This window comes from Musca vetustissima, unplaced genomic scaffold, assembly GCF_032173495.1.
Source record: "Musca vetustissima isolate MV318-11 ecotype Yass unplaced genomic scaffold, APGP_CSIRO_Mvet_v1 utg3874, whole genome shotgun sequence".
Lineage (NCBI taxonomy): Eukaryota > Metazoa > Arthropoda > Insecta > Diptera > Muscidae > Musca > Musca vetustissima.
The window spans coordinates 34,007-106,095 of record NW_026878129.1 but is presented as its reverse complement, the minus strand read 5'-3'; the positions used below and the strand labels follow the sequence as shown (position 1 = coordinate 106,095).

The following is a 72,089-nucleotide window of genomic DNA, read 5'->3' as shown; positions in this document are numbered from 1 at the left end:
ATAGGCCTTGAAAAAGATTCTTTAAAAAAGCATACGCCTTCTGGGAGCTTTGAAAAAATATTCTTTAAAAAATGCCCGGCTTCTGGGAGCTTTGAAAAATATTCTTTAAAAAATCCACGCCTATTATAGACCTTGAAAAATATTGTTCAAAAAATGTACGCCCATTAGAGGACTTGAAAAAATATTCTTTAAAAAATCCACGCCTTATATAGACCTTGAAAAATATTCTTTAAGAAATCCACGCTTTTCCACGAGCCTTTAAAAATATTCTTAAAAAAATACAAGCTTCATAGAAGCCTTGAAAAATAATCCGCTTTCATTGAAGTACTTGAAAAAGTATTATTAAGAAATTCTCGCTTATTGAAGTCTTCGAAAATTTGATGTTTATTGATGGTCCTTTAAAATGTTTCTTCAATGGTCCATGCTTATTGAAAATCCTCGTAAATATTCTTTAACGAATTAGCCCTGAAAATATTCTTTACAAAATCCTCGATTATGAGTGGTCCTTGCCACAATACTCCTTAAAAAATCCATGCTTATTGTTGGGTTTTATTTTTTTTTTTAATTTTCCCAGCATTTCACTCACGTTATCACCTTTTGGGGAAAAAGAACCCATGACACTTGTCCATCATCTATCTAAATGGCACACTGTCCATTTAACACATTAGTACAAGTCCTTTAGTCCTCATAAACTTCATGGTATCCCAAAGCAAATAATACAAAAAAGGGGGAATACAGTATGTTTATATGTATGTATGTGCGTATGTTTGTAATCGTAGAACTATAACAAGGACACGACTAAAATTCATTATGTACTTGAAGCAACTCATAAAGACCGAACACACACCCTCGCACAGGACAACAAAGAAACCCCACTTAGTGTTGGGCTATATAATGGAAAGGAAAAAAAGAGAAAAACATAAAAAGAAAGAAACACGAAGCAAACCAAAAATATGGAGAAAAAAACGAAACTTTTTTGTTCCTAACATTCCCTCTAACAAGAAAAAGCTAATGTGCAAAAAGTGTCATGGAGAGGAGCAACGGGGAGCACCCTTTGTCGTTTGTGGTCATGTACACACAGAAGCACACACACACACCCGGTGCTAGAAAAGTGTGCAAAGTGTATGTACATTGCAAACGAGGTTCACTAACATGGGGTTGTCAGTATTTAACCCAAAAGGGTGTAGGTGCTGCACGGATGCGCGAACTTCCAATGAATCGAGTTAGAAAGAGCCAACGAAGCCAACTAGTAGTATATTTGGCAGCAACAACAACTAAGCCTGTCTGCTCCCAACACTGTTGCAGGCAGAACTAACCGCAGCAGCAACATCAGTGGCAGCAACAGCATAGTGTGGCATAAGCACCGCCACACAAATGTGTAAAATATGATGGCAAAAATGTGAACACATGACAACCAGCAACAACAACAATAACAAGAGCCCAGCTAGATGTAAAGAGAACCTACATGAATTAGGTTCAAATGTAACTGCAACAACAACAGCTGCGGCAACAACAAAACTATGTTAGAGTATTACAAGAAGAAGAAAAAAATAAAAATGAAACTCATTGCACAAAAAGAGAGAATAAGGCGAAACAACACCCCCTACTATTGGATGCAAAACAGTAGGGAAGATTTGTATAGGGGCAGAAGGGATTTAAAAAATAGAAGGATGTATTTCTGATTAAAAAAAGGACAATATTTGCATAAAAATCCTACGGGGGAAATTCCGAGCTCCATATAGACGGAAAGAGTTATTAAAATTTGTTTGTAAAAATTAGAACTTGACTTTACATTTCCCCTATATAATACCCAACAAGATTTAGAAATCTGCGCAGACTCATATCTAATAAATACATTTCATTAAGTTAAGTCAGAGACTGTAACTTTATTTGCGTTCGGAAAAATTACAGATTTCCTTTCCCAGAAAAAATAGTTAGGGAATGGATGCAGCGCAGAAAGTAAGATGTAGTGTCTAACATTTTCTTTTGACTTTGTACAAGACAGTTGAACAACGTGTCAGAAACAAAGACCGAACAGAACTTTGTATATTCTTTCTCATATGGTGGGTAAGGGATATAAAAATAGGACATACCAAATATCTACAATTGATATAGGTTTTTTATATCGGTTCTATACCATTGCAAATTGCTGCTAGAAGAAAACGAAATGCCAAACTACAGACACTCAGAATGGAAAATTGTGCTTAGATCTTCAACATACCGAAAACGACTCGTGACTTTTGTATGGGGGCTATGTAATATCCCGGACAAAATATTGAAAATAATTTCTCAACAAGCTGTTTATTCACCAAGGTACCGGAAATATCTAATTTCAGCAACTATTAAATATACTGGTCCTTCAGATGAGAGGCTATACCCAAAAAAAGGGGTTATCAATAAATGGAACCAGACCAAAACTAGGACCAATATTGATAATTTTTAGTAGGCGATTTTACACCCAATAACAAACATAGAAATACTTAGAATACCGAAATGGTGGAAATTGTTAAAAGACGGATATACGAAAACGTGAAATGATATTGGTGAAATGATTTGGTAGTCAATGCGTCCTAAAAATTCCCGAAATACCGAAATTGGTCTGTTCCCGTACTGCAAGAATCTAGGCTACTGTAAGAATCTAGGCTAAAAATTTGACCAAAATTTATATTTTTTGCTAGAAAGATTTGCTACCCAATAATAATCCAAAATACCCAATTACAGCCGATTTGGTTGATGGTGAGACAATTATCTTCCAATTTTATCATTATCTGTTATATATCATTATCTGTAATAATCATCAATCATCAATCACATTCCAAGATGTTGTTTTCTACTTGGTCGTTCCATCTAATTCGTGGCCTTCCCTTTCTATGGGAATCATCAGTAGGCTCGCTTTTATATGCCTTTTGAGCTGGGGCATTCTCATTCATTCGCACAACATGGCCTAGCCAACGTAGTCGCTGCAGCTCAATACGACTGACTATGTCGATGTCCGCGTATAAATTGTAAAGCTCGTGGTTCATAAAAAATCTTTAACTACCTCGAAGCTGTAGTTCTCAAGTTCCACAGTTAGTCCGAGTCTACTGGACGTCTTGCGCGTTAATATCATCAGCTTGGTCTTCTCGCCGTTTACTGCCAGACCCACATTGGTAGACTTCTTTTCAATTTGTTCAAAGGTGGCTGTTACCGCTCGCAATGTTCGACCCATCCTTTGGCACTAGGTTATGTAATTTGAAAAATATTAACTGGCCTTCATTTCATGTTAATATTAACATTATTTTTTTATTATAAATATGAAACTAAGGGTCATTTCTTTTGGTTCATAAATAACTGAAATTTTTAAACACAGTTAAATTAATACTGAATCCTATTTTTAACTTTATAAAAATTCGAAAAATCTAACAAATTTTTTGTACATTTTATTATGAGAGTACTTTGAGTTTTTAAATTCCCAGATAAATTCGGCATTTAGGTAGAACAAAAAATTTGTTTGCTTTATGTTATGTTACAAATATTTAAAAATATATATGTACATATTTCTAAAATAAAATATCTGCCAATTGCCACATATGTATATCATTTATAATACTAGGATATTCTTTAAAAATTTTAATTTGCCGTTATACCTATAATTCAAAAATGTAGTTAATTATTTTTTCATACGATTTCTTGGGGGTATGTTTTCTTTTTCATTCATTTATGACATGACCTTTGACATTACAAATCTTTGATGAACCTGGAAGTCTCTTTAAAACTAAAATATATTTATTTTCTATTACAAGGCCAGTTCACGATCAGATCATTTAATTTATTATTTTTTAATATTTAATATTTTTGATCATTTAATTTTTAATTAAATATTTTTGACCATAAAAATAAGTTGCCTTTTAAATTTAAAAACAAAAACTAATAGTGGTCATTAAATTAATGCACCTTCAAAAATGTCTGATTTCTTTAATTGAATAACCTCCATTTAAAATCACACAATTTAATTGATTTACGAATAACAAATTGGGTAGACCTATATTCACGTTGACTGCTGTAGTAAACAAAGTTTCCACCATTTAAAGTGAACACAAAAAAAAACGCCAGTCAACCAGCCAGCCACCCACCCAACAAAGCAAACATCCATCCACACCTCCCATCCACCCATTCATTCACCTACCCATTACCCCACTACCAATATCTGCAGCACATTTTGTTCTCATTTTCAAATGGGTGGCTGGATGGCTGTGGTTTTATAAGACAAAACGAGACATCTATCGGCGCTAAAATCATTATGAGTATAGCTCAGTGTTATGTGAGTGAGTGGGGGTTGTGTGCAATGTTATGAGTGTTAAAGATATGAGAGATAAACTTAACGAAACTCTTTGTGTTTTTGTTGTGTTAATGGGATTTTGTTGTTGTTTATATTTCTTAGTGGGATTTTTGTTGTTGTTCTCCCAATAAGTAGCACAGCAAGAGGAAAATGTAACAGAGCAGAATCCTGTTGCTGCTGCTACAAGTCCTTAACTTAATGTTATGGGTCAGGGGGTAGTTGGTGGGGGGGTGATGATGGTATGTTGGCTACATGTCACCCCTAATAACCTGCTCAGCAAAAAAGCAACATGACTGAGTGACTTGATGGCTTGGCTTCCTTAAATGTTTCACAAAAGAGCAGCACAACAACAGCAACAACCGTCGTACAAAAGTCAAAGGGGGCGTCTCGGTAAATGTGTTAAAGCCATTTAGAGGTGGTATAGTTCTCTCGCTGGCTGCTCGCTGATGGTAAAAACGAATACAGCCTCTTCTTATCTCAGTGGCAGCCAAAGAAGATATGTTTTTCGTTGTTGTTCTTGTTGTGAACCAAAAACAGAAAAAAATGTTAATAAAATATATTAGGCCAACCCCAATGTATCTTAGGCGAACTCTCACTCGTTCATCATCCAATTGTACGTTTGCTCCAAATGGCGTAAACTTTGTCTTATAAAAGGGCGCCTCAAATGGCAAAACGACGAAGACAGGCGGCCAACAACAACATCGTCGATAGCAGTAGTACTCTTAATGGTGGCAATATAATCTCTACTTAAAAAAAACAACATCTCCAAGATGAAAAGGAGCAGGAAGAAGAAAAAAATTTATTTTGTTTCTCATTGAGGTCCCTACAGCATGGACACCTCCCCCTTTCGGCAAGGAACAAAAAATGAGCTTAAATTTATGCCAGGCACATACCATCCACTGGACAAAAAAAAAATGAAGGAAAGGACTTTTTCTGTGTGGCTTGGTCCATATCCTTGTTATAAATTCGGTGTGTGTGTGTGTGTTTGTTACTTGTTGTTGTACAACAATGTAGTGCAAAGTACCATGGCACTATTTGCCCTTATATACTGGCACTCTCTTACACTTTGTTCGTTATGGGTTCGTTCGGGTTCGTCGTCATTTCGGGCTAGTTGGTTTGTACTGCAGCTCCACCGCTGACCCCACCGCTTAGTACGCTTCCCCACTTTCACACAACATAAATTGAAACGACATTCATTGTCCCCTCATTTACAGGTCCTTTTTGCTGTTGTTGCAACAGGAGCCAGCAGTGATATTAACCAAACAGGACGTTTTTTGTCATCTATATCGATATACATACATATATATATATATATAAATACCATGCCATCCTGGTGACAATGATGCCAGAGTACAACGACATGTATTAGACTATGGACTGACCGCAAGAGACCGGTCACATGACCGATCATATTTTATGGCAGTTGTGTAGTTGTTGTTCTTATTGTTGGATTATTACAAAAACAAAATGGAAATATGGATATATTTTTATTTAAAAATTGACTATAGCAGTTGATGTTGGCCAGGCAAGGAATAAAAAACAGGACAACAAATGTATTTGCAATTTAAGGCCATAATCGTATGCACATTCATATGTATGGTAGTTTTATAGTTGTGAATGGTTGTGTTTAATTTTTTTTAAAGAAGAAAAAAATAAAATTTAATATTTATTTTTTTTCTTTTGTTTTTGTACGAAAAAAATCGATAAAACATTATTTTTTAATTTAAGTTAATTGAATTGTATTATTTAAATTTGAAATGTGATACCTTGTCGATTTCATAATAAAATGGGAATATGGTGAATTTTGAACAAAAATGGGAGGGCTTTACAAAATATTTATATTATATTTGTATCCTTCAGAAATATTTTTTAACAAATCCATGTCGCTTAATTTTTTTGAAAATATTTAAAGTATCCTCGATTATTTGATTCTTTGAAAAAATATTGTTTTAGGAATCCGTGTTTATTTAAGCCCCTGAAATAATATTCTTTAAACAAATCCACGTTCATGTATTTTTTTCATTTTTTTGTTAATTTTAACCTTACTTTTTTTAAATCCTACCTTGTTGCAATCTTTGAAAAAATATTCTTATAAATGTCCGCTATAAATTATTTTATTTTTTTGTTGAATATTTTTCTATGAGACCCCGTTTGAAGATGAGCTATATCGGTGCACGTTTTTGTATAGCCCCCATACAAGGGTACCTCACAATATTCGCTATTTTTGGGTTCTTAAGCGCATTTTTCAACCGAATTCGCTGAAGTTTGGTACATGGGGGTATTATTGGGTAGCAAATATCTACACTTAAAATTATAAATCTAGGTCCATATTTTTGGGTAGCCTCCATATAAGGGTACCGCCCAATTTTCGATATTTTGGGTTTTTTGAGAGCGGTTTTCAATAATAATATTCGCCTCATTTTAGGTGTAGTCCCATGTAACCTCATTATACCCTTCACAGGCAGGCCATTATGTCTTTGTAACAATCAAAAGGAAATGAGAAAGACACATGGTTTCTTTGAAGAATATGCATAGAACAACTTTTTAAGTCGATTTATGCATGTCCGTCCGTCTGCCCATGTTAAATTGTAAACAAAATACAGGTCGCATTTATGATCGGAATTGGATTAAATTTGGCACTTCACATTTATATTGCTTACGGTCGAACCTTATTGAAATTGGGAAAAATCGGTTCAGATTTAGATATAGCTCCCATATATATTTTCATCCGATTGTATGTAAATGATGCACCAGATTCCCCATATATCTCTCGATTTGCACGAAATTTGGCATAGCATACTGAATGAAGTCTAGAATGATGTGTGTTAAGTTTCGTGAAAATCGGTTCAGATTTAGATATAGCTCCCATATATATTTTAGTCCGATTTTATGTAAATGTTGTGCCAAAGTCCCTATATATCTCTCGATTTGCACGAAATTTGGCATAGCGTACTGAATGAAGTCTAGAATGATGTGTGTTAAGTATCGTGAAAATCGGTTCAGATTTAGATATAGCTCCCATATATACTTTCATCCGATTTTATGTAAATGATGCACCAGATTCCCCATATATCTCTCGATTTGCACGAAATTTGGCATAGCGTACTGAATGAAGTCTAGAATGATGTGTGTTAAGTTTCGTGAAAATCGGTTCAGATTTAGATATAGCTCCCATATATATTTTAGTCCGATTTTATGTAAATGTAGTGCCAAAGTCCCTTCATATCTTTCGAATACTGAAATGAGTGCAGAATTATGTGTGTTAAGTTTCGTGAAAATCAGATTTAGATATAGCTCCCAAATATATGTTCGACCGATTTAATGTAAATGCTGCACTAAAGTCCCTATAAATCTTTCGATTTGCACGAAATTTGCTATAGGGTCCTGAATTAAGTCTAGAACGATGTGTGTTAAGTTTCGTGAAAATCGGTTCAGATTTAGATATAGCTCCCATAAGTTTTTTTAATTCCACCACTAAAAAATATTAGTTTGGGGAAAAAGAAATCCAAATCGGAGAAATAATCGAAGTTGACTGTCATTTTAACAGTCGTCACATCGCATAGTAGCTAAAAATCTACCATAAAACAGTTTTAAAACATTTACAGAAAGCTGAATACAAAAATAACCTCGATATTTGTGTGCCACACCAATTAACAGAAAAAATTAGAATGGATCGAACTTCCATCTGCGAAGCCTTAGCCAAACGGAATGAGATAGACTTATTTCTTAAACGGATAGTGACTGGAGATGAGAAATGGATCTGATACGATAACCCTGTGCGAAAACGGTCGTGGTCAAAGAGCGGCGAAGCACCTCAAACTGTGGCCAAACCAGGACTAACGGCTAGGAAGGTTCTGCTCTGCATTTGGTGGGACTAGAGGGGGATTATTTATTATGAGTTGCTTTCATATGGCCAAACTGGACCGTTTGAATATAGCAATTGGCCAGAATTGGCCAACAGGAGAGGTATCATGTTCCACCAGGACAACTCTAGGCCACACACATATAAAGTGACCAGCCAGAAACTTCGTTAGGTTGGTTGGGAAGTTTAAATACATACGCCATATCGTCCGGACTTGGCACCAAGCGATTATCATTAGTATCTAGTAATATCATTAGTATCTTGAGCGGTGAAACACCTTAAACGGTGGCCAAACCAGAACTAATGGCTGGGAAGGTTCTGCTATGCATTTGGTGGGACTAGAAGGGGATTATGCTGGACCGTTTGAATATAGCAATTGGCTAGAATTGGCCAACAGGAGAAGTGTCATGTTCCACCAGGATAACACTAGGCCACACACATCTACAGTGACTCGTCAGAAACTTCGGGAGCTTGGTTGGAAAGTTTTAATGAATCCGCCATATCGTCCGGACTTGGCACCAAGCAATTATCATTGGTATTTAGGGAGGATTGTGAAAATCGACTACTATAGTTTTTATTTTTGCAAATAGAGAGCAGGACTTTTTGAGGGAGGCATTAGTTACCTTCAAAATGTAGATATCGGATATATACAGTAGATATCGGATATAAGCACATCTCATATAAGAAAAAATCGCATATATGAAAGATTATCAAAAACACCGAGCTTATACTTTCTTATGTCCCATCCCACATATAAGAAAAAACGCATGTAAGAAAGAAATCTCCGGCTTTTTATGAGTTTCTTATATCCTATATCCACAGTAAAACAATGCATTTCTTTTTCCCCAACCAATATTTAAATATTGTTCTGAAAAAAAATATTTTTTATTAAATTGGGTTTGTGAATAAAAAATTCTCGATAACAAGTTCTCTTGTCTGAGTCACTGAAAAAATCATATCTAAGAAATATAAGTCCCTGAAAAATATTATTTAAAAATCTATGCTTATTTGAGTTCCTGAAAAAATATTCCTTAAAAATCTACGCTTATTAAAGACGCAAAATATATTCTTTTGAGAAATCTGAACTTATGTGAGACCCTGACTTAAATATTCCTTAAAAAACCCCCCTTATTTGAGTAACTGAAATAATATTCTTAAAAAAATCCATCCTAATCAGAGACGAAAAAAGATTTTTGTTTCTTTTAAACTCAGAAATTTTTGACTCATATTTTTCACGCTTATTTGAGTATTGCAGGATTCTCTGTAAAAATATTTTTTTTTATAAAATTCTCTTATTTCTGTCCCTTTAAAAATATTTAATAATATCTATATAAATGGTCATAATACAGCGTAAAATTTTGCGGAACGAATCTAAACTTTTCTCAATAATAATTATAATGTTGATGTGTATAATTCAGCAATTGGAATGCAAATGATATGTCGAAATCTACAATTATTTTTCTAAATTTCTATATGATATTTAATTTTATTTTTTATTTTACCCTATGTTAACAAACATGTTCGGTGAGTGAGTGATTTAAATGACTTGATAATTGCTAATATCATTCTATTCCGAAACTGGCCCGGTGGCGTTAATTTTCTTACAATAATTGCGTAAATAAGTTCAAAGGGTTACTGCAATATAGAGCCACATACTAATCATTTACAAATGGTCAAAGAAGTGTGTAATTAAAATTACATTTAATGACTTAGTTAGTTTTATTGGCTTTATTAATATTTGCAAATCATTTTATAACATTTATTTATAAGAAATTATTAGTTCTACTTAAAAATGATATATTGAAATGCATTTTTCTTTTAAAAATCTTTATTTGTCTGGAATATATTCTTTTATATCTTTTAAATATAAGTTTTTGTCTTCTCATTTCAGAAAACATTTTCGTATTAAATGGCGTTCTAAAAATAACGTATGATCATATTAAATTTAATTAACAAAATGCATTATCAACATACAGGTAATAGAGAAAAAAAAAACAATTTTAGTCTACTTTTATGTGTACATTAAAAATGTGTTTTTTATTAATTAAACACAAGGATGAAGATGAAATGATAAATATTTAATATATATTTCAAATATTTATAAACATATGTAGGTAAAAACAACAATATAAATTTATGCACACTGCGGCAGGTGTATTTGGCCAGACAGGCAAGAATGCAGTTAAATCTGTGAACAAAGAAAACCTTTCATAAGACAAATCTAATATCAAAATAAATTTCTTGACATTGTTAATTGGGGAGAAAATTAAAAACAAATATAAAAAATTATATTTTAACTTATAAGGATAGTAGTAAAGTCGGACGGGATCGAATATATGTCGGGAGAAAATGTATATGGTAGCTCTATCCATATTTGAACCGATTTCAACAAAACTTTCCACATGCTATATTAACATAAGTACGTTGTGCAAAATTTTGTGTCAATAGACCTAACTTGCTGTACCATTTACGTAAAATCGTATGAAACTATATATGGAAGCTATATCTAAATCGGAACCGATTTCAACAAAACTTGGCAAACTTTAGACAATACTAACTTCAGTACGTTGTGCACAATTTGGTACCAAACAGCCTTTGGGTATTTTGTCCACCTTTTAGTAAAAAACGCACGCTATATCTAAATCTGAACCGATTTCAACAAAACTTGCCGCACGTTATGTTATTACGTTGTGCAAAATTTTGTGCCAAACGGACCCACCTGGGGAGTTTGGTGCAGAGTTTATAACTTTTAAGTTATACTAACTTCAGTACGTTGTGCAAAATCTTGTGTAAAATCGGTCGAAAATATACATATAGAAGCTATATCTAAATCTAAACCGATTTCAACGAGACTTGGCAGAAATCAATTTATATTAACTACAGTTCATTGTACAAAATTGTGTGCCAATCGGAAAAAAACTTTGGCTTCTCAGTGCACAATTTACATAAACTCGGATGAAAATATATATATAGGAACTATGTCTAAATCTGAGCTGAAACTTAATACACATCTTTTTAGACCTAATTCAGTATCCCATGCAAAATTTCGTGCAAATCGAAATATATATAGAGACTTTGGTGCACCACTTACCTAAATCGGCCGAAAATATATAAGAGAGCTATATCTAAATCTGAACCGATATTCACGAATCTTAGCACACGTCATTCTAGACTTAATTCAGTACCCCATGCAAAATTTCATGGAAATCGAAGGATATATAAGGACTTTGGTGAACCATTTACATTAAATCGGCCCGAAAATATATATGGGATCTATATCCAAATATAAACCGCATTTCAAGAACTTTTACACACATCATTCTAGACCTTATTCATTACGCTGTGCCAAATTTCGTGCAAATCGAAAGATATATAGTGACTTTGGTACACCGTTTACCTTAAATCGGACGAAAATATATATAGGAGCTATATCTAAATCTGAACCAATTTTCATGAAACTTTGCACACATCATTCCAAACTCATTTCAGAACGCTATTCCAAATTTCTTGCAAATCAAAACAGATATAGGGACTTTGGTACACAATTTACCCTAAATCGGACGAAAATATATATGAGAGCTATATCTAAATCTGAACCGATTTTCGCGAATCTTAACATACATCATTCTATTTTAAATTCAGTATGCTATGCCAAATTTCGTGCAAATCGAAGGATATGTAGGGAATTAGGTGCACTATTTACCTAAAATCGGGCGAAAATATATATGGGAGCTATATCTGGATCTGAATCGATTTTCGCGAAACATAGCATAAAATGACAAAAATTCGTGCAAATCGAATGATTTTCAGGGACTTTGGTGCACAATTTAACTAAAATCTGGCGAACATGTATATGGGAGCTATATCTAGATCTGAACCGATTTTCAAGCAATTTTACGCACATCATTCTAGACCCAATCCAGTACAAACATATGCACAAAGACATAATGTATCACAGTGTGGTGAAGGGTATAAAAATCCAAGCCTTCGGTATACCTCAAAAAATATTTTTAAAAATATTTTAAAAAATCCAGGCCTATTGTAGTACCACAAAGAAATATTTTTAAAAAATCCAAGACTACTTTAAGTTGCCCAAAAATAATTGTATAAATCCAAATTTTTTTGGGAGAACTGTATATACTTTTTAAAAAAGCCACACTTATTTTGGATTCTCTATTTTTTTAAATCCACGCCTATTTTGGATCCTCTAATTTTTTTAATCCACGCTTATTTTAATCCACGCTTATTTTTATTTGATCCATGCTTATTTTAATCCACGCTTATTTTTAAATACACGCTTATTTTGGGACTTCCTAAAAATGTTTAATAAATCCACGCTTATATTGGGACCTCTTTAATTATTTTTGGACCTTAAAAAGTCTCGGAAGGCTGCCAAATCATGTATATGATCCATTTTGTATTCACTGGCAAATTGAAAATACGCATTTTAATTAGCCAACCCCACAACAAAAGGCGACGAATATTTATTTTTATTTATTTTTTGTTCCGTTATCTTTTTTCTCTTCTTTAGATTAAATTACAGTTACACAAAATTTTTGGGTGGGATTTAAAGTTGGAATTCAAGCTATCACCGCAACAACAGCAACACCATGAATCCCATTCGGCCAACCAAACAGCAAAAAGATAACAGTTTGATAAAAAAAACCCACCATGGCTAACTAAACAAAAAAATGTTAAAAACAATTTTTTCCTATAAGAAAAAATTATTCCAGCCGTTGACTATAAACTTTAAGATAGCAGAGTTAACTGCCAGTTAGACTTAATCAACAACAGAAGAACAACAACGAACGAGCGAATGAACCAGCCAACCAACCAAGGAATACAAAAATTACGAAAATAACTAATAAGAAAGTCATGGGTGCTGGTGAGGTTGCTGACGATTGTATAGTAAATGAGTAGTTTTTTTTTTCTTTCGTTAAATATGCAAAAGTAAGAACAACAACAACGAAGACGAAGACGGCGACGAGTTATGCCAAGCAATCTATCAATGTTAGGGGGCCCGAGACATAAGAGCAACCCGCCAAAAAAGAGCAAAGTATCTGTTCAGGTTGAGCAACACCACACAGAGTACAACATAGCAAAGTAAACACACACTGAGTTACACTCACTTGGCCAAAGATAGCCTCTTTGGCTCTCTTTCTGAGGTTGGGGAGAGATATGCAAACATACACACACACCGTTACATTGTGGTGCCAGCAGATAGATCTGCTGAAATGCTTTAGTTTGTTTTTCAACAAGAGTTTCGACTCAAAAGTGCAAACAAAACACATTTTAAGGTCTTGCCCCGCCGCCACTACTCATTCATCCAACCAGCCAGTCATTCAGCCAACCAACCAACACACACACCAACAGCAACATCTAATCGTAGAATCCATACAAACACACACACGCACGAACACTTGGAGACAACAGAGGCCAATGAGTAGCAGTAAACCCGCTATGGTGGCTGTTGGTGCAAGAGAGACAGCATACTCTCTTTGGTGAGAGAGAGTAGTATAACCGTATTATGGGGTGGTTTTTGCAATTGAATTGGATGCAGAGCGCCGCCAAGCAACCATACAGCAGCAACAACAACACACAACCCAACAACAGTGTGTGCCTTTGCTGTGGGATTTGAGTGGTGCTGCTGCTGTGGTGGTGGTGGTTGTGTGGAATGAGAGAGATTTGTGTGATGTGTCGTTAGGTCGAAATGGTCGAGTCGGGTCGGGTCGTGTACCTTTTGCCACGAATGTTTTGTCAGTCAGGCTCTAAGAGGCCTTACGAAAACAGCTGAGATTTTCGCTGCTCGCATGACGCGCATTTTCTGACAAACGAAAAATTTAACACACAAAAAATATACCAAGAGAAAAGAACTTAGAAAAATTCTAAGCCAACAAGAAAAAAAGAAGATATATTTTTTAAAGTTAAATAAATTAAAAGAAAATAATTTACAAAAAAAATAAAATATTAAAGAAAATACAAGAAAGAGAATAATAAAAAATAAATATTTCGAAAAAAAGAGAAAATATTTTCCAAAGTGCAAATAAAAAAAGAAAAATCACAAAAGCAAAAGTGTTTTGATTTCAAGATTGATTTTATGTTTGGCCCAAAATAAAAAGCAATGTAAAAATAAAAGCCAATAAAATTCATAAAATTTAAAAATAAAGAAGAATCAAAAGAAATTGAAAGAAAAAATTTGATTTGTGAAAAAAGTGTATCTCACCGAAAATATTGGATATTTTTTAAAAATTATTTATTTTTTGGAATTATTACAAACTCAATAAAAAAGACCGTTGTCCAGCCCACCATACGCTTTCGGTGGTCACAACGGCTTTTGCCAATTAACGCTCAAAAGTGCATTCTACTTACAACAACAACACCGCCAGCTCCTCCTGTACGCCCACGTCCGCCAAAATGATTACACACAACTCATTGAGTGTCTATGGTGGCGGCGTTATGTGTGCCTCCCCCTCCACCGCACCGGGTTTCTTCAATCACAGACCGCAATCGGGCGCCGAACTATCCGCCTTTGAACTGGGCCTGCCGCGATCCATGGCCCTGGGCGTACCACCACCCACAGCCTGGCATGATCCAAATTTGGGCGGTCATCTGCATGCATCCGCCGGTCCCGCCGGTTCACTGGCCAGTGCCCAGACAAATCAGGCCGGTTCAGTGGGTACCGGCGGTGGTACCACACCGTCCAGTGTCACCAGCCATCAATCGGTGGGCATTAAACAAGATCTATCCGCCCTTTCGACAAATCAACAAAACGCAAATCAACATCAACAAAATGCCTCCGCCGCCGCCGCAGCTGCTGCCACCCACCATACCATCAAAGAAGATCTATCCGCCATGAATACGGTTAGCAATAGTGGTGTCCATCATGGAACGGCGTCGGCAAATCAACACACCAGCCATGATATGAGTTCATTGATGAAATCGTCACAGTCACAGTGTTTGGTTGGTGGTGGTGCCAGCAGTGGTGCTGGTGGTCATGGAGGTCACAATCAAGCCGGCAATGGTGGTAGTACAACACCCAGTTCACAGGCCAATAGTTCACATTCGCAAAGCAGTAATAGCGGTTCACAAATCGATCCCAAACAAAATATTGAATGTGTCGTGTGTGGTGATAAGAGTTCGGGCAAGCATTATGGTCAATTCACATGTGAAGGTGAGTGTTTGAAAATTCAATTTTGAAATTTTTTAGAATGTTAAGAAAATGGGAATTAGTTATTAGAAACTAAAAAAATAGAGAAAATAAAATTTTAGGGTTTTTTTTCTTATTGGATTTTTCGATGAACAATTGGAAATTTACCAAACCGCTTTTAAATTTTTAGTCATATCTTCAAAACGATATAACTAAAGTAATGGGTGTCTTTACATTAAAAATTCCTAAACCCATTAGATTTCAAACGAGCTTTAATTTTTCAAAATATCTCTAATGGTTCTCATGACATGGCCCAAATACCAAAACTTCCTTAAATACAAAAAGTTAAAAAAATGTATTTCAATAAAAATCGTATAACTCGAATATGGTGACATATATTGAAAATCTGTTTGAAGATTCGAATTCAGTAGGCCTTGGAGCTTGAGAATCACTCATAATATCTTCAAGACCAAACCATTTCCCTTTAGGAAAAATTCAAATTTTTGTCAAAGACTTTGAAGAAGTTTTTGCTTCACATTCTGTTATTTCCCTTTAGAAGGGAAAGGAGGGTGGTGGGGAGGAAAAATAAATATTATATTTGTGGTTTTGCGATCCCGCACCTCAGGAGACCCTCAGAACGGGTTGTAATTATTTTCCTTCCTTTAAAAAAATTCCCATAATTTTTTAATCTCCTTTGAGATTTTTTTGATCCCCTCTCCAGGGTTCAATAGCTCCTCTCGGCAAGAGCAGGAAAAAATGGGAGTAAATATTTGTTTTTTTGTGGCTTAATAAAATCCATAAATCCTTTCGGAAGAATGCAAGCGCCTGCAACTTTTTTCTCTGGTGGCAAAAGTAGAGGCGTTTTATTTTTTTTTCTGGGCTGTTGGAATCTCCTCACGAAAAAGGGCAGCATCAAAACGTTTGGTGTACATGTGTATGATTTTGGATTTAAAATGATTTATATATATTTTTTGTTAAAACAACAACAACAAAGAAAATAAGTTGTTGCATACAAAATTCTCTCCATTAAAAGGCGCTAAAAATTAGGCACACCAGATTCCTGAGGAACAATATTTTTTGTCCGTTTTTTTTTTAAATTCTTTTGGAAGCCAACTTTGTCGTTTTAATTTTTTTCCTCTTCTGAAATTTTTATGACCACTTAAATAGCCATATCATTAATTTGTTGCTATCGTATAACTACTTATAAGCTAATCGCCTAGCAACTGCATTTTCTCCGCCACCCTCCCTTCCGATAATAAAAAATCAAAATCACAAACATTTTAAATACGATTTTTTTATTGATCTTTTCTTTTGATGGGATTTTGATAGGTCTCCCTCCTCTCGCTTCCTCTGCCGGTTTGGCACGCTTTTTCTCTAAACGTTTTAGCCAACATCACTTAATTTTGTATGGTCATCATCATCACCGTCAGCGTCATTGAGCCATGGATCCCATATTGGCCAACACACCTTTATTTTATAGAAATTCAAAACAAAAAAGTAACCAAATCTTCATCAGTTATTGTAGGCTGTCAGATAAGGCATGTTAGAGGGATATGAAGGCTACGAAAAAAACATAAATATAATTTCAATATTACTTACTATCTGCATTTAAACATAACATCATGTTTGGTGATTTGAAAAAAACAAATCATTTATTATTATTTTCAAAGCCTAGTCATGGCTCATGCAGAGAGCGATCGGGCTAGACAAGTACAATGTTTTTTTTTGACAACATAGACGTAATTAGTAAAATTTGGTTTTGGGGAAGGGAAAGGAGGATAGGGAATTTTTTCCCTTAATTGAAATATTGATATTTTTGTATAAAAAATTAATTTCCTTTAAAGTTTTCTAAAGAAACAAAATTTAATTTTTTATTAATTTTAAATGTATTTTTGATGTAGATTCTGAAAATGTAACAATTTTCAAAAATTTCATAAAAACAAAAATTTCCCTTCGTGGGAAATTTTTATTTTTCAAGTAAATTGAAAAATTCTTTCAGTGTTATATGTATTTAGCTCTAAAACACAAATTTCCCTTGAGAACAAAAATTTCCCTAAAAATTTCCCAAAAGGGAAATTTTAATTTTTTGACTCCATTCAACTTAATTTTTCATAAAAAATGCAAAACAAAAAGAATTTTTGAAAAATTCGTATAAACAAAAATTTCCCTTTAAGGGACATTTTTATTTTTCAACAGAATACAAAATTTTCTGCAGAATATTGCTTATTTAGGCTTGAAATATAATATTCCGATGAAAACAAAAATTTCCCTTAAAATTTCCCAAAAGGGAAATTTTCAGTTTTTGATCACATTCAACTTAGTTTTTCATAAAGAATGCAAAACAAAAAGAATTTTTGAAAAAATTGTTTAAACAAAAATTTCCCTTTAAGGGAAATTTTTATTTTTCAAGGAAATTTATTTTTTTTTTCTGCTTTTTACTTCTATAGGCTCAGAATACAAATTTCCATTGAAAACAAATTTTTTTTTTCCACAAAAAAAAAAATATCTAAAAAATATCCTCTTTCGGGAATTTTTTTCACCAGGTGAATTTTTTTCCCCAAAATTGTAGTGATTTCAGTGTTGATTTCTAATAGAAATGTACTATTTCCCCCCTTAATTTTTTTATGCCTCAAAAATTTTCCCAAACAATTCATCCATCATTCATGCATGAATGGGAGCACTAAAAAATTCATATATAGAATGCTGGTCATGGTGTCCAGACCGTCAACCTTTAGTTTGTTGCTGTTGCTGCTGCCACACATCAAATATAAATAGAGATTATAATTCGTCTGCCGTTTATTTTTTTCACTCGATTCTCGCTTCTATTTTATTACGTCAAAGGCCGTAAAGTGAACACGTACAGCTAAATGGCACAATACGATTTATGCCGCAACAAACCGACCAGCCAAAAGGTATCCCTAGACCTAGACGTTGTTAAAAAAAATCCAAGCAAGATAGACAGACAGACATTATCTCTCGCTATGGCAACAACATCTTAAGGTTCTATCGCAAGCAAACACAAAAAATCCAGACAAATAGTCATAGCCACCAAAAAGGAAGTATGAGGAAGCAGCAGCAGCGGCAGGAAGGGATGGTTGTTTGCATGGAACAAACAAACACTACACACTTACTCAAACACACACACACACACTTAGAAAAAATGTTCATTCCCAAGATCTGGCAGACAGTTAGTGTTAGACATTGAGATTACAAGACACACACACACACAACAAGGCAAGGAGTTCCAAGGTATTCTCCTTAATGCCCCCTCCAAACACTTTGGAACTTTTGATCAAGCCTCACTCACAACTTCAAGCCAGCCGCTTTGCACGTGAAGCAAAGCAGCAACAACAACAACACCAAAAACTGCATTTAGGCTTCTCAGCTTTATGAATGCGTTAGAATTTTTTACGTGAATTTTTGTTGTAGCTTTTTTTTGGGAGAAAACTTTATGCATTCTTAAAAGATTGTTGGCCACAATTCTTATCTGCCGTTTGGTCATCATTTTTCCATGATGATCGTCATCATCATCATCACAAGCCTGGCTGGCTAGTCTTCCTTCCATACACACATCCACGTTTGGACTTGACATTATGTGTATACAAGGTGGAGTAGGAGGCATGAGTTTGAATTTTCGTTTTGTTGTTGTTGTTGGTTGCTTCATCTTCGTTTAAAATTGATTGCTATCGTGTTTTCCTCATCAACAGCAACGAGCCAGGCAGGCAAGCAAGCATAAAATAACAGTCACAACAGCAACAACAACAACAACTGCAAAAATAGTACTGCAGCGGTGGCGGTAACATCATCAGCAACATACCACAAATACCTAGCTTACCACATGCAGCAAGTTAACCTGGCCAAGCATGCATGGCTTTCCATTTGAGCCTCCAATAACATTTAATCTCCAAACGTTTTTGCAGAGGTGTGGGTGAGGTAAATGGAGGGAGGGGAAAATGGTTGACTTACAAGAAAGTGGACAATTTTTTCCGAAGCCTGGGAAACTAATTTTGTTTTTGGTTTGATTTGGGGGGATTTTTTCTGAATAACAAACAAATGAGTAGTAATTAGGAGTTGATTTTTTCGAATTATCAATTTTTTTTTTATCCGAACATTTATCCTTATCAATTTTGAATTCATATAACAAAAAAATATTTTATCCGAATTATAAAAATGAAAATATCCGCATTATCCGAATCAAATTTTTTTTCGAACTATAAATTTTTATCCGAACATTTATCCCTATCAATTTTGAATTCGTATAACAAAAATATTTTATCCGAATTATAAAAATGAAAATATCCGCATTAACCGAATAAAAAAACTTTATCCCCCTTATCCGTGGGCCATAAATAATTATTCAACGCATTAAAATGATATCCAAAAACATTTTTTATGTTATCCGAATAGTATAAAAAATTATCCACTTTATCCGAAAGTCATAAAACCATTATCCACATTATCCGTAGAGTGAAAAATGTTATCCGTGTTTTACAAAGATTCTAAGCTCGGTGTACATGTTGTATAAATGCTTTAAAAACTTTATACACATTAACTGAGGGCAAAAAATAATTTATCCGCATTATCCGAAGGACATAAAATCCTTATCCACATTATCCGAGGAGTGAAAACTTGCAAACACTTTATCTAAATAGCCTAAAATACTAAGCCATGATGTCTCAGTGCTTTAAAAACATTATAAATATTATCCGAGTTGTGTAATGTTGTTATCCGCATTATCCGAATAAGAAAAAAAACTTTATCCGCGATATAAAATTTACCGAAATGGACCTTCAAATAATGTCAAATAACAAATTGACCTATAAAATATCACAAAATTATTATCCAAGGGTAAAAAATTTGTTATCCGAGTAAAAATGACGTTATCCGCGGTATAAAATTGATATTAAATGGTCTCAGAATAAGTCAAAACGTTTATCCAACCTTTCAAATGTCATAAAATAATTATCCCACACTTAGAAATTCGTTATCCGCATTATCCGAATAGCCAAAAACCTTTATCCGTGGTATAGAACTAACAAAAAATCACCTCTAAATAATGCCAAACCATTTACCCAACCTTCAAAATCTAATAAAATTAATAATTTTAATAAAATTTTTAAAAAAAAATTAATTTCAATTTTAATAAAAATTAATAAAATTATTATCCGACGCTTAAAATTATCCGAATAATATAAAATACTTATCGCGGTGTCCAACTAACAAAAAATAGCCTCCATAGCATTCAAAACCTTTCCACATCCCAAAAACTGCGATAGAATCATTATCCACATTATCCGAGACTTGTAAAATCGTTATCCGCATTATCCGTTTATGAAAAAAAATCCTTATCCGCGGTATAAAATTGACAACAAATGATTTCTCAACAAGTTAAACCTTTTATCCGACCATTAACATTTTAGAAATTCATTATCCTAGACTCATAAATTGATTATCCGCACTATTCAAATGTTAAAAAACTTTATTCGCGGCATCCAACTAACAAAAAAATTAACTATAAATCATTTAAAACATTTTCACAACCTATCAAATCATTATCCAAGTGTCAACAATTTGTTATCCGCAAAAAAAATCATTAACCGACACTTAGTTATCCGCATTATCAGAATTGAAAAAACAAACTCCTTATCCGAACTAATCAATTGCAAAAAAAAAAAATACCTCTAAACAATTCGAAACATTTAACCAACCACTAAAATGACATAAAATCGTTATCCGCGAGGCATACATTCATTATCCATTTTATCCACATTATCCGTTTTATCCACATTATTCGCTTTATCCACATTATCCGATTTTTTTTTCAAATTCTTATTTTTGCCTTGATCTGGAACAGTTTGTCAACATTATCCATGCTTACTAAATCCATTATCCGCATTATCCAAAAATTTAAAAAAAAATTATAAAATTTCAATTTTTTTTAATTTCATTTTAAATTCTTTTTCTTCTTCTTTTTGGCCACCCATGTTCAACACACATAATTTCCTATCATTTAACTAATTAAAATAAAAGTGTCTCAAAACCCCTTCTCCCCCCTTTCCATTATTTGTTTTGGGTTCCAATTTAGTTTCTTTGGCTTATATTCTGACCAACTTCTTAATGATTAAATTAAAAACAAAATAAAAAAATATATATTTTAAATTGTGTAAACTTATGTATGAGCGAATGAGCAAACATGTGAGAATGACAACAACAACTATGACATAGGACAGACTCATCTTTAACAAGAAGACTTAATTATTAAACGTGGGAATTTTTTTTGTACACACATATTTTTTTTTGTTTTTGGGGCTATGCCATGTTCAACAAGTCCTCTTCGTTTAGAGGTTTCTTTAAAATAAAACTGCAACAACAACAACAGCCATACAATTCATTAAAATGTATATTACTTTAAAGTGGTTTCCATATATATTTTTTTTTTATATGAAGAAAAAAAACATCATAATATTAAAAGACAAATTTATGTTTGTTACTTGTTCTCGCTAGATATGTATGTGAGAGTGAGTGAGTACCTACATAGTTTCCGGTAACTTGTTCATACACATTTGTGTCACACATCCAACATACGAAGAGTGATGGTTGGTTGGTTATGACAAAAATTTTCCAGTTGCTGTCCGACTTTTTTCGCACAGTGTCTTTCTCTGTTTTTTGGTGTGCCTGTGTGTGACAAAGGCCCTAAAGGCATTTTTGCCGTTTGAAATTAAATTTTTTAATTTATTTTCTTTTTTTCATTTTTTTTGTTATACATATTTATTTATGGCATAGCTAACATTTGCTCAAGTTTAGTTACTAATCAGTGTCATGTAAAAATCACAGAGATAATATTTATTAAAAATTAAAAAAAAAAAATTATTTAATTAAAAGAAAATGACTAATGAATTTTGAATACGAAAAAAAATATTTTTTTTTTAATTATTTTCAAAAAAAGACAATACCTTGTTAAACAAATCATGGTACAAAAATGCTGTTGTTGTTGTTGTTTCTTTTTCATCAATTTTTTCTTAACACAAGCAACGACAAATCATAGTTAACTAAAACAAAAACCCTTAGCACAAATTGATTTTCATTTAAAGTACCAAGAAGATTTTCTAAAAAAACAACAACAGGGCACGAATTATTTTTTTTTAGCGACTGGAAAGTTTGCCAAGAAAAAAGCAAAAAAAAAAATCCAACAAACAACTTAAAAACATGATCGTGATCATAGCTGGAGACAAATAAACCTCAAAAAAAGAACTGATTTGTGTTGTTGTTTTTGTTCTTGTAAGGGAAACAAACATTATTAGCCACAAAATATAGAGCTTGGATTTTTTTTGTAAGGTAGCAAAGCTATTGAAAGAAAAAAAAAATATCTAGCTAACGGTTTAATTAATTAACAAAGACAGGGTAAAAAATAAAACCAACAACAACAAATTTTTAAGAGAGAAAATATTAAAATTTAAATTAAAAAAGAAAAAATCCTAAAAGTAGGCACCATTTTTTAAATATTTTGTTTTCGCCCCAAAAGTAGGCACTTTTAAATTTAAAGAATGCTTAAAATTTTAAAATATGACAATTTTTCCACTATAAAAACATTTTTTGGTGTCAACAAAATATTATCTCAAAATTTTCTTATAAAAAAAGACTAAAAATATGCAAAATTTTTTTTAATTTTCGTTTATTTAAAAAAATTTCTACTGCTTTAAAATCCCAAATAGGAAATTTTTTAAGCATAGGTTTTTAATGAAAAAAAAAGTTTTTTATTTAAAAAAAAAATTCTCCTAAAAATATGCAACAATTTTTTTATTTTTATTTATAATTTTTAGGAAAAGGTTCTTAATGCTTAAAATTGCATATTTAATATCTCAAAATACAGTTTTTATTTCCAAACACATATTTTTCAAGAAGTATTTAACAAAAAAAAAATTCTCCTAAAAGTAGGCAATTAATTTGAAAAATTTTAACTGTTACTAAAAGTAGGCAACAATTTTCTATAAATTGTAAATATTTGCAATTTCTAACATGTTTAACAATTTTCAATCACATAAATGGTAGTTTTTCCTTATATAAATGGTAGCATTAAAAAAGACTCCTAAAAATAGGCAATAATTTTTGGACATTTTTTTATTTTACAATCTGTAGTTTTAACCCATTTTATTATGTCTTCTCATCTCCAATCCCGTTGTCATTTATTTTGAGGTAATGCCTTTTCTTTTTATTACCCTTTAAATTTCACTCAAGCCCAACGGAATCAGTTATCAGCAGATTGCATGCAACTGTCACATGGTGCCGTAGAGAATATTTGTTGTTCTCCCTTGGAGCTGTCAAAATAAAAAGAAAATAAATACAAGAACTGTTTATCAAGCCAGGGCCCTTGGTACAGCATTTGTCTATGTAAAAATTAGAGGCATTTTGATATAAATTTTTATGACACTAGATTTCTACGGCTTCATCCTCCCCCTCTTCTCAAAACCAAATGGTTCATGTTCAGTGCAATTTTTCGAATACTTATTCATAAATCTAAAAAGTCGGCATGCCAGCCAACTTCATAACTTGGCTTTAAACTAAATTAGCCTTAATTAAAGAGCAAGAGCAAAAATAAACAGAGGAGAGGAGAATAGAGACAAGAAACCCCTCTATCATGCTGATCATCATCAGGTTAATGTCTTGCTTTTCATGGTTAAGTTCTCGGTATGAAGCTTCTGAATTTATTTATTTTTTTTGTCATTTAACTCTGCAACCACAAAAACTGGGTTACAATATTTTTTTCTCTCTCTCCTACAATAATCAATGTTTAATTGTGGTTTTTTTGTTGTTGGTTTTTTTAATTGCATTATTTATTTTTTTTTTGTTTCAAAAAAAATTTTTTTCTTAGTAAACAAAACTGTGATCAAAGTATACGATTTTTATTTCATTGCAATTTGGTTCGGGTTTTTTTTTTCGTTTCTTTTCAATTTTTTTTTGCCTTTGGTGTGCTTAAAGTAATTTCACGCTTTTAATTGCTAGCCGATGCGCAACAAGTGTTGCGCGTGCGCAAAACGTGTGTTGTTGCTATGTTCTGCATTTAATGTGGTTTTTTTATTTCGCCTAGGTTCTATCATGAAGATACCGATAGCATAGAGGAGAAAGAGAGCTTGAGTTCATGTTTGCTTGCACTTTATTTAATAGCTGGTCTATCTTTTTGTGTGTGCTATTTTTTTTCTAAAAAATGCAACAACAATAACAACAAATATATAGTCTGACTTCACATACCGTTGCACATTTTTAAGGAAGTTCAATTAATTGCTGTTAATGTTCAGTTAACTTAATAGACGTCTTATTTGCTGGCTGACTGCCTGACTGGTTGGCGGCTTGGTTGGCTGCGCGACGGCCTAACTCTAATGTGTTGGTGTTGTTGGTGGCGTTAAGGTCTAACTATTATGGTCTGTCAGTTTGAGGCTAATTGTTCATAAGTTTGTTAGTTAACTGTAAAATTAAAAAAAAAAACAACAACAACAATGAGATATATATTGAAACAGTTTGTTTTGTTGTTGCTCTTGTTCTTGGCCATGCAAGAAATCACGCGATTTTTTAATTCAAAGTCATCATTTCCAGTAATAAATGGAGTAAAAAGGCCTAACGTGCTTAATTACGAGTTTTATGAAAAATAAAATTTTTAAACCTAAAAGTAGGCTTTAGAATTTTTTTTATAAATTTCTAGAATGCCTAAAAGTATGCACTACATTTTTTTATTAAAATAAAAATTTATTAGTTTTTAATTACTCCAAGAAAAAATATTTTTTTACCAAAAAGGTAGGCTAAAATAAAAATTCTAAATAATTCTAAATGATTTTATTAGTATTCAATGAAAAAACCTAAAATTAGGCTTTAGAAAATTTTTATAAATTTCTAGAATGCCTAAAAGTAGGCACTACATTTTTGCATAAAATAAAAATCCAAAATATTATGGTTTCCTAACTGATTTTATTAGTATTCCATGAAAAGAAAAATCATATTTTACAACCAAAAGTATGCTTTGGAAACATAATAGAAAATGTTTAAAGGCCTAAAAGTAGGCACCACATTTTTTCATAAAATACAAAATTAACATATTCTAATAATTACATTAAAAATAATATTGTTAAACCTAAAAATAGGCATACAAAATTAAAATTTAATTTTTTGGGCCCCTAAAAGTAGGCACCATTTTTTTATAGAATAAAATAAGTCAAAAATATTCAATATTTAGGAAATTTTTGTTGTAAATTTGTAATTTTGAACAAAAATAGTGTATTTAAAAATTTTCAAAATTTAATTTTGAACAAAAAAAAAGACTATTTAAAAATTGCTACCTAAAAGTATGCTATAAAAAATTATTTTTGTTTTTGAAAATTATCATTTGAACCAAAAAACTGCTTCCCATTTAGAAAGTACATCTTACTTTGCTCGATTTTCCATAATTTATTTTATTTCAAAATAGTATTGCCTACTTTATAGGGCATTTACAGCCCCTTTACTCTCCCCAGAAAAATTTTCCCATGCCTCCACAAGCAAAACAACAAAAATAGAAAAAAATCCGCATCATAAAATTGCTATCAAATAACGATTGACTTGATTTCTGTCAGTTACCTTTATTTCTTTTATCATGCAGCAGCATGCCCAGCATGTTTACCAACACAAAAAAAAAAAAATCACAGAGATATGATTTTATGGCCAAAAAATCTCCAACAACAACATCATCATCAGCATGATCTGCAGGAAAAAGTTCTGCATACGATAATAAAGATTCGGGGGCAAGAAGTAACTTTACAAATGATCGGTAAGATCGGCAGAGGGAGACGATGCGAGAAACATACGCTTTATCCATATAACACACATTATATGATGATCGGTTTTTGGCCCAGCCAGCCAGCAAGTCATCTCAGCCCAAAGAATACCACGTTATACTACATAGTCACGATTTCTGGTTTACAATGATTTTTCCCCCTGTTGTCTGTCTGTCGGTTGTTTTTGGCGATCTTTGTTTTTCTTCAATTTTATTTTTTTTCTTTCTGGGTTCCTAGAGAACCTTATTTTTTTGTGCCTACTTCTCTTCCTAGTTGTAGTTTTATAGCTGTTTTGTAAACAGTATGCCGAGCATGAATAAAAACTACAACTAACACATGTTAAAAATTGGCCATACCAGCACCATATGCCCGGCCATGCCATGCCCGGGCTGCTAAGATAATCTTTGTGGTGAAGAGGTTCTTAACTAAAAAAAGGAAAAACTTTTAGGCCAGTTGTTCTTCTGCCAAAGATAGTGGACAATGCCTAAAAGCTTGTAAAGGAAAAAAGGGTAGAAAAACAAAACAACAGATTATAAAACTCAGGGTATTCGGCAATCAGCATCTGTTAATCTAAGGAGGAAAATTTTTAGATTTTTATTTTTTTTTAAATTTTTTTTATTTTCCTTTTTTAATTTTTTTATATTTTTAATGATCATTAACTATGTGTTGTTGTGCTTAAAGATATCGTGTTATATCAATAACCGAAAAAGGGTGGATCTCAACAAATAAAAATGTTTTATATACTCCCTTTTTATCAACAACGCCAACAACAACAGCAAAACCCACAAACATCTTCTTATTCCCCATAAGCCAAGCCATGATTGTGGCACGTTTTTATTTCGGAAAACCAAAACCAAATCCAGTTTCTTGGCTTTCTGATATATATTTTGTTGTTTTTTTTTGCTGTTGCCAAGAATTTACAACTATGTATGCCATCTCAATAGTGTTTTTGTATTTTGGGGCCATAACACCCGCACTCCAACCAAAAATGCCAAGCCATGGAGTAGAAAAAAATCTCTTCTGTGGCCTGATGACGTCGTGTGTGTAAGGATGCTTGCAGGGTATAGACGGACAGACAGACAGTAAGGCAGCCAGCCAGGTCGAAAAGAGCCCAACTATTGTCTTGTATTACACATTGGCCATCACCATCATGCCAATACCTACCTACATATCTACCTTAGACGGTTCGCAACCAAAAAAATTTTTTTCTGCCATTAACCTTATTGTTTAACAATTGTTGTATTTATATATTTTTTATTTTTGTTTTATATGAATTTCATTGTTGAAAATCATTTGCCATAATACCAATAAGACAATAAGGCTTTTTTGGAATATTCGGGGCGAAAAAAAGGAAAATAAAATCGATACATATGGTCAAACTGGAAACGGGTTACAAAGGCTGCTATGGCTGAGTCATTGGTCTTATTTTTGGTGGTGAACCTTTAAGGCAAATTATTGGTGGGAAAAATTATTAAATATAGCAACAATAACAACAACAAAAAATAAGAATTAAAAAAAATAAATAATTTTAAATTAAAATAAAAATAATAATTATGCGAGCCTAAAAGTAGGCACCATATTTTATTTATTATTGTTTCCAAATATAGTCTTCTCAGCCTTAATTGAAATCTGCTCAATAATATTTTAAACTCATAATAAGATAGGAATTCTTTGAGATTTTCCCAATTCCAAAAAAAAATATATATATGTAAAAAATTTGTTTGTAACAAACTAAATTAAAAACATTTAAAATAATGCCATTCATGCTCTATAGTTTCAATATTCACCACTTTTTCTATAATTTTTGATATTTTGTCTACGTCCTTTAAAAATTGAGGTCCCTAAAAGTAGGCACTGAAATTTATTTGTAATAAAAAAAAATACCAAAAAGAAAAATGTATTGCCATGACATCCATGGTTTGTAGTTTCTAAAATCATAATTATTTGTATTTTTTGCTATTTTTTCTACTTTCCCTGATATTCAGAGCCTAAAAGTAGGCACAGATTTTTTTTAAATAAGTCTAAAAAATTCAAATAAATTATAACAACAATAACAAATTAAAATAAATTTAAAATCCTGCTTATTTGTAGATTTTTCTATTGTTGTTCTTCATTCCTTAAGAAATTGAGGGCCTAAAAGTAGGCACTACAATTTGAAATTTATTTTTTTGTAATTTCTTCCTTGTTTTCTAATTTAGTACTATGGTCAGTAGTCTTTAAAATCCCTCTTATTTGTAGATTTTTCTATTGTTGTTCTCCTTTCCTTAACAAATCGAGGGCCTAAAAGTAGGCACTAAAATTTGAATTTTATTTTTTTGTAATTTCTTCCTTGTTTTCTAATCTAGTACCGTTCTATGCTCCACAAAGCAAAATTAATAGTATTTCTTTGACTTAAACAAATTTAGATGCCTAAAAGTAGGCACTGGATTTAAAAAATTAAGAAAATAATTTTCTTAAATAAATTAAACAATACTAAAATGTCATCCATGGTCGGTAGTTTATAAATTTAATTTTTATATATTTTTTTGCTGTTTTTTCAACTATCTAAAAAAATTTAAAGCCTAAAAGTAGGCACCACAATATTAATTTAATGATTTTTGGCCCTTTTTCTAAGCTGTTCCCTCTCCTATCAGCGTGAAATTGAAAAATGTTTTTATCTTGTTGTAGTTGTTGTTGTTGTTACTGTTCATCAAAAGCCATCAAAAGCCAGCAACCGTGCATCGAACATTGAAGTTTCATGATACACATGTTTAGATACGTGGCGACATAAAATTAAACACACTTAAACATTTTTCTTTTGGAGTCTAGTTTGTTTTTGCTATCCAACAACAACAACCGAAATACCCCAAAAACACTGCATGTTCGAGTCTTGGCAAAATTCGTGTCTTACAGAAATTTCAAAAACAGCACAAAACCCACCCCACTCCACCTTTTCCTAAATCCTTTATTGGACCCATTGATTGTTTACATTTGCAGAGCCCTTTTTTTCGGTTTTAACCGTATTAAGCGCCTAGTTTACTTGACTTGGGGAGGGGGAAACAAAATCTCTTTTTTTTCGGGCTAACATTAATTGAAAGCCATTAAAGGTAATTTTATGGGAGGCGTTAAGCCATGAAACGTGTAACATGGCCATTGACATGATGATGGCTAAGAAAAAAAATAGGCAAGACAACATTTTGAGACATGAAGAAGAAGACATAGCTGATGATGCTCTGGTTTTGCAACCAGGAAGACCAGAAGAGTTAAGTGAAACGACAGCAGCCAAGATATTGTCTGAAAAGCCTGTGAGGCTCTTAGACAAGACAATGTCGCAAAAAAAGGCTGATTTCTTTTTTTTCTACTAGAAAAGGGATATCTAGGGATTTTATGTTTAAGGTATGTGTGTGTGTGTTGTTGGCTGGCCCATCCAGTTCACATGGTATGGTAAAAATATAAACAGAGATTAGCAAAACAGCAGCCTAAGGATTTATATACACGTTTTCTTTTTTTCTTGGCGAACACAAAAATTCGGGTCAAAATCCATGTTAAGATGTAATGCGAAAGGGTTTTTTTTTTTATTTTTTTTCAAAACTGCTAACAAGCTTGCTAAACATTGTTGGGAATTTGTTGGAAATGTTGTTCAAATAGCACTCTCAGCTAGGAGGGTTTAGAAACTATTTTTTTAAATCGATAATATTTTTATTAATTTTTTTTATTCTATATTTTTTATTAATTTAAAGTTTTATTTTTTTTCCAGGTTGCAAATCATTTTTCAAACGTTCGGTGCGCCGCAATTTAACCTACTCCTGTCGGGGGAGCAGAAATTGTCCCATCGATCAGCATCATCGGAATCAATGCCAATATTGCCGCCTCAGAAAGTGCCTCAAAATGGGAATGAGACGTGAAGGTAAGTTCGCTATTTCTATTTACATTTCTCTAGACCGTCTGTCTGTCTGTTCTCTATTTCTGTCTCTCTCTGTCTTCATTCATTGTATGTTGATTGGTTGTATGGGGTCAATTAAAAGTCAAATTGTATGAAAAAAATAAAAACGGCTGACCATTTGTTCGTCATTGCAAAAAAATGGGCTATTTTTTGCGCTGCTGATCTAATCTTTGATCACAAAATTTTTTCGGTCTCTCTCGTTGTTTACATTTTTTTAAAAATAAAACGGAAGTAGCACGAGTTTGCTAGCCAAAATGTCAAATAATTGGCATATATTTGTTGGATTTTTTTTTCAATTCGATACCATTTTTTTCATTCTCTTGTTGATTTGTATTGCAAATTACTTTGTACTTTGTGACAAGTGTGTAAGAATGTGTGTGTCTGCGTTCTATGAATTACACCCTATTGTGGTGTTGCTCTATTTAAAAAAAATGGCAACGAAATGAAAGCGAAATTCTTGTTGCGAAAAAGCATTTTTTTCTAATGCTTCTAAGCGGATTATGTTAAATAAGTATTTAGCTAAATATGGCAAAACATGTGTCTTCAGTTTTTTTTTTTTCAATAGAAAAAGGGGTTGCTCTAACTGCTTAAGTAATGATCACTAACTCAGCTAGGTTGCCAAGTTTCATGGAAGATAATTTCCTAAAGGTTTCATAAGAAAAAAAGCTCAAAAAAGCTCAAATTCCTTGAAATAGACACAAAACAACTGATTTGTTGGTAATCAAAGCATACTTTTAGGAGTTCGAGTTATAAAAAAAAGAGTTTTCAAAACGGCCTTGAAACAATTCTGAAATAAATTTAGCTACAATTTAATAAATTTGAAATTTATGGCGAATTTTGAAAATTGCCGAATATTTGTAGCATACTTTTGGGTACCAATTATTAAAATTTCAAGGCATAAACATGGATTTCCTATCAAATTAAGGCTTATTTGGTGTAACATTTGATATTTCACGAAATTTTATGAGAATTTATAATTTTAGGAATTTTGCAGCATACTTTTAGGAGCCTTGTAAAAAAATCTAAAAATTTCAATAGTTTTATTTAATATTTGAATATTTCAATAGTTTTTTTTTAATATTTAATACTTACATGGATTAAAAAAATGCCATTTTGAAATATTTTTTTTAAGAAATTGATACTTTTTAAATTATCTTGTATACTTTTAGGGACCTTGTAAAACCAATTTCTGGACATTTTAATAGGTTTCTTTAATATTCTAAGTTTATATCAAAAATAATTTGCTATCTGCAGTCATTCAGTGTAATATTGGCATTTCTTAAATTTGAAATTAGTATTTTTTTTAATTTTGTTGCCTACTTTTAGGAGCCTTATAAAACCAAATTTTCGAAATTTCAATAGATTTCTTTAATATCTTATGAACAGACATTTTCTATTTTCAGTCAATCAGTGTAATATTGGCATTTCTTAAATTTTATTGCATACTTTTAGGATATTTGTAAAAATGATTTCTCAGGACCTAATCAATTTCCCTGATATTTAGTTAATATTTTTTAATTTTTTTTCTTAGTTAATATTTTTTCACATTTTATATGGATTTTAAAAAAGTTTGCAAAATTTGTAGCATATTTTTAGGAGTTCACATTTTTTACAAGCATACATTTGGGAGTTTTATGCCTTTTTTCCTCATATTTCTTAATCGAAGTGGCTGATATGAAGTTTTCTTAAACAATTGTTAAGATATATTAATTCAAAAATTTAATTCATTTTATTATAGCATACTTTTAGGCTTACAAAACATCTTATTTAATATTTTTTCACATTTTATATGGATTTTACAATTTTTGCAAAATTTGTAGCATATTTTTAGGAGTTTAAATTTTTTACAAGCATACATTTGGGAGTTTTATGGCTTTTTTCCACATATTTCTTAATGGAAGTAGAAGATATGATGTTTTCTTAAACAATTGTTAAGATTTATTAATTCAAAAATTCAATTCATTTTACTATGGCATACTTTTAGGCTGTATACGAAATATTTTTTTTGGAAAAATGCAATTTTAAATAATTTCTCATTACTTTAATCATTAAAAAAATTAATTTAAATATTTTTTCTCTCAATTTTGTGAATTTTATTTTATGTAGCCTACTTTTAGGGGCCTCCTCGAAAAAAAAAACTGTATTTTGTATTTTCCTTTTTAATTGAAATGATTATGAAAAAATTCCATAATTTCCGAACATCTAATCATTAGCCATTATCAGTATTCTAAATTGTGCAATACTATTTGTATACGCAACATACATAAATTATAGTTTTGAAAATTGAATGAACAACAACAACAACTAAACTGCCATCAATTAAACATGAAATGGTGTTAGTTTTGAAAAAAAAACAGTCACCTTTTTATTGACCTCCTCGTTTAGAACTGAAGAATAAAAAACAAATGCAAAACATTAGCAAATAGCTAAGCAAATAAGTAAATAAATATTGTGTGCTGCCTATAAAGAAGACTAGACGTACAAATACATGCACACATACACACACGCACTACTAATTAACAATTGAATTATATGGTAATTAAGTACTCAACACTTGGTTGAGGGCTTTGTGGGGTAAAGAAAAAAAATAAATAGAAAAAAAATTGATTTGAAAATGTGGCGTCTATTTCTTTAAATTTTTTATATAAAAATAAAGAGATAAGGAGATTTCCTTTAAATATTTGCAATAATATTTTTTTTAAGTTCTTCCTTTTTATTTTTTTTTGGGTACCAAATAATTTTTTTTTTTCATTTTTATTTATTTTTTATAACCAACATCTCTGCAATTAAATGTGAGTTTTTTGTTGTTGTTGTTATTGTTATTATAATTGTTATTATATTTTTTTTCGCAACAATCTTACTAATGTCTTTGACTTTTGGTGGTATTCAATTACAAACAAACTTGTTGACTTTGACAGCCAGCAGCCGCCAAGCTATCAACACACAACTGCTATAATAATTAACAAAGCATTGATTTAAAGATAATTTACGATTGCATAGAGATTTCCTCACACCGATAAGGGTACAGCGTACACCAATACCATGGCAAATGTCATAACTCACCTGCTCCCCTCATCCTCCTTCTCAGAGCAATTCTATCAGACTATTAATGTCAATTTTTGCTAATTCGAATACCAGTTGCAATTGACTAGCAAACAACAACAACGAAAAAAAATTATTGTTGTTGTAATTTTTTTCTTCTGCTATTTGCACTACAATTGACAGGTTTCTGTACAACTCAACACACATTGTTGATTTTAGCAGCCTGCAATTCATAAATAATTATTTAGCCCCGATTTTGAGAGAGCGAAGCAGAAAAAAAATAAAAATTAAAATGTGATTGTTTAACAACAAAATGACAAAAAAAAACATAACAAGAAATATTTTCAAACATAAATAAAAAACACTTGTTTTAATGTCTTTCAAAACCGCTGTTTTTGGAGAACCTTAAAAATCCAGTTTTTTTTTAAATTTAACCCCTTCCCATTTGTAATTACCCGGCAGCAAAGATCATCACCTTTACCTTTTGGCTGACCAGCTGACAAGTTTATTTTGAACTTGTTTCTAATATTAAGACATTATCACATTCGAAAAAATCTTGTTCTTCCTTATGAAAAAAAAACGAAAAAGGCCCAAAATTTAGCGTGAGAAAATTTTTGAAAAAAAAATATTTTCATTTTTTTGCCCTTAAAATTTTTCACTTGAAAATTTTATTCTTTTGTGTGTGTATGCGAATTGGTCAAGTTTCATGTCCGGTCACCACCACCTTAAGGTCATTACAATTAGACAGTTTTGATGACATTTTTATTGAAAGAAAACTAGAAAATCTTGTTTTGTTTTTTTCTTTAAATCAATTTAAAAGCAAAACATTTTTAACCCCCAAAAGCAAAAAAGAGGGCAAATTTCAAGGATTTTATTATCTAAAGAAAAATAAAGGGGAAAAGAGGACACATTTCAAGGATTTTATTTTCTGAAGGAAAATAAAGGGGAACAAATAATGAAATAGAGAAAAAACAGGGAATTTTTCCATGAATAAAAAACGAAATTTCCTATTATTTTGTATTTTAGGAATAAAGAAAACCAATTCATAAAAATAAAGAATACTTTTCTGAATATTTTTTTAGAATTGCAAAGGAGTAGAAAAGTGTTTTTTTATTTGTTTAAAAATTTTTATTGGTTTTTGATTTGAAATCTAATGTTAAAAACGTTTCTTGTCTAATAGTTTTCACAAGTTCATAAAATCTAGGAAATTTATTCCTTATTTCCATGAATTGATTCCGTAATGTATTTATTTGTCTTCTAATTTATGTATGCTAGGAAATTGTACATTAAATCAATATACACTTTCCTATTAATTCCCAAACACAGCAAAGAAAACATTTTGAGACACCATGAGCTCATAAAATTTAGGAAATGTGTTCCTTAAGTCTAAGAAACATTTCTGAGAGGTATTTATTTACGTTCTTATTTATGAAATCCTAGAAAATTTGCATTAAATTCGGTGAACTCTTCTCATTTAATTGCAAATGAGCATCAAGAGATGAGTTTGAGACCCTATGTGTTCATAAAATCTATGAATTTCTTTCATTAATTCTATGAAATGTATTCCTTCATCTTCTATATTTCTTCAATCGTAGGAAATATACCTTGAATTCAATGAACTCTTCTCTATTAATTGCAAATGAGCATCAATAGAACATTTTGAGACTTTGTGAGTTCATAAAATCTAGGAAATTTGTTCTTTAATTCTATGAAATTTATTTCTTCATCATCCAATGTATGAATCCTACGAAATAACAACTTAATTCAATGAACTCTTCACTTTTAATTGCAAGTTAATATTTCTTTCCTAAAATCCCTTGAATTTAGGAAATATGCCTGAATATTAAAAATCATTGAATATTGAACTTTTCTTTCCTATTAATTTTAAATTCTCTCTCTATTAATTGCAATTGAGCATCAAGAGAACATTTTGGGACTTTATGAGTTCATAAAATCTAGGAAATTTGTCCTTTAATTCTATGCAATTTATTTCTTCATTATCCAATGTATGAATCCTAGGAAAGATCAATTTAATTCAAAGAACTCTTCTCTTTTAATTGCAAATCAATGCCTGGCGGACAGTTTGAGACCCTCCGTGTTCCTAAAATCTAGGAAATGTATTCTTTGAATTTAGTAACTTTTTTTTATTTTATGGCTGAATATTAAAAATCATTGAATATTGAGAATATTTTTACATTTCCGATTAATTTTAAATGTCTCAAACACATTTTCAAGAAATCCTTGTCACAAAATAATTTTTTTCCTATTCATATTTTCCATTTTAACACTCCCACAATTTTTTAGTGGATTTTTTTTCTCTCATTTTTAAATATATTCATACTAAATATTATCAGTTTAGGAAATCTTTTGCCAAACGTTGTTTGCCTTTAGGCATAAAACTCATAAATGTTTTAACAATTCCAGAAAAAAAAATCCTACAATTGTTTGCATATACAAAATGTATGTAGCTATGTTTTTTTTGTTTCTTCTCTTTGGATTTTTTTGTTTTGCAAAGTGTTATGATTGTAAGACCTGGCTGGCTTGGTTTTTTAAGGAACACACCTGGATTTTTTCTGCTTTGTAACGTCTTTTCTTGTGTGTGTTCCAAAGAAAACAAAAATATTTATGAATTGTCTAAACAATAAGACATGAGGCAAAATGCAAAAAAAAAAGAAGAGGACAACAAGAAGAGACATTGAAGTGAAATATGGAAATCAAGTAGCTAATGGTCAGTTTGGTCATCTTTCAAAAAAACAGCCAAAGAACATAGGGAAATTGTGAAGCAGCCAGTAGTTTGACCCTCATTATTTAGCAGCAATTAAAATAAATGTCCTTTTGTGTTCGTTTCGGGGTTGAAAGCTAGTTTCTTATTTACATATTGTCTACAGAAAAACTATCTTGTAGCTTCCCTTCGTTTTTCTCCTTGTAATGGTCAAGCATAAGGGCTGCCAGAAACCGGTTTTTAAGATTATCATTATGCCACTGACCAGTTCTTTGGCTGCCGCGACTGACCAAAAGTCCTGGGAAAAGCAGATTTATGGTTTGCCAAAGGTGTTGTATCTTTTGGTTATTAAATACAATTTTTTTCTACTTCCTTACTTCCTCCCTTACTTCTCTCCTTGCTTATCCCTTTTTGGGATAGTTGTTGTTGTTGAGATGCTGTTTCAAAATGTTTGTGGTTATATTTGGTAATATTTTGATTTTTAACGCATTGTGGTTTGTGAAAGCAATCTTTGCTTAGATTTTTATCTCATGGAGGGTAAGTCTCTAACTCCTTTAACACTAAGTCATCAAACACTTGAGGCAAACCAAAAAAAAAAAAAAAAACCTATTAAGCACGTGTTTCTCCTCGAGAGGCGAGGATGTCGAAGTTCAATATTTAACAGAAAAAAAGAACAATCACTTGATTGAATAAGTCGTGTTATTTTGGCTTTCAATTTGTGTTACACAATTTTAAAAGCTCTTAGACACGTGCAGTTGAAAGTGTGTTAAAAATTATATTTTTTTATTTAATAATTTCCTTACAAAGAATTGAATTTACTCACCTAACTCTCTCTCACACTCTCTCTTAGTTTTACTCTCATATTAAATTATTTATGTGAATTGGTTGTGTCTGCTCTTCTCTTAGCATTGTTTTGTTGTTTAAACGGTTGAGTGAGCGAGAGAGAAAATATAATTTAAAGAGTGCATTAATGCTTGAAGGGGCATTGTGCTTTGTTATTTCATAACTCAGTGTAGGTGTTAGGCTGGCAATTCTCATTCACTTGAAACCAAGTAAGGTATAGATGGCAAAGCTCATTGTTTACACTTTATTGCTTTAAATGCTTGACAAATTTTGCATTTTCTGTTGGCTTCTGGCCAAAGAAAATTTATGAAAGGCTTTTAATATTTTTTTGACAATTTTCAGTCATTAAATATTAACCACAAAATATTTTTTGTGATTTATCTGGCCACCAAAAAAAGTCAACATGTCTTTAACCTTGCTAAAATAATTATTTCGTTTTTTTTTTATATTTTATTATCCGCTGCATGTCATGGTGGATTTTCCATGCGGTTTTTAGCATTTACGGATTTTATGTAAATTTTTAATTAAAAGTAAATTTAAGAAATTTTTGTAACGTCAATAAAAAATTCAGCAAGCCTCGAACCATTCAAGCAAAAAATTTAAATTAAACAAAAATACATTTTTGCATTGTCTGTCTGCCTAGTGCTGAAAATATTAAGAAAACAATTTTTGTTGCTGTTGTTGGATTCATTGAAAACAACAACAACAGCGAAATTTACATACTATTCCGATTCGCCTAACAAAAGGGTTGTTTGTCTAGTGCTGACGTCTTTGGAAAAATACTGTCGCTTTCTTACGTTCAACAAAAAAAGTATCTTCTTTCCGAAGGAAATCATCTTTGCCATTGGAATTTAAGGGTTGCGGATTCGTTTTGTAGAACAATAGAGAGATTGAGATTGTCTGATTTAATTTCAACTTTTATTATGATATGTGGCATTATTTGGCAAGTTCGAGGTCTACAAAATGCTAGGAGAAGAAAGAGAAGGATGTGACAGGATATTGTTGGGCTTGATGGATGACAAAGTTGTGTCACCGGTTTGAAGGGGGTATTTTTTTCGTTTTTTGTTCGGCTATTGTTTTTAGTGTGATGTAGTGGTCAAAATAATTATTTTTTTTATTTAGGGAAGGTCGAGGTTAGGAAATTAAAAAAAAAGAATTAAAAAAAATAATTTTTTTCTTCAATATCTCCGTTCAACCTTTGCAATTTTGTTCACTCTTTAAAACTAAATTTCCCTCCCTACCACATTTTTTTACAAATTTACTAATTTCTCCCCCCTTCTTTTTCTCATTTCAGCTGTACAACGCGGACGCGTCCCACCCACACAACCCGGTCTGGCTGGCATGCACGGCCAATATCAGCTGGCCAATGGCGATCCGATGGGCGTGGCTGGCTTCAATGGCCATTCGTACCTTAGTTCCTATATTTCATTACTCCTGCGTGCCGAACCCTATCCCACCTCCCGCTATGGCCAGTGTATGCAACCAAATAACATCATGGGCATTGATAACATTTGTGAATTGGCTGCCCGTCTGCTATTCTCCGCCGTTGAATGGGCCAAAAATATACCCTTTTTCCCCGAACTACAAGTTACCGATCAAGTTGCTCTGCTGCGTTTGGTATGGTCCGAATTGTTCGTACTCAATGCCAGCCAATGTTCAATGCCACTGCATGTTGCCCCCCTTCTGGCTGCGGCGGGTTTACATGCCTCACCCATGGCTGCGGATCGTGTTGTTGCATTTATGGATCATATCCGCATCTTCCAGGAACAGGTGGAGAAATTGAAAGCTTTACATGTCGATTCGGCTGAGTATTCGTGTCTGAAGGCGATTGTGCTGTTTACCACCGGTAAGTTGTTGGATATCCTGTACAAGGATGTACCAGCACTGCTCACAAAAGTCTCACAAAAAGTGTGTTCACAAAGCTCGTCGAACACGAACAATGCTAGTCACAATTCCTCAGATAGTTCAAGTGAAGGTTTGCAATTAGCCGATGAGGTAATGATGGTGGTGAAGGATCATTTGGATGAATTGAATCGTTTGGAATCGGAGCAACAACAGCAGGCTGCTGCTGCCCTGCATTTGGCTACCTTTATGAAAACGGTGGCTGGTGTTGAGGCTGTGACACAATATTCCCTGAATCAGATCAAGGAAAATGTTGTGCCCAACAGTGTGGTGGAGGACAAATATGCCCCCACCTCAGCCTCGACCTCAACTGGCAGCAGCAGTATTGTGCCCTCGGCCACAAGTGCTTTTAGTAGCTGTGCTCCCTCTTCTTCGACTTCTGCCTCCTTGAAAGTAACTCCCAAGGTGCAAGAAGATGATCTCTTAACGGCCCTCTATAATTCGGCCAATAATCAAAATCACAATAACAACAACAACACCCAAAACAGCAGTGGTTTGGGTAATTCTCTTAATTCACAGTCGCTGAATTTAAGCCATTCTCCCGTGCATTCGAGTAGTTCGAATGCCATAACTGCCACGTCCAATGCCACCGTCACCACCACCACCTCCAACTCATCGAATACGTTAATGTCCAATGCCGCCGCCATGTTCTATCAAACACCGCCACGCTCCACTTTCGGTTCGGCCTTTGATATGTTCCATCATAGCACACCCTTTGGCATGTCACATGCTGCAGCGGCGGCAGCCGCAGCGGCCCATTCCTCCACAGCGGGAGCCGCGGCCGCCTCATTTGGTAGTCCTAGTTATAGATATTCGCCATATAGTTATGGCAGTAGATGGCAGCTGTAGATCGATTTTTTTTCTTTAGAAAATAAAATGTCATTTTAGTTTAGATGGCAGAAAAAAGAAAAACAAACCAAATCTCTTTAAACCAAAGTTCTCAGAAAAATTAAACAAATCCAAAGAAAACGTCCCCCTCTTCTCCCTCCCCAAAAAATACCCTTGTAAATTGATGTACTTAAATATCTCGCCTACTTATATTTTTAACTAAGTACCTGTAGATAGTTGTAAATTATTTTAGTTTAGTTTTTCTTTCTTCCTCTACTCTTCTTCTTCTCCTTTAAATCTGCTTCTAGTTTTTAGTGTTAAAAACAAAATTTAGTTTAGTTTCTAAATTTAGCAATTTCTTTTTATAAGTCAAAAAATGCAAACAAACAAACCTTAAAAATATTTTGGAAGACCTTAGTTTTTAGTTTAGTTTACATTTAAATTAAATTAGTGCCTATTTATTTATTTTATTCTTCTTCGAAAATTTTTTAAATCTAAGTTTAATTTATTTAATTGGAAAAAAAATCAAAAAAAGAATTTCAATACAATATATTACAAAAAAAAAAAACATAATTGGTGTTCTCTTTATTATATATTTTATTAAATATTTACAACAACAACAAATATTCAATGGTGTTTGGGAAAGAATACAAAGTCCTGTGGAATTTGGGTAATATTCTGACTAGAATATGGGAAACATTTTTAGTAATGAAAATGAACGATAATAAAAAAAATTGGTTTTGGGAAATCATTTAGATAAATTAATAAAAATCAAAATATATTAAAAAAAACAATTGGACAAAAAAATGGGTTCATAATTAAAAAAATAACAATTTTTGAAAATTCTAAATAATATTAAAAAAATTGTTGGATTTTTTTTTTAATGTTTGAAAAATTATAACAACATGATTTACTGTAAAAATGGTGTAGAATTTTTTTTGGATATTTATTTTGCAAATAAAATCATTTTGAAACCATGTTATATTTTGCCATTGGAATTTTTTTTATCGAAAAAAAAAATTACCAATAATGATATATCGACGCCTCCGAGCCATAGTATGCTAAGTCTGAAAACTGAGTTATTCAGTAGAAGTATGGAAGTTTCATATAACTTTCGGGCCATGCTAAGTACATTTTTGCTTATAACTTTGGATTGGCCGATGATTACCGAAATTTCAGAGAATATAAATTAAGGACCGTAGTATCTAAAAACGTAAAGAACTTTAAAACATGCTAAGTCGACTTAGCATACTATGGTTCGGAGTCGTCGATATATTGTTGAACTGCAATTTATTCCATCTTTTATTGGGTGTAAAATAAAATTTATTTAATTTAATAGTTGACAATGTTTCCCATTTCCGAATATTATTCCAATTTTCCATAATATTGAAATATAATATATGGACTTTAATTATGGTGTGGATTTTGTATGGTGGTAGATCTGTTCTTGGGGCACATAAAAACGACAAAACTTGCCAATTTTTATTTTTTTTTTGTTTTCAAACCATTTTTAAATTTTTTGAACATTTTATTTTATAAATTTACATTTTTTTAACGAAGAAAATATTCGCATTTAAATTGTAGTATTAAAAATTTTAAAAAAAAATATTAAAAAAATAAATAAAATTGTTTTTCGCATTTTTCAAACTATTGCAAAATATTGGCTTTAATTGTATGAACAGTTTTTTTCTCTCCCATAGTTGGGGATTTGTTCGTCTTTAGCAGATATTTTTAAAACAAACACAATTTAGAAATATTTTTCAAGTTTTTATTAAAATAAATTAATTCCAATGCAATATTTTTAATTTGATTTTAAAAATCTTCCATTGGAATTACGCACAGCCACTAATGGAAAATATTGTTCGTTCGTTTCTCTATGTCGAATGAAAATGGCCTTTATGAAAAATGTTATTTTATTCAATATAAAGTATATATATTTTTTTTTTAAATAAAAAATTCTTTCCATGCCAAAAATGTTTGCACATTTAATTTAATTTTAAATCAAGTAAAAAAAAATCATAGTTTTATTCTTTCCATGCAAATAATTTTTGTACATTAAATTTCAATATTAAATTCGATTTTAAATCAAGTATTCTTCAGAGTGATATTTTAAATTTCCTAAACGTGAAAACAAAATATTTAGGTAACATTTTTTTGTTCGACATACAGAAACGGCAACAGAAATTGGGTATTCTGAAATTTATGGAGACATGTTTTAAAATTTGGGACACTGACACGGCATCGACTTAATTAATACAAATATTTTGGTTTTGGTTTTGATTTTGTTTACTAACATTTAGTTTATTTATTTTTTATTTTTAAATTGTATTAACATTCTTTTATGTAGTTTTGTTGATTTTTTGTATTGTTTATTAATTGCTTTATTTGTTTAACAACAAAATACACTGATTTGACTATTTTTTTAATTAATTAATATTGATTTTTTATTTTATTATTATTATTTTTTTGAAATATATTAATTTCCATAATTTAATTTTTTTTATTAGTTTTTTTAATTCAATTTGTGTTAGTTTTTTCACAAAAAAAAAAAAAATACTTAAATCAGTGTATTTTCTTATTTTTATTAAATAATGGAAATATTCAATCAATTCTAATCAATTTTTTTTTAATTTTTTTTTATAATTTTTTAATGCCAATATTTTTATAATTAACCGTTTTTAATTTAAATTTTTTTATTCATATTTTTTTCTACAATTTTTAATTTATTCCTTAAAATGTTTTCTCTTGTATGTCAATATTTATGTATGTCATTATTTCCATAAAAAACTGATTTTATTTATTTAAAATTTCTAATTTTTGGTAATTTTTTTTAATGCTACTATTTTTTTAATTAACTATTTTTTAATTTATATTTTATTACGTATAATTTTTTTTACAATTTGTCTTCAATTTTTAATTTGATTTTCATTTTTGTTCCAACAAGTTCTTTATGTTATGATGGCTTTTTTTTTAATTATATAATCAATTTTTATTATTTTCATAACAATTAAATAATTCAATTTTTTATTTTCAATTTATTTATATTATAAAGATTTATGTTTATATTTATATACGTTTTGGTTTATTTTACTATTTTTTAATTTTTGCCATATTTCTCAACAATATAAAAAATTTCCATTATTCAATAAAAATAAATATATATTTCTTAAATAAATACTTATTTCATTTTAAACTCATTTCTTATATATTTTTTTAAATTTTTTAATATTTAACAAAAACACATATTTTAGATAAATTTATTAATTTCAATATTTTTCTCATCCATTTTTTTCAAACATTTATTAACATATTATTTTCTCTTTTTTTCCAAGCTTTTTTTACTAAATGCACAACACATTTTTTTCCATCACATTTTTTCATCATTTATTTTTTTTTTACATTTACACACACATTCATCATTTATGCACACATACATATATATATCCAAACATACACCTTTTTCTAACAGCCTAACCAAATTTACTGCCTAAGGATCAAGGTTTTCTGGGACACAATCGCACAGACATATACTCACACAACTACATCATCACATGCATTATTTTTATCAACATATACACACACACATGCATTTACTTCTAACAGCCTAACAAATACATCTATATGCACCAAAATTTTGGGTCCAGCTTGCATGAGTTTCAACTGATGGGGTTTTATGTGATTAACTAACTAACCCAACATACAAAATCCAGCCATCATACCAAGGATACTCAAGGAGTCCAAAACAGAAAAAAATCAAAATTTAAAGGAATTTCAATGGTGGAAGTTGGTTAATAATAATTTTGGTTATTTATTGTTGTTTATAATTTTATTTTACAAATATCATGGTTTGTTGTTATTGTTTTATTTTTGTATATATTGTTGTTTATTTGTTATTATAATTTATCCTATAGCTATTTACATATATATATACGAGAAACCAAGAAAAATAAATTTGTATGTGTATTTATTTATACAGAAAATATTTGAAAAAAATCTTATATTGTATTTTTATTTATTTTATTAAAATATTTATTATATAAATTAAACTTATGATTTATTTTCGAAGATTTTTGGGCAATATTTATACCCTTCACCACACTGTGGTACAGGGTATTATGTCTTTGTGCATATGTTTGTAACAGGCAAAAGGAATCAAGATAGACCCATGGTTCCTTTTGAGAATATTCATATAATCACTGTTTAAGTCGATTTATGCATGTCCGTCTGTCCGTCCGTCTGTCCATGTTAAATTGTAAACAAAGTACAGGTCGCATTTATTATCCGAATTGGATGAAATTTGGCATACTTCACTTATTTGGCCCAAGGACGAACCCTATTGAAATTGGGAAAAATCGGTTCAGTTTTATATATAGCTCCCATATATATTTTCGTCCGATTTAAGGTAAATGGTGCACCAAAGTCCCTATATATCTTTCGATTTGCACGAAATTTGGCACAGCGTACTTAATTAAGCCTAGAATGATGTGTGCTAAGTTTCATAAAAATCGGTTCAGATTTATATATAGCTCCCATATACATTTTCGTCCGATTTAAGGTAAATGGTGCACCAATGTCCATAAATATCTTTCGATTTGCACGAAATTTGGTACTGAATTAAGCCTAGAATGATGTGTGCTAAGTTTCGTGAAAATCGGTTCAGATTTAGATATAACTCCCATATATATTTTCGCCCGATTTAAGGAAAATGGTGTACCAAAGTCTCTGTATACCTTTCGATTTCCACGAAATTTGGTACAACGTACTGAATAAAGTCTAGAATGATGTGTGTTAAGTTTCGTGAAAATCAAAAATGCGACGTCTGTTAAGATTCATCTGTTGAATTTACCCAAAGTGGTGAAGGGTATCATATAGTCGGCCCCGTCCGACTTTACCACTTTCCTTACTGGTTTTATTAAGGAAAAAGTCTTGCTTTACATTAGGAAATTTTACTTGTGCCAATTCTTAGTTTGTTGGTGCGAGAAATGAAAGAATGTCATTTTTAAGCTATAGAATCGATGCAGGTCAAATTTCCTAATTTAAATGAAGTCTAAGGGTAACAAAGTTATCGGAGTTCATAAAGGACATTAGGGTAGAATATATTTAAACCAGTCATAACATTATAATAGTATACGAAGGACTTCTAAATCTTACGTTTTTGTTAATCCCTCCTTTTGGTTTTTCAATTCAATTTCAATTCAATTCAAAAATTTTGCCATTTAGAACCCCCTCTTTTATGTTCACAATTTATGATGGCCATGATTAGGCTTTATCCTTTTAATATTTATTCCCAATTTCACCCCACATCCCCCTCTGTTTATACAATTTTTCATCAAATATTTACATTTTAAGACCATCATTATTTATTTCTTTCGAACAAGAAAAAAATTGCGAAGAAAAAATTCTCCCAAAAAATCTATGCCATTGATTTTTTGTTTTTTTTTTTTGAAATTCCTTAACTAAGTAAATTTTGCGATTACGATTCTCCTACAATTACAAAAAAAAAAACAACATCTAAGCACTTTGAAAGTTATGCCACTTCCAAAATGCTAAAAAAAATTGGTGAAATTATTTTCATTATTTTAAGCAATCGACAAAATGTCTACAAGTGAGAAGAAGACGAAGAAAGCCAAAAACTACAACAACAACAATAACCAAATGGAAACCTTAATCTTAAGGTAACCCAACACGGAAATTTGGTCAAGTTGCTTTAAGACGTCGACGAAGAAGAAAACTATGATGACAATGACGACGACAACGAATACGACGATGAGGACACAACAACAACAACGACATAGTAGACGACTCTCTGATCGCTTGTAAATAAGCGACATAAACGAGTGTTGTATTAATGTTCATAATGTGCAATCTTGACGTCAATAAACGTCGTCGCTTTTTAGCAAAAGGACAAGCATCGAAAAATCGTTGACTATTTTACAGGCCTGAATGGCAGTCAGTCGGCCAGGGAGTTAGGTTGACTAAATGAATGGTTAGTTGGCTGGTTAGCCAAGTTAGATGGCTAGCTGTAATTTTTTTTTGGTTACTAGAAAACAGAGGTGGACTTGGAAGAGTAGAAAAATAGGGGAAATAAAGAAAATCAAATAGTAATAGCCTCTATGTATAGGTATGCCTTTAAATTCGAAATTTTAAGAGAGTTTCGGCACACGTATCAATAGATTTGGCTTCCACATTAGGTATAAATCTCCTTACAAAACATCAATTCAATGGCATAACGTACTGAATTAAGCCTAGAACGATGTGTGTTAAGTTTCCTGAACATCAGTTTGGATTTAGATATAGCTCCCATATATATTTCCGTCCGATTTAATGTGAATGGTATACCAAAGACCCTATATATGTTTGGATTTGCGCGAAATTTGGTATAGCGTAATGAATTAGGTGATGATGTCTGTTAAGTTTCCTGAAAATTGGCTCCGATTTTGATATAACTCCCATATATATTTTCGTCCGATTTAATGTAATTGTTGTACCAAAGTAGCTATATAACTTTCGATTTGCACAAAATTTGTTATAGCGTAATGAATTAGGTCTAGAATGATGTGTGTTAAGTTCCTGAAAAGCGGTTTAGATATAGCTCCTATATATTTTTTCTTCCGACTTCACGTAAATTGTGCACTTGAGACCCATAGTTTATCCGATTGACACCCAATTTTGCACAATGAACTGTAGTTAATATAAGTTAATCTCTGGCATGTCTCGTTGAAATCGGTTCATATTTGGATATAGCTCTATACATAAATTTTTTCGCCCGATTTCACACAAAATTGACACAAGTTGTGCACAACTTAGTTAGGTTAGGTTAGGGATGTACGGTTGTTGTAACAACCGTCCACTCGGAAACTATGTCCATTGTGATCATCCTTCATGTATATATGTACCTATAAAGAAAAGAAAAAAGATAGCGGAAGAGTAGGGAGAAAAAATAGTGAGAAAGAAGGGGGCGGAAGAAAGATTACTTTAGCCAAGTCAATTTGTTGACAAAGCCTAGACATTGGTTAGGGTCTATTTTGGAGAAGAAGACTAGATTATCAATTTCATAATTTCCAAACTGTTTATATCTTCTGCTGATCTGCGATGGACATTTGCAGAGGATGTGCTCAATTGTTTCCAGTTCTTCTTTGTCCTCACATAGACGACAGTAATCCTCTTTACTGGAGTCCCACTTAGAAGTGAGAGATCTAATTTTGCAGTGACCAGTTATGATCCCCACAACGATTTTGATCTCCCTCTTACTGTGTTCCAGCAGCGAAGACGTTCTTTTACGAAAGAATTCAGGCCAGATAGATTTAGAGATTCTGCAAGCAGGTTCCCTTAACCATCTGTTACCGACTACCTCGCAATGGAACGCCCGGATTCTGCCAATGAAATAGCTAATGGGGGGTTTCACAGATCTCTCAATCAGAAGACTGGACGACGCTTCAATGTCGTTATGTCCTGGAATCCAGCATAACCCAACTATCTGTCGTATATCATTCAGAGCGGTCTTACAATCATGAACTGCTTTCGAATTTATAGTATGCGACTTCACCGCTTTCAGGGCCGCCTGCCTATCTACATATATAGTCACCGGTCCCGTAATGTCGGCATTAAGTGTTTTTACTATCTCAGCCGCTTTTGTGATTGCGAGAATCTCTGCTTGAAAAAAACGCTACAGTCATTGTTGAGTTTATATGAGTTCTGTATACCTAATTCCCTATAGTAAACGCCTGCGCCTGTGCCTTCCTCCATCTTGGACCCGTCTGTGAAGATTTACCGACCTGGCAGAGGTAGGGAGGCACTAGTCCAGGATTCCCCACTAGGAAATTCAACTTTGATGTCATTAAAGTCCCTATGGGGGAGAATATAATCACTGATATGACTATCCCCCCTCAAGAGGTCAAAACCTGGCGTTATGTTTAGGATGCTGGCATGGCCGCAGTTCAGCGATTTCAAGGCATCTGTTTCTCGGAGTCTCAGGCCACACCTGGCCGCCTGGAATTTGATCAGAATATCCAATGGTTGGAGATTCAAGATTGCGTTCAAGGCTGCCTGTGGTGTACTCAACATTCCTATTCCATAGTAACTTGCGATCTAGGATAGTGCCAAGATATTTAGCTTCATCAGAAAGGGTTAAAGTCACTCCTCCAAGTAATGGCAGACGGAAACTAGGAATTTTGTGCTTCCTAGTGAAGAGCACCAGTTCGGTTTTAGTGGGCTTTACACCAAGATCTTTGGTGCAAGCCCAATTAGACAGGGTTGAAAGGGCACCCTCCAGGATGTCTGATATTGTCGCACAACTTAGTTAGTATAACCTAGAAGTTGGACATAGGTGGGTCCGATTGGCACAAAATTTTGCACAACGTTAATCGGTTTAGATTTGGATAGTGCTCTGTTGAATATACCCAAAGTGGTGAAGGGTGTCATTACTACTTTCCTTACTGGTTTAGCTATGGCACTTGAAAGATATTAAAAAAAAATAATTGTTCTTTAAATATTTATTTTTCTAAGCTAGAAAAATAATTTAAAGAAATCCAGGTTTTGTTTGGTCCTTAACAAAAATATTGTTTTTTGAAAACCCTGTTAGTATATGGTCCTTGAAAATATATATATTTTTTAAAGTTCCACAAATTTGAAAACTATTTTTTTTAAATCCATGCTTTTAAATTGTCCTTAAAAATGTATTTTTTACAAATTCTTTAATTTTTTTTTGTATATCTTCCAAATGACAAAAAAGTATAGTTTAATAAAATACCAACTATTTAAAAATTAATTTCCAATTCTCGATCCCTCCCCATTCTGTATGTCCCTGTCTTCATATTCGCTAACAAATAACCTATACGTTGTTAAAGTCCTACAAAATCAGAGACGAAGAAGACGACTACGACAAAAAACCAACAACAACAACATTCAACAAAAGAATCAAAATCTTCAGCTTAGTACAAAGTCTCGTATGCTGTCGCTCAGTGGCATTAGTTAACATACAAAAAAACAAGACTTGCTGGTGGATACCAAACGAATGAACGAACGACCGATCGACAGACAGACATCCAGCTTAGAGCTTACATATACTCCCATTGCAAAGCCCAGGCCGTTGTCGTTGTTGTCCTATCAAGAAAAGTGAAGAAGAAATATAAAGTTTACAAAATGCAAACGACAACAACAACAACAGCACACACAACATAAGTAACATCCAGCAACAACAACAACCTTTATTACATTAAACAGTTGTTTAAGAAAAAAAGGTAGAGATACTTCTTCATAGTATTCTCCCCCTCCTTGCTTGTGATATGTGGTTGGGGCATCCGACGTGGTGTCCCTCTGTTTAAATGTCTGTCTAAACGATTTAACATCCAAGTTGAGTAGTAGTTGTTTTTGTTGTTGTTATTATTGTCATCCATAGCAGATATTGTTGTTGTTGTTTTTGTCATGTTTGTCATTTGATTTTTCTTGCGCGTTTTCATTCCTTCAGATGCTGCGGGGTGGTGTAGGGGCCCATTTTTATTTGAGATATTACAAACAGCTCAACACAAAATCGGCTGTCAATGTTTGGCTTGTGATGTTTGTGGCCTCTTTTGCGGATTTCAAATTCAGAGGATTGGCCATAATAATAATATTGGCCAATAAATGGACATTGTATGTGACACCTTTTGGACACACATAAATGCCAAGTGACCTCATTTTCTAGTGTTTTGGTTGATTTTTTTTTTAAATTTTCAAAATGGGAAGTAGTAGCGGACTTAGTAGATAGCCAGAGGTAGAGAATTTTAAGAGTAAACCCTTTCGCAAATTTTGGAAAGCTTGAACTTCCAGTTGTTACTCCCTCTCGTTATACTAATTAACTTCCATTTCTTTCCTTTCATAGAATAGTTCCCATCATTAAAAAAAATCCCTACCATAGCCTGGCCCATTGTAACCGAACTTCTTAACCATTAACAATCAATAATGCAGTAAACACGATTCTTCCAAAAATACAACAACAACAAAAAAAAAACTTTTTAAACAAACGTGCCGCAGCTTTCGTTATTTCAACGACATGATGCCACAAACAAGATACACCACGCCACTCACTCACTCTCCCGCACCGTTGCTGGTGGGGTGCCAAAGACTGATGGGCACCACCACCGCCGCCATCGTCAGTGCCATTAAATGTCCCCATCATGACGATAAGCAGCACCCTCAGTGTCAGCAGGCAGTCAGGAAGAAAAAAATCACTCAACGCTTAACAGCAATAATTGTCAATTGACTTTCTATCAAATCAAACACAACAACGACAACAACAACAATGTTTACAATGTAAAACTTCTTAAAGTCAATAACTGAAGTGATTTGGATTTGATTGCATTAGGCAAGGTTCGTTCGTTTTGGTTTTTTTGTTCAGCCAACCACCAAAAAAGGGTCAAAATTGGAGGCTTCCTCCCCGCGCTACCTCCATAAAAGATGGTCAGCTAACCAAAAGTAATGCGAATTGATTTTCGAAACCCTTTTTTCAGAGGCGATCTTTTATTTTTTAATGTCCGTTCTCAGTTTTTTTTTCGTTTGTAGTTCACTAGGAAAATCCAGAGTGGAAAAAAACTAAATCAAATTTCATGAGAGCCAAAATCGGAACACACGTTCCCGTCCCCAGTCAGCTATAGGGGGATAGCTCAACATGTTACCGTGGCTAGACATATTTAGCCAAAGGGAACAGATGGTTAACAACCAGACAGAGGCACAGTGGGGGGAAATGCAAACATTTTTGCTCAGATTTCTAAAAAAAATATTTTTTTTGATATTTTTTAAAGGGCCACAAACTAACGTAGTTTTTTCAATATTTTTCGCATTTATGATCCGAATTGGATGAAATTTGGCATAGCTCATCTATTTGGCCCAAGGACGAACTCTATTGAAACTGGGAAAAATCGGTTCAGATTTAGATATAGCTCCCATATATATTTTCGATTCCGATTTTAGGTAATTAGTGCACTAATTACCGATTTTAGGTAAATGATGTACCAAAGTCCCTGAAAATCATTCGATTTGCACGAATTTTAGCATTGCGTACTGGATTGAGTCTATAATTTCTTGAAAATCGGTTCATATTTAGATATAGCTCCCATATATAGTTTCGCCTGATTTTAGATAAATGGTGCACCAAAGTCCCTAAATATCTTTCGATTTACACGAATTTTGGCGTGGCGTACTGACTTAAAGCTAGAATGACGTGTGCTAAGTTTCGTGAAAAATCGGTTCAGATTTAGATATAGCTACCATATATAGTTTCGCCCGATTTTAGGTAAATGGTATGCAGAAGTCCCTAAATATCTTCCGATTTGCACGAAATTTGGCATAGCGTACTGAATTAAGTCTAGAATGACGTGTGCTAAGTTTCGTGAAAATCGGTTCAGATTTAGATATAGCTCCTACATATAGTTTCACTCGATTTTAGGTAAATGGTGCACTAAAGTCCCTGAAAATCATTCGATTTGCACTAATTTTGGCACAGCGTACTGGATTAAGTCTAGAATGACGTGTGCTAAGTTTCGTGAAAATCGGTTCAGATTTAGATATAGCTCCCATATATAGTTTCGCCCGATTTTAGGTAAATGGTATGCCAAAGTCCCTAAATATCTTCCGATTTGCACGAAATTTGGCATAGCGTACTGGATTGAGTCTAGAGTGGTGTGTGTAAAATTTCTTGAAAATCGGTTCAGATTTAGATATAGCTCCATATATATTTCTGTCCGATTTTATGTAAATGGTGCACCAAAGTCCCTATATATCCTTAGATTTGTAAGACGTTTGTTAGGATTCCATCTGATGAACATACCTAAAGTGGTGAAGGGTATCATATAGTCGGACCCGTACGACTTTACTTCTTTCCTTACTGGTTTTAAATAATTTTTTCCAAGTGCCTCCTAAGGCATGGATTTTTATTAATGGATGTATATTAATTTTGTCATCGAAATATTCATTTCCGACCCTATGAAGTATATACATTCTTGATCTGGGTAAAATTCTTAGACGATCTTACAATGTCCGTCCGTCTGTCCTTCCGTCCGCTATCTTCTGAAGGAATTGAATACGCGGAAATTTGGTACATTGGGTTCTTTTTGGGTACCAAATATCTCTAATAAAAATTATAAATATTGATCCACTTTTTCTGGTAGCCCCCATATAACGGTACCTCCTAATTGGCTGTAATTTCGTATTTTGAGTTCCTAATATGTACCAAATCTCTCCACAAAAAATTATAAATATTAGGGTATTTTGGGGTTCTTGAGCGCGTTTTTCAACCGAATTCGCTGCAATTTGGTATTTTGTAGTTGTATGTGGTAACAAACCTCCCTACCAAAAATGTTTAATATTCTCCCACTATTTTGGGGTCGTCCCCATATCAAATTAGATGGGCAAAGTTTGAATGAAATTAAAATTTTCTGAAACAAATTTGGTCCAAAGAAACATGGGGTCTACGACCAATATTTAGAACCATAATTGGTTTGTAGGAATTTCGGTATAGGTACACATTTTTGTATGTTTCCTATATTTTTATTTCAAGTGGAGGGTATTCAAAGTTCGGCCCGGCCGAACTAAACGCTTTTTCACTTGTTTTTTTTAATAACTTTTTTCCAAGGCCCACCTAAAATTTTGTCAAGGCCTGTAATAAGTAAACATTTATTGTAGAACATAATCATGGATTAGTTAAAAGATCTTTTCTCAAGGTCTCCAAAATTCTTAATTTTTTTAATATTTTCTCAAGGTCTCCATTAATCCTAGATTTAGTAAAGAATATTATCAAGGTCTCCAATAAGCCAGGATGTACATAGGTCCCAAATAAGCTTCATTGTTTTTTTTCAAATACTTTTCTTAATACCTCCCACTGTACCTTAGCGGTGCTTACTCAATAAAAAAATAACAACTCGTCTGCAAAGTGAAAGACGACATACCTTCGTCTAATACCTGATGATAATATATTGAAGCCGTAAAAAAATCTCTACGAATTTTCCAGTAGGGAAGAGCGAAGGGAATCGATGACTGAGAAAAGTTGTGGACAGTAGGTATGGTTAGGGTAATGGCTAGAATGGAGAAATGAAGTGCAGTGTTCCTGATTTTTTTTTGGCAAAATGAAAAGCTTTCTCAACAGTTGTTTCAGCTGTTTAGTTGACGATGATGCTGATGATGCAGCAGCTTCTTTGGGCCAAAATCATTGCTGGCCATGAATACTTGAACTTGATTTTGTTTTTGGTTTTATTTTTCTGCCAGCCAGCCAGCCAGCTTGGTAAAGAGTTCAAGAGCTGGCTTTAACTACTAGCTCTAACTTTACTTAGGCAGAATGTCGGTCGGTCGGCTGCTTGGTTGGTATGTTTGACTTGACTGTATTTCGCAAAGATCGTGACCGCATGTCTTAAATGCATAATGACCGTAAATGCATTTTAAAGTTTTGATGCCATAGCCAAAAAAAAAAAAAAAAAAAATGGGGGAAGTATTAAAAAAAAAAAACGAAACTAACCCTCGACTACATGGAAAAAATCACTATTCTTAAAGAAATTTTGGTTGTGTTTTTTTTTTTCATCTGACCAACTTATGTTCCAAAGACATTGGCATGGAGGGGATCCGGAGCGATGTGCCAAAAAATCGAAAATCATCTCTTATGTAGCCTTTGCCAAAAAAATGAAAACAAAAAAATTCTGCCAGAAATCTGGCTGGCGTTTACTCAACTCCTCCATGATGGCCATCATGGTTCGTATAAATTGTCTTACTTGACAAAAATATGATGGTGTAGAAAAGGTTAAACCGTTTTTGAGTATTTATAAATTGTGGACTTTTTGTTGATGTTGTGGTTTCTATTTTTTTTGTTATTTATGACTTTTTGATTTGTTGTTGTTGTTGGCACTACTTAGTACAATTTCCCCCCTCTCTGTACAATTTCTTTATTCTCTATAGAATTTATTTTTTTATTGTATGGAAAAAAATATATATTTTTGTGATTTTTATTAAATGTTTATAACTTTATTATTAACTAGAAAAAAAATAAAAAAAACAACAACAGCCACAACAATAAATAGAGGCCTTCGCTTTATTTTTTGTCTAGTCGAATTGTTTTTGGAGGTTACAACACGTTTTTCGGCGCGTTCTCTTTGTCGATTATGCCAATACCTGCTATGCCGAAAAATATGAGATATTTTAGTTGCTTTGTGTGTTTTTGCCAGGTCATAGTTCATTTGCATTTTATGAACAATTGCTTTTTAATCTTTGAATGGAAAATTTATAAGCTAAAAAAATATATATTTGTTGGAAATATGCCTTGGAAATAAAAACAAAAATAATAATAACTGTATTTAATATTTTGACAATTGTTAGAGATTTGTTTATAGGAATTTAAAAACCTCGTAAGGGGTATTAAAATTTGTATGACTTTTAAATTATTTGATGATAACAATACTCTTATAGAAAACCAGTAAGGAAAGTAGTAAAGTCGGACGGGGCCGACTATATGATACCCTTCACCACTATGGGTACATTAAACAGGACTATTAACATGAAATTGGATGAAATAAAATATGTGATATTTATCTAAATGTGAGTCTACCTAGATCTATCCATTAAGTATGTAAATCGATTTCAAACAAATATAAATAGGTCATCCGTTAGGCATTATATGGGAGCTATATCTAAATCAGGACCGATTTTCATAAAACTTGGCAATAACTTACTTCTAGGCTCAATTACGTACGTTATGCCAAATTTCCTTCAAATCGAAGGATATATAGGGGCTTTGGGGCACCATTTACATGAAATCGGACGAAACTATATATATGAGCTATATCTAAATCTGGACCGATTTCCACGAAACTTGGCAGGCATCATTCAAGGCTCAATTCAGTACGTTATGCCAAATTTCGTGCAAATCGAAAGATATATAGCGACTTTGGAGCACCATTTACATGAAATCGGACGAAACTATATATGGGAGCTATATCTAAATCTGGACCGATTTTCTCGAAACTTGGCAGACATCATTCTAGGCTCAATTCAGCACGTTATGCCAAATTTCGTGCAAATCGAAAGATATATTGGGTCTTTGGTGCACCATTTACATGAAATCGGACGAAACTATATATGGGAGCTATATCTAAATCTAAACCGATTTTCACGCAAATTGGCAGACATCATTCTAAACCTTATTCATTACCCTGTGCCAAATTTCGTGCAAATCGAAAGATATAAAGGGACTTTGGTACACCATTTAACCTAAATCGGACGAAGATATATATGGGAGCTATATCTAAATCTGAACCGATTTTCAGGAAACTTAACACACATCATTCTAGACCTAATCCATTTCGCTATGCCAAATTTTGGGCAAATCAAAAGATATATAGTGACTTTGGTACACCATTTACCTTAAATCGGACGAAAATATATATGGGAGCTATATCCAATTTTAGGAAACTTAACACACACCATTCTCGACCCTATTCATTACCCTGCGTCAAGTTTCATGCGAATCGAAAGATATATAAGGACTTTGGTACACCATTTACCTTTAATCGGACGAAAATATATATGGGAGCTATATCTTAATCTGAACCGATTTTTCCCAATTTCAATAGGGTTCGTCCTTGGGCCAATTAAGTCACCTGTGCCAAATTTCATCCAACTCGGATCATAAATGCGACCTGTACTTTGTTAACAAAAATACATGGACGGACAGACGGACATGCATAAATAGACTCATACAAACATATGCACAAAGGCATAATACCCTGTACCACAGTGTGGTGAAGGGTATAAAAAAACAAAAAATCCAAGGATTCAAAACAGTGATCACTTGTTTTCATAGTCGCTTTAATAAATATTATTAATAATTTTTTATTAAAGTCTCTTTTTAAGTAAAAAAATCTCATTTTATATTAATGACATATTTCCATAGCTAGCAGCAGCTACATATGTATCTAGCTGTTTGGTCTTGGTCTACAATTGGTCTTAAAACCTAAAATTATGTGTCATTTGTTCATTTTGTGCAATGACATCAATATGTATGTCGCCCATAAGTTTATCTTTGCTTTGTTGGTGTTGCTGTTGTTGTCTTCAAGTTTTTTTTGTTTTAAATTCATGTTAAAGTATTTAATTTCCTTGCAATCGCCGGTCGGACTCTATTGGCAATTGTTGCTTATGGCAGCGTTTTTTTCTGTTCATCCGCTCAAAAATTGTCTAACGTCTAACGCGTATATACATACACATGTAAGTATGTGTGTATGTGTATGTTTGCTTAGAAACTATCAATTAATGTCTATTTAAATTGACCATAAATATGTGGTTAATATTGTTAGTTTGTTTTTTTTTTCACATTTTCTGTGTGCTGCGAGAGTTTCCACTATCAACTGACCAAAATGAAAAACAACAGCAACAAAAACTACGACCAGAGTAATCAATAGTATTTAATAGAGAAGCAAAAAAAAAAACTGAAAAACTTATTGACGTTTCTAATACTCGGTTATCGACACATTCTACGCCAGCCTCGCTGCTGCTTTTGTGGTTAGCCAACAGAACTCGTGTCTAAAATGCCTGTAAATCTGACACTTTTTGTTAATGTGTTTCGAAGTTTTTTGTTGTTGTTTTTGGAAAATTTATATACCAGGATTTATTCAAAAACCTAGATTTTGTTCGGCATGTGTTAGCGCCATTTTTGTGGGGAGAAATATTACCGAAGGTCCATTTTCGAATATTGATATTTTTAAATATTTGTTTTTAATCTTGTCACAGGGTGACAAAATTGTTAAATATATTGACAATTTTCTCCAGGAATATATGGTATTAAAAAGGGAGGAAGCGGGTGTAACAATTTTGATACTCAGAATAATAGTTTTATTTGCAGGCATGCTGAGACTTTTGGTGATGTATGTTTCCTAATAAAAGTAGGGTTTATTTTTCTTGTCTACCTCTCGGTTTTCAGAATTTGTCGAGCTCTGTAAAAAAATTTTAAAATTTTCCCAGACTTATTTAAATTTATTTTATTTTATCTTTGTTGTATTAGTTTGGCTGTAGGCTTTTTAAAGTAAAAATCGTTTTTAATTTTGATTTTTAATATTTATTGTTTCCAATATTTCGATTGGATTCTCCAATCATCCTCAGGGAACTACAATTACATATATTTTAACAGATTGAAAAAACAATGACAATATGTAAATAAACTTACTTGAAGAAAGTTATGTTGTCTTTAAGTCAACGTTCTTGCTTCAACTAAAGTCTAACAGATTTGTATTTGTTTACTGTGTGTCTATAGATTTGAGCGCAATTGTCTGTGTCGGTTTTATAATTGAGTCGAGTGTCAAGTGGAGTGTTGATTATGTGCAACATCTCAAGAGTAAACCTTTTTTGATAATTACTTTCTTGAGTTAGAATTTTTATGTCATTAAAATCTGGGGTATGTCCGGATTTTGTGCAGTGTGCTGCAAGAGCTGTTTTTTGCTCTATGGGTTTGTAAAGAGCTTTTTGATCCGATTTATGTGCGGATATTCTTGTCTTTAATTTAGTCTTAGTAGTGCCAACATATACCTTTTGGCATACGTTGGACTAGTCTCCCTTACATTTAATGCGGTATACTACGTTGGATTATTTTATTTTAATTTTCTAAATATATTATACCAGTTTCCTATTAAAAAAAATCGAAATACGTAATTTAGTAATCTCAGCAGGTTTTGTATTACAGACTAAAATTTTCCTATTAATAACAAATATCGTAATATAGGCGTGAAAATGTTTGCCCGTGACCAGTCAGGCTTCTATTGCTGAAATGCATTTATTTTGTACTACCATTTTTATGCTTCGTTGCAAAAAAATTGTGTTAATTTTTTTAAGAAAATACATCATAAATCATGGTGATTGGAATAGAAAAAAATCGAAATACGGTATTGGCGAACAAAAAAATGTATTACAAATTTAGCGCCAGCACTTTTATAGTACAACTTGCAACAAGGTGGCACACACACTCAATTAAAAAAAAAAAAAACAATATAAAATTATTTTTTTTTATAAAAAATAATAAATAAAATACAAAATATGTATATATCTTATAGGAAGATTTCCCACCCAACGGCAAACGAAAACATCAAATAGGAGACAATTCATTTGAAAAAAATTACCAGCATACCAATAATACCGAATATTAGGGTGTGTCATTGTATGCTGTCTACCACCAAAAATGTCTTAAAAATCTATAAGTGACTCCTGGTGGGCTTCTCGACAAAAATGTTCTTGTTAGATCAAGAAAAAATATTTTTAAAAATCCCAAAATTTTAACTTGGGGCACTGATAGTCCTTAAAAATATTCTTAAAAATCCATTAAAAATATTCCTATGGTTATGGCTCAAATTGTCAGTGAACAAAATATTCTTTAAAAATCCGAGTTTATGGCTTTAATAGTCTTTAAAAATCCACGCTTTTGATAGTCCTTGAAACAAAATCTTTAAAAATCGAAGCCTATGGGTCTGATAGTCCTTGAAACAAAATTTTTAAAAATTGAAGCTTATGGGTCTGATAGTCCTTGAAATAAATAATCTTTAAAAATACACGCTTATGAGTGTGATAGTTCTTGCAAAAATTTAATCTTTAAAAATACACGCTTATCGGTCTGATAGTCCTTGAAAAAAAAAAAATAATCTTTAAAAATCCACGCTTAGGGGTCTAATAGACCTTGCAAAAAATATTATTTAAAAATCCACGCTTAGGGGTCTAATAGACCTTGCAAAAAATATTATTTAAAAATCCACGCTTATGGCTCGGATAGTCCTTAAAAAAATATTCTATAAAAATCCACGATAATGGTTCTGAAAGTCCCTTAAACATATTCCTTACAAAAATCCACGTTTATGGAGCAGATAGTCCTTGCAAAAAATTCTTTAAAAATCCACTCTTGTGGCTCTGATAGTTCTTGAAAAAATAATCTTTAAAAATCTGCGCTTATGAATCTGAAAATCTTTGCAAAAAATATTCGTTAAAAGTTCACACTTATGGCTCTTATGAAATATTATTTTAAAATCCTCGCGTATGACTCTGATAGTACTTAAAAAAGTATTCTATAAAAAAATCCTCGCTTATGGCTCTAATCATCATTGAAAAAATATATTCTTTAAAAATCCAACCTTATGGCTCCTATAGGACTTGAGGAAATATTCTTTAAAAATCCAAAAAAAAAATTGTCATAAAAATCCGAACTTATGGCTTTTAAAAATTAAATAAAACGTCAAACAAAAATTTTAGTTTTTAACATACAAACCTTCCCTCTCGAGCGTGTACAACAAAATTTCAAAGTTCCATTTAACAAACATGTGTTATATATATTCCCCTTCTACGCTCCTAGACATAATTAGGAGACATATTAGGAGACATGATTAGACATAATTAAAGCTTTAGACATTCTTCCATTCGTATATATACACAGCATATATATTTTTTCAATGACAAACTAAAACTATTTTCAAATCTAAAAAATAATTACACATACATGTGTACCATATCGCATTGTCATATATATGGCTATGCGTACAATTGTGCGTCTGAATGAGCGAATCAAATCGATTAATGCAAAGCTAGACAATGCTGTTCTGTTTCGAACCGTTCTTGGGCCATTATAAATAATACAGACTGATGACTGGACTGACTGACCGACTGTCCGCACCGATAAATACAATGTTTCACAAAAGAATGAAAGAGAAAAAAATGAAAGGAATGAAGAAATTGAAATGAATAATTACACACACATACATATGTGTACATACTCTAATTAATTAATACTATTATTTGCGTTGTTTGTCAAATAAAAAAATATTTATCGTAATTTTTTCTGTTTTTCTCTTCCTCTCTTCTGTAGATGCCTGCGGCTTATCTGATGTCAATCACATAGAATCCCTGCAAGAGAAATCGCAATGCGCCTTGGAAGAATATTGCCGGACGCAATATCCAAATCAACCAACGCGGTTTGGTAAATTACTTTTAAGGCTGCCATCATTGAGAACGGTTTCCTCACAAGTAAGTAGAAATTAACATTAAAAATTCTGGTCTGCACCTTAAACATATTTTGTTTTTAATTCGTGCCTTATTTGAACGTCCAAAGAATAATGAAAAAAATCCAAAGAATGATTAAAAAATTACTTCCATTTTGAACATAAAAAATCCTCGTTCATTTGGAATTTTTAAAAAAAATACACGCCTTATTTGAAACTTGGAAAATATTAAAAAAAACTCCACGCCTTTTTTGAACCTTGAAAATGTTATCTTCTTTACCGTTATTAATTTCCTTTTTTTGTCTCTTCTAATCTTTCCTTCCAGGTCATTGAGCAATTATTTTTTGTGCGTCTAGTCGGTAAAACACCCATTGAAACATTGATACGCGACATGCTGTTGTCCGGCAATAGTTTCTCTTGGCCATATTTACCATCGATGTGACACACAATGTGGAGACAATTGACAACGACATGATCATCCACGGCGGCAGCAGCTGTTGCAGCGGCAGTTGCAACTAGCCAACAGCAACAGCATCAACATTATCAGCAGCAGCAGCAACAACAACAGCAGTATCAACAACAACAACAGCAGCAGCAACAATATCAGCTACAGACACAACAGCATCTTAAATCCGCATCATCCACTTCACCATCCTCATCACCCGCACCACCACCACCACCAACAGTTGCAACATGGTGGTGTTTATGGCAGTTTTGCTGCAGCCGCAGCAGCTTCAGCTTTGGCTGGCAGTTCCAATACAAATGATTTTAGTAATTTGCCTAGTGGTTCCATGGACCATGGCAGTGCTGCCATGGAAACAAGTTTGGATAGAATGGCCAATGGTACGGCAACAGCCACTGCAAGTTGTGGCAACAGTGTGAGTAGCAGCAGCAGTAGTAGCAGCAGTGTTAGTGGGGTAACTTCAACGGCCACGACGGCAGCTACACCACCCCCATCCACAACAGCAACAACATCTGTTGCGGGAGCTTCGGAGAATGTGAGCACTGGTGCGGGTGCAGGAGGTGGTGTTGCTGTTAATTATGCTCCAACATTTTTTGGCAACGATTATCATCATCAATTAACCCAATCGGCTTTAATGGCCAATAGCACAACATATGCAGCGGCGGCAGCAGCCTCCAGTACGGCCATGTTAACAAATTATTGTGATGCTGCCATGATGATGGCGGCGGCAGCTGTTAATGCCAATCAATGTCTGCAACAGCAACAACAGCGCATTGCCTTAATGGCCAACTGTCAGAGTGCAATGGATGAGCATGAATTTACAAATTTCACCAAAGATGTGGTGACGGCAGCCTTGTCATCGGGCGGATCATCGATGTGCTCTATGTCCAATAGCTCGGTGTCAGTATCCGCAGCACATAAAGTAACAATGGATACAAAAGCAAGTGAAAATTCCTCTGCGGAAAAATCCCCTTTATCGTCTGCCAAGGTTAGCCAGGCTTTTAAGGCCAAAGAAGAGCTGAGTAGCCAAACCATTGAGGGTTCGGATACGCCACCACCAAATTTCATCGATATCAGTGAAGTTCCTCTTATTGTGGATGTCAAGTAGTAGCCAAGAAAATTTCCTCGGTTTTTTCTATGGGTATGGAAAAAATGTTGAAATTTCAATAAAAAAAAAATAATAAAATTTAAAAAAAAAATATGAAAAAAAATATTTCTTCTTAAAAAAAATCTCAAATTCATAAAGAAAAAAAACATAGTTAAATACTGTAAAAAGCTGAAAAGATAGTTAAAATTTTAAACTTTTGTTAAACACAAAACTTTTGTAAATTATTTTAATTTTTATAATTTATTTTATATAAAAAAAATAATATTTTTTTAAGAATCTCAAATGAAGTCATTGTTTTAATTTTTTTCAATTAAAAAAAAGGCCGGAAAAAAGAAAATTTCTTTTTTTCAAATTTAGTCTCAAATTTCTAATGCTCAAAATTTTTTGAAAATTTTTAATAATTTTTTTAATTTCCATGGCTTCAAATAAACATATCTTAGTTCTAATTACAAAAATCACAAAAAAAGACACAAATAACAACAACAAGTCCCCCCTCAATAAAAAAAGTAATAAAAATAATACGTGTAACGTATTGCATTTGTTTTTGTAGATATAAACCAAAATGTCCAAAACTGTAAAAAATAATAATATATTATGTAAAAAAATAATAAAAATTATAATTATAAGTAAAAAAAAAAATAAAATGTAAAAATAAGAAAAACAAAAAATAATCTTATAAAATAATAAAACAAAACAAACAAACCGAAGGCGCATTATATAAATATATAATTATATATATAAAAATATAGTGACCAGGCACTTAATTATACTTAATATTTGTAAATTAATAAATAAATTTAAAAAATAAAAATATATTATATATAAAAATAATTAAAATAAAATCTGTATTTAAAAAATAAACTTAAAAAACATAAAATATATATAGCAATAAATAAATGTGTGTATAAATTTATAAAACAAAAGTTTTTCCTTAGATAAAAAAATAGACTTAATTTTGTTTGTTTAATTATTATTTTTTTTGTAACTATACTTTGCACAATTATACCAAAAAACCAAACACACACAAACACACTTTATGCTATACTATTTCTTTATTAACATTAGTCTTTTATAGTAAATGAAAAAAAAACTGATTATTGTGGCAATTTAATTTTAAATTTTTTTATGTATAAAAGAAAATTTTGAAATATTTTTATTTTCAAAAAAACAAGTCTTATACATATATTTTTTTAAATTTCATCTTAAAGGTGTTAATTTTGAAATTAAATTTATAAAATTTATTTAATTTCTTTTTTTTTTGTTTTGTTTTTTTTTCTCCTCTCAAATTGCAATCAAACAACAAACCAGTGCAACAACTATTAATTATTTAATACCACTATTTCTAATATTTACCACAGAATACTATTTAAGTTATGTTTTTTCGTCTTCTTCTTTTTTATATAAAAAAAAGAAATCAGTTTATATATACATTATTATTATTGATAAATAAAAAAAACATTAATTTGTAATTGTTTATTGAAAAAAAACTTTTTCTGTTGTTTTATTTTATTTTTTTTGGGATTTGTTTTTAAAGGGCAAAGGAAAAAAATCCAAAATAAATTTTCGAATTTCAAGGGGTAAGTAAATCCAATGGAAGTGCCTATAGTTTCAACATCAAACCCCTTAAAATAATTCCGAATTTGATTAGTCTGAACATAGAGTTTCGTAAATAGAATACATACAATATTTTTAAATCAGTGAGCGGAGCAGTATGGTCTGACGGGGCCGACCATATGATACCCTACACACAATTACCACTGAACATTAACTTTCTGCAGATGCCGAGACTAGCTAATGTTACATGGCATTAGCACCCTCTAGTGTGATAATGGTAATACAAAACACTACTAAAATTTTTAGACCCACATCCAGGAGTGAAAATTTAATTTTTAGACCATTTTAGGTTCTGATATCTTCTGGCATGTTTAACCCTACGGTCAATAACCGGGTACATTTGTACCTTTTTTCGCATAAAAATGCTGTAAAACTTTTAATAATGGAGATATTTGGGTCAAATTTTGAGGAATCATTCTTGAGGTATTTTCACACGTAATTGAAGAAAAAAATTATAAATATTTTCCATATATATAATTTTTAACATTTTTTAAAGTTATTAACTACGTAGATCAATAATCCTGGTACATTTGTACCCATCCAAAGATAGCTTTGTAACTTATTAAAAAATTGGACTATCGTGAGGTTTTTATACCTTTCACCACACTGTGGTACAGGGTATTATGTCTTTGTGCATATGTTTGTAACAGGCAAAAGGAATCGAGATAGACCCATAGTTACTTTTGAGAATATGCATAGAATCACTTTCTGAGTCGATTTACGCATGTCCGTCTGTCCGTCCGTCCGTCTGTCCGTCCGTCCGTCCATGTATTTTTGTGAACAAAGTACAGGTCGCATTTATGATCCGAATTGGATGAAATTTGGCATAGGTCACTTATTCGGCCCAAGGACGAACCCTATTGAAATTGGGAAAAATCGGTTCAGATTTAGATATAGCTCCCATATATATATTTAACCGATTTAATGTAAACGGTCCCTATATATCTTTCGATTTGCACGAAATTTGGTACAGCCTAATCATTTAGGTCAATAATGATGTCTGCCAAGTTTCGTGAAAATCGGTCCAGATTTAGATATAGCTCCCATATATAGTTTCGTACGTTATTGCCAAGTTTTATGAAAATCGGTCCTGATTTAGATATAGCTCCCATATAATGCCTAACGGATGACCTATTTATATTTGTTTGAAATCGATTTACATACTTAATGGATAGATCTAGGTAGACTCACATTTAGATAAATATCACATATTTTATTTCATCCAATTTCATGTTAATAGTCCTGTTTAATGTACCCATAGTGGTGAAGGGTATCATATAGTCGGCCCCGTCCGACTTTACTACTTTCCTTACTGGTTTATTTTAAATTAGTCCCTGTATACCACAGAAAACTATAGGCGTCGTCTTTGGTTATAACAGGAACTTCCTGAACAATTTCATTGCGATCAGCGCGACTTTTACGCCATCTAGTATGGCAATGGTAATACTAAACAATATCAGAATAGTAAGACCCCGGTAAATATTTACGTATAACTCCCGCATCCGAGTACATAAAAAAACCAGTAAGGAAAGTAGTAAAGTCGGACGGGGCCGACTATATGATACCCTTCACCACTATGGGTACATTAAACAGGACTATTAACATGAAATTGGATGAAATAAAATATGTGATATTTATCTAAATGTGAGTCTACTGGTTTCGTCCGATTTCATGTAAATGGTGCCCCAATTACATGAAATCGGACGAAACTATATATGGGAGCTATATCTAAATCAGGACCGATTTTCATGAAACTTAGCAGGTATCATTCTAGGCTCAATTAAGTACGTTATGCCAAATTTCCTGCAAATCGAAGGATATCTGGGGACTTTGGGGCACCATTTACATGAAATCGGACGAAACTATATATGGGAGCTATATCTAAATCTGGACCGATTTTCACGAAACCTGGCAGACATCATTCTTGACCTAAATGATTAGGCTGTACCAAATTTCGTGCAAATCGAAAGATATATAGGGACCGTTTACATTAAATCGGTTAAATATATATATGGGAGCTATATCTAAATCTGAACCGATTTTTCCCAATTTCAATAGGGTTCGTCCTTGGGCCGAATAAGTGACCTATGCCAAATTTCATCCAATTCGGCTCATAAATGCGACCTGTACTTTGTTTACAATTTAACATGGACAGACAGACGGACAGACGGACGGACGGACATGCATAAATCGACTTAGAAAGTGATTCTATGCATGTTCTCAAAAGGAACCATGTGTCTATCTCGTTTCCTTTTGCCTGTTACAAACATATGCACAAAGACATAATACCCTGTACCACAGTGTGGTGAAGGGTATAAATATAATTAGTCTCAAATTTGGAGGTCAGCCACTCATCTTGTATATATATTGTCAACTTCTCTGGTCTATGACCTTGAGGAATAAATATATACTATATACCGTAAATTTTGCCAATTTTACACAAAAGTCTGGGTCCATTTGAACCGTTAAATACTATCATGAAAGAATTCGTGTTTGTTCCTTGGTCAGGTCCTTTCTCTCTTAACTTTACGGTATGCCTGGATAAGTATACTAAGAATACAGAATGTCCGAAGTCGTCATAGGTCAACATTTTGAGTTATGACTTGAAGAAGTATACCGTTGTTTGCAGTTAAGGTAGGTTATTTTAGAAATTATGTATGTGCCTTCATACAAATCGAATACAATACTTATAATGAAAACGGCCGGGTCTGTTTGGCCTATAATCATATAATGTATCATATTTATTTGTGGTAGGCAGATCTTACTTACTTAGCTGGCTTGTTACAGAAGGGTTGTTTCATAAGCCGAGCTTAAAAAATTTTTCAAGCGCGTCGGTCTTGTGCGCATCTCCTCCAATTTTAAAAAGACCTCGTTGCAATATGTTGTCTTCTACTTGGTCTTTCCATCTAATTCGTGACCTTCCCATCTGCGTGAACCATCAGCAGACTCGCTTTGAGCTGAATCACATTATTTGTGTTAATCGAAAAATTGTTTAATTAACTCAGAAAATTTTCTTCCAGAAACTCAAAGAAATTTAAGACAATTTTTAAAAAATAAAGTAAGATTCTGGAAATTAGGCAGATGATATCCAGTGGAATACAACTTTGAAGCATGACTAGTAAGGAGAAGGGGAAAGTTGGATGGGACCGACTATATGATACCAAGAGACATTCCTACTTATTGTAAGATATAGCAATAGGAACTTCATAAACAATTTCAAAGCGATTTATACTTTCTTGTATGGTAATAGAAAGCCTCAAACCCTCAAAATGCCTAAAATAGAACCGTAACCGATCCAAGATCCTTAGAATTTTCAAGGACTAATTTCCAGAATCTTAGTTTAGTTTTTTTACAGATTTTCTTAAATTTCTTTGTGTTTCTGGAAGAAAATTTTCTGAGTTAATTATTTATGTATGTACACCCAGAGAAAAAATGGCAACATTCGTGTACAAAATGAGCACATTCGGTGTCAATAGTGTAACAACACCGTTTGCGGTCCACTTGAACACTGCGTTGTCAATTTGATACCGAGATTTTAACAACGGTTTCGAGCACGAACGTGACGCCATCTGTGGTCAGAAATTGTCACAATAGCGATGTTGAATGGACATTCTTTGGTGTCAATTTTGAAACATCCATAACGTTCCATTCTCATTTTGTTCCCAGAGTAATGCAAATAAAACAACTATGTTTATTTATTTAAAACATATTTTATTAAGGGGACCACCCCCATTCTCGGGGTTCAATTCGATTTAATTCGAATCTCCACTAATTCAAGAATGTCCCTACAAAATTTCAAGTGAAAATCTCAAGAACTCTTGAAGATATAGCCGATTTATTGTGTCAGCATCAAGTGGCGGCTGAAGGGCTTCTCAAACTTTAAACGCGTGTTTCTCTTTTGTGAATGGCGGGCACGATAACTCAAAAACTAATTACCCAATCGATTCCAAATTTTTACACGTTTCTCTGTGATTGTATAGCTATCGTATGAACTAGGATAAAGCCAATCGGTAAAGATCTTCCTTATTTTTTAACTTGGTTTTTGGTAAAAAATCGGCGATTTTCCAAAAATATTTTTTCAAAGGTCCGCCATTTTGTTATTTTTAGACCGAAGTCAATAATCCTAGTTCATACGAGAGCCCGACATGTACTCTTTCCTGTGAGGAGTTATCATACTCGCCAACAAAAATAAGGACTTCTTTTTAATTACAAAAAACAACAACAAAACAATTACACAGTTTTTTGTACATTATTTTTCTTCTCTTTTAATCTTCAAATATATATGTGCAAAGTTACAAACCTTAACAAGCATTGGTATTGATTTACCAGCCCATTGAAAATCTTGAAAAATTGAAATCGAGAATGGGGGGTCCCTTAAAAGAAATTAGTAAAATTTAAAAATGTTGATTCTACGATCACATTCTCAAACATGACAACGTATCGTGGTCAAATACTAAGAATTTTAAACGCCTGTTGACAAATTGAGAACAAGTGTTGTCAAAACCAAAGTGACAACGTATGATGAAAAAAAAAACACCGAACGGTGTTAGTTTCGCAAAGTGTTTTTCCCCTCGGTGTATATATTCAAAATCTCGGTGCCTTGGTTTTCTATATAAACATGCATCATTAGAAATCTCTTTTGTCATTAAAGTGGTATTAAGACAGTTTACATGAAATCCATACACGTGGCACCATGTTCGGTAAATCCCCCTCTAAACAAATCAATTATTTGTAACAATTTAACAACTTTGTTTTGAATCGAATATTAATCGGCATTTTTACAGTTGTTTTCCTTTGAAGTATTTATTGATCCAATTTCTGAAAGTAAAGTAAATCACCCATTACATCAAATGCCTTATCATATTGTTTAATTGTTGGCTATGTAATTTTTAATCTAAACTTAACCTTTATTAATTCACAAAAAAGCAAAACACTTTTCAAATCGTATTAAGCAATTTGTCAATTGTAGAGAAAGAACAACATTTTTTTTATATATTTAATTAATGTAAATAGAATGTATTTTTTTGTAAAAAAAATAGAAATGTATACAGCTGTTAGAAAATATAATGGAATATGATATTTGTTGTTAAATTTAACACATTGTCCCTCCTTCACATACCCCCGCGGTCTTTAAAACAAATACAAATATTATTAGTAAATAAAAAAAAACTTCGACTCAAGCAAATAAATAAAAAATGTAAGAAGAAATTATTGTAAAAAATGTGATTTTGTTGTATTTGTAAATTGCATGTATATTTATATATATATATATATATATATATTAAAACGTATTCGTGTGTCGTAACAAGCAATAATACAAACGAACTAACAAACAAAAAAGTTAATTATGTTAAACTGTCTTTAAGTAAATAAAAGTAATTATTAAATATCTGTAAATAATACAATAAAAATCCCATATATACATACAGTATATATAAATAAATTATGAATAATTATATGTAAGTATCATGAATTGTGTATTACTTTTTTCTGTGTAAAGTAATAATTGGTGATTTATTTTTGATAACTTATTTGAAATGTGTCAGTTAACTGATATTTTATTGTAAAAAGAAAACAAACAACAACATTAACATTAAGTTAAATACAAAAATATAAAAAATTAAAAATAATTAAATAATAAATATTTAATGAGAAATTAATCACTTTGTTCAATTTATCTGTCACATTAACTTCGGAGGTGAGTATAAATGTCAAAATCAATTAGTCAACAAACAAGTGATCACATGTGAGAGCAACCAACTACGAATGATTTTAAAATCAGCTGGAGATCTGCTATAGGCAAAATTCCTTCTACATACTTACAATAGGAATTTTATAAATTCTTGTGTTTATATAGATAGAAAGACTTCCATTCTTGGTGTCAAACCAGTAAGGAAAGTAGTAAAGTCGGACTGGGCCGACTATATGATACCCTTCACCACTTTGGGTATATTGCGCATATGTATCCTTACATTTGTATGTCAATGTTCCCTCGAAGGAACATACGCATGTCTTTCTGCAACCTATGATAAATTAAATGTCATTCGGGCAGATTTAGAGTCGTCGGCGTACCATGGGACAAACGTTTTACGGTACTGATAAAAATTTTATTTCAATCAGGCACCCGTTCGAAATACATATGGAAGCTATGGCTGCATCTGCAACAATTTCAACAAAACACAATAACGTCATTCAAGTCCCAATTTGAAACATTGTTCAAAATTTCGTGTTAATCGGACAAACATTAGGAGATTGGAACCTCATTTGAGTAAAATCGGAGGAATATATATGAATATGTGGGATCTACATAGAAATCTGAACCAATCTAAAATTTACCACACATCATTCTCGACACAATTTAGTACGCTATGACAAATTTCGTGCAAATCCAAGGATATATAGGGACTTTCGTGCACCATTTATATAAAATGGACCGAAGATATATGCATATTCTCAGAAGGAACCATGTGTCTATCTCGTTTCCTTTTGCCTGTTACCAACATATGCACAAAGACATAATACCCTGTACCACAGTGTGGTGAAGGGTATAAAAATGTTATTTAGTTTTTCGAATCTACACTAATTCAAGAATGTCCCTACAAAATTTCAAGTGTAAATCTCAAGAACTTTAAACGCATTTTTCTCGAAATCGTGTTTTACGAATGGCGGGCTCGACAAATCAAAAACTTTTTCTGTGCAAAATTAATAGTGGCAACAAAATCATACTATTCGTCATGAAATTTGGCCCAACTGATTTTTATACCCTACACAACTATGTTGTCAGGGTATTATAGCTTTGTGCAGCCCCAAGAGTTTGTAACACCGCGAAATATTGGTCCTAGACCCACCTTTAAGTATACCGATCATCATATCTCGACTAGCTGAGTCGATCTAGGCATGTGTGTCCGTCCGTCCGTCTGTCAATTATAATTTGTAAACACGATACAGGCCACAGTTATGGACCAATATTCACGAAATTTTGCATGTAGGATGGGTTATGGACAATGAAGACCCCTATTGTTTTTGGTAAAGATCGGTTTATATTTAGGGGATGAAATGGACCAAATACTTAATTTTTGTCGGTTTTTCTGGTCGCTCCAGAGGCCGCAATTATGGCCCAAACATCGCGAATTTTTGCATGGAGAAGGGGATAGGGCCAAAGAATAAGCATGCCTGTTTTGATAAAGATCGATCAATATTTAGCGGGTCAAATGGACCCTGACTTTTGTATGAAAAATGACAAAATTTGTATTCTATAGCGTATATATTTACTCCTGAAGGACAAAGACCCAAGAAGTTGATAGTATATCCAAGAAGAGTGGTTCACCTTTAAATTGATACCAATTATATGGTCGTATGTACTCGGATGTGGGAGTTACACGTAAATATTTTCAGGAGCTTACGTATTCATATATTATTTAGTAACATATTACCACAATAGACGAGGGAAATATAGCGCTCATCGCTTTGAAATGTTCCTTGAGGATCCAGGTATGGTCAAGGACAACGCCTATAATTTTCTGTGATGACCAGATTAACAATTTGGGATGAAGTGGACCCTAAACTAAATTTTTTGTATTTTTTCGAGTCTATCTATAAACTACAAAACCGAAAATCACAACACAACACACGGTGCAGTGAATCTGGACAAGTAATTAGAAGGGCTGTAAAGAATATTGGGATATTCGGAAAATATGTATTTGTAAGGAAGAGGTGCTGTTGATCTCTAATCGGTCAAATATCACGAAATATTGATCAGGGTCGAAATAAACATACGCAAAAGTTAGAGTTCCGTGGTAGTTGTGTAGGGTATCATATGGTCGGCCCCGTCCGACTATACTGCTCCGCTCAATGGTTTGCTACTAGAATTGTTATTGTTGAAATTGGAAGAAATCGGTTCAAATTTGGATATAACTCCCATATATATTTTCATCCGATTTCAGGTTTAAGATGCACCAAATCGGTAATATACAATGGATTGCGATGAAATTTGGTTGGTTTTTTTATTTTTTTTTGGATTCTGCAAATAAGTGTGTCGAATTTGGAAGAAATCGGTTTAGATTTGGATATAGCTCCCATATATATTTTTATCCGATTTCTGGTTTAAAATGCACCAAATCGGTAATATACAACGGATGGCGATGAAATTTGGTTTGTACGATTTTTTTGAGTCTACAAATAAGTGTGTCGAATTTGGTTCGAAGCGGTTCAGATATGGCTCCAATATATATGTTCTATCCGATTTCACGTCTAAGTAACTCTAAAATCCACAAAATACATCCGATCATCATAAAATTTAGTTTGCATGTTTTTTATAGGCTAAAAGCAGCTCAGAAAAATTTGTTTCAGATCGGCACAGATTTAGAGATAACATCTGTATATATGTTCCATCCGATTTCACGTTTAAACCACGCCAAAATCACAATATACACCCGATCATAACGAAAATCAGAAATGTCTCTGCCAAATTTTATTCAAATCGGATCTGATTTAGATATAGCTCTCATATATATGTTCCATCCGATTTCAACTTAAATCACTCGTTTGCATTATACCACCCTTTTGAAAAGTTGTATTCTAGAAGGAAAGCTAAAGCTTCATCCGCAGAAAGTGGAATAGGCTTTTCGAGTTCTTGAGGTGTCACGCTTCTCAGTTGAAAGGTCAGTAGCTTCATTTCTTATACCAAATTCAAAGTTTTTATGAAAAGCATTTATTTTTATAAATCCACGTCTTATTGTAGTCCCTGAAAAAAATATTTTTTAATAATCCTTAAAGGAATATTTAAAAAATCCACATCTTGAGTCCTTTACAAATATTGTTTTAAAATTCCACTCTTTATGAGACGGTGGTCCTTGAAAAAATGTTATTTACAAACAACCAGGCATGATTAATGGCTGGTCCTTCAAAAATATTCTTTAAAAAATCCACGCCGTATAAGGGAATGGTCCTAAAAGAATATTCTTACAAAATCCTTAGAAAATACTTGAAAAAATCCACATTTATTGGAAGCATTCCCTAGAGGTTGATCTATCATCGGACATAAGTATCTCTCAAGAAGCAATATTAACTCATATGAAAAAAACAGCTTCACCTCCGCTAAGCTATACAAAGTAGGCAAGAGAAGAAACCGCAACCATAGTAAAATGCAGCATCCGAAAAAAACAACAACAACAATAATAACTTCAACATATCATGCGAACACTTTAAAAACTTTTGATATTACCTCAATTGTACAACAACGGTTGTTGTTGCTTTTTGTGGTGGTGGTGATGCACTCGCTCCAAAATTGCCAATAATGAGACATGAAAGCCGAAGTTTTGGCCCAAAACATAATGGATTGCAGAAGATTGGTATCAATTGCAGGTCAATACCTCTGGTCGACAAATGTAAGTGGAGAAGCAAAAACGCCTTTCAACGGACCAGCAACGGCAGTGCGGCAGCCAAAGCCATAATACAACAACAAAAATTGCATGAAGCTAAATGCAACAATAACAGCAACAACAATCATATAAACAAAAGAATAAGAAGAAGTACCGACAG

General features: G+C 32.5%; 2 protein-coding genes across 2 annotated transcripts; both read left to right on the top strand.

The window, feature by feature from the left end:
• The first annotated feature begins 14,519 nt into the window (after window positions 1–14,519).
• LOC133322925 (steroid receptor seven-up, isoforms B/C-like) lies at window positions 14,520–59,962 on the top strand. The gene is made up of 5 exons (XM_061531876.1): window positions 14,520–15,351; window positions 29,863–30,012; window positions 37,950–38,501; window positions 59,232–59,389; window positions 59,690–59,962. The coding sequence occupies exons 1-5, from the start codon at window positions 14,595–14,597 to the stop codon at window positions 59,804–59,806; spliced, it is 1,734 nt and encodes a 577-aa protein (XP_061387860.1). The 5' UTR covers window positions 14,520–14,594; the 3' UTR covers window positions 59,807–59,962.
• Window positions 59,963–60,155: 193 nt separating this feature from the next.
• LOC133322926 (platelet binding protein GspB-like) lies at window positions 60,156–60,935 on the top strand. Its single transcript, XM_061531877.1, has one exon. It carries the CDS (start codon window positions 60,156–60,158, stop codon window positions 60,933–60,935), a length of 780 nt encoding a protein of 259 aa, XP_061387861.1.
• Window positions 60,936–72,089: the final 11,154 nt, after the last annotated feature.

Bases quoted from the DNA above. Each gene is read 5' to 3' on its own strand.
- LOC133322926 (XM_061531877.1), top strand. From the start codon at position 60,156: ATGGACCATGGCAGTGCTGCCATGGAAACAAGTTTGGATAGAATGGCC.
- LOC133322925 (XM_061531876.1), top strand. From the start codon at position 14,595: ATGATTACACACAACTCATTGAGTGTCTATGGTGGCGGCGTTATGTGT. The intron at 15,352-29,862 runs GTGAGTGTTTGA...TTTTTTTTCCAG, and splicing joins TGGTCAATTCACATGTGAAG to GTTGCAAATCATTTTTCAAA. The intron at 30,013-37,949 runs GTAAGTTCGCTA...TTCTCATTTCAG, and splicing joins AATGGGAATGAGACGTGAAG to CTGTACAACGCGGACGCGTC.